The sequence below is a fragment of the Delphinapterus leucas genome, chromosome 7 (assembly GCF_059928025.1).
Source record: "Delphinapterus leucas isolate spDelLeu-1000000601 "Yukka" chromosome 7, BTC_Dleu_Yukka2, whole genome shotgun sequence".
In the NCBI taxonomy this organism is placed as follows: domain Eukaryota; kingdom Metazoa; phylum Chordata; class Mammalia; order Artiodactyla; family Monodontidae; genus Delphinapterus; species Delphinapterus leucas.
This window is the reverse complement of record NC_143135.1, coordinates 116,676,206-116,748,294: the sequence shown is the minus strand read 5'-3', so window position 1 is coordinate 116,748,294 and position 72,089 is coordinate 116,676,206.

Genomic DNA, 72,089 nt, shown 5'->3' with positions numbered 1-72,089 from the left:
CCCGTCGGGGCATAATGAGTGGATTCAGGTACGATGATTCTAAGTGAAATCAGTCACACAGAAAATGAAACATCATAAGATATCACTAGTACACGGAATGTAATCTTGGCTACACATGAACTGAATTACAAAACAGAACAGGGTCTCAAATTTAGAAAACCAACTTATGTTTGCTTAAGGGGAAAGGTGAGTTGGGGTGCTGCATAATACCAGAGATAGAAATTAGCACATATACCATTCCATACGTCAAATATGTAATAGTCGAGATCTACCGCTTGCTCAACGAAATGGGCTAAACACCCTATATTCAACGCCTAGGAATACACCTGACTAGTAAGAATTTCCAAACCCATGGATTTATATGTCTCCATAAGAGAATCAAGCGTGTGTACAGCTGCATGAAGGCAGCAGAGAAAATCCGATAAATCCCATTATCCAAATGAATTACAAAAACAAAACACAATGACAGTGAAATAGAGAGCAATTCTTAAATAATTCATTCAGGGCTTGTGATGCAACTTGGATTTACCTCATCTACACCAAGAGCTGAGTGAGTCATAAGGTTGGACACTTCGGGCTGATAGCATTGTTGAGGTTCGATGAGCAAATGCAGACCCTTTGAAGTCATACAGCATGGTACCCATTCCATGGGTCCCAACTCTCCAAGTTTAAGGGATTCTTCCTTCAGCTAAAACATGCATGGGAACCCCACAGTATGGTGCACTGTGTGACTGGCAAACGTTTTCAAATGCATCTCAGGTTTCGTCCCCTTTTACTCGGGTTCACCATTCCAGACCTTTACGAACACTCTCCCCACTTGGAGAGTCAGTGCCTTTAACCTCCTGTTGGGCACAGTTTGCAATTTCTGCGCAAGATGAACAGGAATAGGGAGAACCAATGAGAGACTAGATGTAGGTGTCTGCACGGGCAAATTTAACGCTCATTTCCAACCAGGAAGAGGAATTAACCAAAGGCTCAGCATGCCGTGCCGGAACAAGATTAGGGCCCGAAGCAATCCTGTGGGTTTGCGGCCAGCTCACAAGAAAGCGATTTGAAGAAAGGAGCTCAGGGGCACTGTAATTCACAAACGTGCAGAGTTATAAATGACAGCTATCGTCCAAAAATATATTGAAGGAAGGCTGCGAAGAGGACTTGAAAGCGGGGCAGAATTGCAGGAAAACGATTTCAGGGGGTAGACGGGAATTGCATTTAAAGCATAGGAAAAGAGGCAGAACGTCGACAATGATGCACTTGAGCAAAAAGGGCGTATGCGTTTTTTCCTGAATATATTCAGGAAAAAACGCATACGCCCTTTTTGGCCAACCAAGCAAGCATGTTAAAGAAATCTGCACTACAATGAAGTCTCACTGCCCCCCGGTCAAAAGGGCCATCTGAGAAAAGTGTAAAATCCAGAAATGCAGCACAGGCCATGGAGAACAGGGAGCCTTGTTATGCTGATGGGTGGGATGTAAATTGCCAACAGCCACTCTGGAGAAGTGTATGGTGTTTCCCGGAACACCGAAAAAACAAAGCTACGGAGCCTACGGCACTTCCACTTATGGTCCTATAGCTTAGGGAAATTAAAATCAAAAACACACAGCCACCCCAAAGTGTCGGACGGCTCTGTTTACAAGAACCTCGTCTACGGTACAAGTTAAATATCCCAGAAAGCGAAAAATGGATAAACAAGTTGTGGTACGTACGTACAATGGAATATCACTCACCAATGAAGTCTATGTCATCTGGCCCGTCATGGCATAATGAGTGGATTCAGGTACAAAGATTCTAAGTGAAATAAGTCACACAGAAAATGAAACATCATAAGATATCACTAATACACCGAATGTAATCTTGGCTACACATGAACTGAATTACAAAACAGAACAGGGTCTCAAATTTAGAAAACCAACGTTTGTTTGCTTAAGGGGAAAGGTGAGTTGGGATGCTGCATAAAACCAGAGATAGAAATTAGCACAGATAACATTGCATACGTCAAATATGTAATAGTCAAGACCTACCCCTTGCTCAACGAAATGGGCTAAACACCCTATATTCAACGCCTAGGAATACACCTGACTATAAAGAATTTTCAAACCCATGGATTTATATGTCTCCATAAGAGAATCAAGCGTGTGTACAGCTGCATGAAGGCAGCAGAGAAAATCCGATAAATCCCATTATCAAAATGAATTACAAAAACAAAACACAATGACAGTGAAATAGAGAGCAATTCTTAAATAATTCATTCAGGGCTTGTGATGCAACCTGGATTTACCTCATCTACACCCAGAGCTGAGTGAGACATAAGGTTGGACCCTTCGGGCTGATAGCATTGGTGAGGTTCGATGAGCAAATGCAGACCATTTGAAGTCATAATACATGGTACACATTCCATGGGTCCCAACTCTCCAGGTTTAAGCGATTCTTCCTTCAGCTAAAGCATGCATGGGAAACCCACATTATGGTGAACCATGTGACCAGGAAACGTTTTCAAAGGCATCTCGGTTTTCTTCCCCTTTTACTCGGGTTCACATTTCCAGACCCTTTACTAACACTCTCCCCACTTGGAGAGTCAGTGCCTTTAACCTCCTGTTTGGCACAGTTTGCAATTTCTGCGCAAGATGAACAGGAATAGGTAGAACCAATGAGGGACTAGCTGTAGGTGTCTGCACGGGCAAATGGAACGCTCATTTCCCACCAGAAAGAGGAATTAACCAAACGCTCAGCATGCCGTGCCGGAACAAGATTAGGTCCTGAAGCAATCCTGCGGGTTTGCAGCCAGCTCACAAGAAAGCGATTTGAAGAAAGGAGCTCAGGGGCACTGTAATTCACAAAACTGCAGAGTTATAAATGACAGCTATCTTCCAAAAATATATTGAAGGAAGGCTGCGAAGAGGACTTGAATGCGGGGCAGAATTGCAGGAAAACGATTTCAGGGGGTAGACTGGAATTGCATTTAAAGCATAGGAAAAGAGGCAGAACGTCGACAATGATGCACTTGGCCAAAAAGTGCGTATGCGTTTTTTCCTGAATATATTCAGGAAAAAATGCATACGCCCTTTTTGGCCAACCAAGCAAGTATGTTAAAGAAATCTGCACTACAATGAAGTCTCACTGCCCCCCGGTCAAAAGGGCCATCTGAAAAAAGTGTAAAATCCAGAAATGCAGCACAGGCCATGGAGAACAGGGAGCCTTGTAATGCTGATGGGTGGGATGTAAATTGCCAACAGCCACTCTGGAGAAGTGTATGGTGTTTCCTGAAACACCTAAAAAACAAAGCAACGGAGCCTACGGCACTTCCACTTATGGTCCTATAGCTTAGGGAAATTAAAATCAAAAACACACAGCCACCCGAAAGTTTCAGACGGCTCTGTTTACAAGAACCTCGTTTACGGTACAAGTTAAATATCCCAGAAAGCGAAAAATGAATAAAGAAGTTGTGGTACGTACGTACAATGTAATATCACTCACCAATGAAATCTATGTCATCTGGCCCATCGTGGCATAATGACTGGATTCAGGTACGATGATTATAAGTGAAATAAGTCACACAGAAAATGAAACATCATAAGATATCACTAATACACCGAATGTAATCTTGGCTACACATGAACTGAATTACAAAACAGAACAGGTTCTCAAATTTAGAAAACCAACTTATGTTTGCTTAAGGGGAAAGGTGAGTTGGGGTGCTGCATGAAACCAGAGATAGAAATTAGCACAGTTACCATTCCATACGTAAAATATATAATAGTCAAGACCTACCCCTTGCTCAACAAAATGTGCTAAACACACTATATTCAACGCCTAGGAATACACCTGACTAGTAAGAATCTTCAAACCCATGGATTTATATGTCTCCATAAGAGAATCAAGCGTGGGTACAGCTGCATGAAGGCAGCAGAGAAAATCCGATAAATACTATTATCAAAATGAATTACAAAAACAAAACACAATGACAGTAAAATAGCGAGCAATTCTTAAATAATTCATTCAGGGCTTGTGATGCAACCTGGATTTACATCATCTACACCCAGAGCTGTGTGAGACATAAGGTTGGACACTTCGGGCTGATAGCATTGGTGAGGTTCGATGAGCAAATGCAGACCATTTGAAGTCATAATACATGGTACACATTCCATGGGTCCCAACTCTCCAGGTTGAAGCGATTCTTCCTTCAGCTAAAGCATGCATGGGAAACCCACAGTATGGTGCACCGTGTGACCGGGAAACGTTTTCAAATGCATCTCAGTTTTTGTCCCCATTTTCTCGGGTTCACAATTCCAGACCCTTTACTAACACTCTCCCCACTTGGAGAGTCAGTGCCTTTAACCTCCTGTTTGGCACAGTTTGCAATTTCTGCGCAAGATGAACAGGAATAGGGAGAACCAATGAGAGACTAGCTGTAGGTGTCTGCACGGGCAAATTTAACGCTCATTTCCCACCAGGGAGAGGAATTAACCAAAGGCTCAGCATGCCGTGCCGGAACCAGATTAGGGCCTGAAGCAATCCAGTGGGTTTGCGGCCAGCTCACAAGAAAGCGATTTGAAGAAAGGAGCTCAGGGGCACTGTAATTCACAAAAGTGCAGAGTTATAAATGACAGCTATCGTCCAAAAGTATATTGAAGGAAGGCTGCGAAGAGGACTTGAAAGCGGGGCAGAATTGCAGGAAAACGATTTCAGGGGGTAGACAGGAATTGCATTTAAACATAGGAAAATAGGCAGAACGTCAACAATGATGCGTTTGGCCAAAAAGGGCGTATGCGTTTTTTACTGAATATATTCAGGAAAAAACGCATACGCACTTTTTGGCCAACCAAGCAAGCATGTTAAAGAAATCTGCACTACAATGAAGTCTCACAGCCCCCCGGTCAAAAGGGCCATCTGAATAAAGTGTAAAATCCAAAAATGCAGCACAGGCCATGGAGAACACGGAGCCTTGTTATGCTGATGGGTGGGATGTAAATTGCCAACAGCCACTCTGGAAAAGTGTATGGTGTTTCCTGAAACACCTAAAAAACAAAGCAATGGAGCCTACGGCACTTCCACTTATGGTCCTATAGCTTAGGGAAATTAAAATCAAAAACACCCAGCCACCCCAAAGTATCAGACGGCTATGTTTACAAGAACCTCATGTACGGTACAAGTTAAATATCCCAGAAAGCGAAAAATGAATAAAGAAGTTGTGGTACGTACGTACAATGGAATATCACTCACCAATGAAATCTATGTCATCTGGCCCATCGTGGCATAATGAGTGGATTCAGGTACGATGATTCTAAGTGAAATAAGTCACACCGAAAATGAAACATCATAAGATATCACTAATACACCGAATGTAATCTTGGCTACACATGAACTGAATTACAAAACAGAACAGGGTCTCAAATTTAGAAAACCAACTTATGTTTGCGAAAGGGGAAAGGTGAGTTGGGGTGCTGCATAAAACCAGAGTTAGAAATTAGCACAGATACCATTCCATAAGTCAAATACGTAATAGTCAAGACCTAACCCTTGCTCAACGAAATGGGCTAAAAACCCTATATTCAACGCCTAGGAATACACCTGACTAGTAAGAATCTTCAAACCCATGGATTTATATGTCTCCATAAGAGAATCAAGCGTGTGTACAGCTGCATGAAGGCAGCAGAGAAAATCCGATAAATCCTATTATCAAAATGAATTACAAAAACAAAACACAATGACAGTGAAATAGAGAGCAATTCTTAAATGATTCATTCAGGGCTTGTGGTGCAACCTGGATTTACCTCATCTAAACCCAGAGCTGAGTGAGACATAAGGTTGGACACTTCGGGCTGATAGCATTGGTGAGGTTCGATGAGAAAATGCAGACCATTTGAAGTCATAATACATGGTACACATTCCATGGGTCCCAACTCTCCAGGTTGAAGCGATTCTTCCTTCAGCTAAAGCATGCATGGGAAACCCACAGTATGGTGCACCGTGTGACCGTCAAACGTTTTCCAATGCATCTCAGTTTTTGTCCCCTTTTACTCGGGTTCACAATTCCAGACCCTTTACTAACACTCTCCCCACTTGGAGAGTCAGTGCCTTTAACCTCCTGTTTGGCACAGTTTGCAATTTCTGCGCAAGATGAACAGGAATAGGGAGAACCAATGAGAGACTAGCTGTAGGTGTCTGCACGGGCAAATTTAACGCTCATTTCCCACCAGGAAGAGGAATTAACCAAAGGCTCATCATGCCGTGCCGGAACCAGATTAGGGCCTGAAGCAATCCTGCGGGTTTGCGGCCAGCTCACAAGAAAGCGATTTGAAGAAAGGAGCTCAGGGGCACTGTAATTCACAAACGTGCAGAGTTATAAATGACAGCTATCGTCCAAAAATATATTGAAGGAAGGCTGCGAAGAGGACTTGAAAGCGGGGCAGAATTGCAGGAAAACGATTTCAGGGGGTAGACTGGAATTGCATTTAAAGCATAGGAAAAGAGGCAGAACGTCGACAATGATGTACTTGGCCAAAAACGGCGTATGCGTTTTTTCCTGAATATATTCAGGAAAAAACGCATACGCCCTTCTTGGCCAATCAAGCAAGCATGTTAAAGAAATCTGCACTACAATGAAGTCTCACTGCCCCCCAGTCAAAAGGGCCATCTGAAAAAAGTGTAAAATCCAGAAAGGCAGCACAGGCCATGGAGAACAGGGAGCCTTGTTATGCTGATGGGTGGGATGTAAATTGCCAACAGCCACTCTGGAGAAGTGTATGGTGTTTCCCGGAACACCGAAAAAACAAAGCTACGGAGCCTACGGCACTTCCACTTATGGTCCTATAGCTTAGGGAAATTAAAATCAAAAACACACAGCCACCCCAAAGTGTCGGACGGCTCTGTTTACAAGAACCTCGTCTACGGTACAAGTTAAATATCCCAGAAAGCGAAAAATGGATAAACAAGTTGTGGTACGTACGTACAATGGAATATCACTCACCAATGAAGTCTATGTCATCTGGCCCGTCGGGGCATAATGAGTGGATTCAGGTACAAAGATTCTAAGTGAAATAAGTCACACAGAAAATGAAACATCATAAGATATCACTAATACACCGAATGTAATCTTGGCTACACATGAACTGAATTACAAAACAGAACAGGGTCTCAAATTTAGAAAACCAACGTTTGTTTGCTTAAGGGGAAAGGTGAGTTGGGATGCTGCATAAAACCAGAGATAGAAATTAGCACAGATAACATTGCATACGTCAAATATGTAATAGTCAAGACCTACCCCTTGCTCAACGAAATGGGCTAAACACCCTATATTCAACGCCTAGGAATACACCTGACTATAAAGAATTTTCAAACCCATGGATTTATATGTCTCCATAAGAGAATCAAGCGTGTGTACAGCTGCATGAAGGCAGCAGAGAAAATCCGATAAATCCCATTATCAAAATGAATTACAAAAACAAAACACAATGACAGTGAAATAGAGAGCAATTCTTAAATAATTCATTCAGGGCTTGTGATGCAACCTGGATTTACCTCATCTACACCCAGAGCTGAGTGAGACATAAGGTTGGACCCTTCGGGCTGATAGCATTGGTGAGGTTCGATGAGCAAATGCAGACCATTTGAAGTCATAATACATGGTACACATTCCATGGGTCCCAACTCTCCAGGTTTAAGCGATTCTTCCTTCAGCTAAAGCATGCATGGGAAACCCACATTATGGTGAACCATGTGACCAGGAAACGTTTTCAAAGGCATCTCGGTTTTCTTCCCCTTTTACTCGGGTTCACATTTCCAGACCCTTTACTAACACTCTCCCCACTTGGAGAGTCAGTGCCTTTAACCTCCTGTTTGGCACAGTTTGCAATTTCTGCGCAAGATGAACAGGAATAGGTAGAACCAATGAGGGACTAGCTGTAGGTGTCTGCACGGGCAAATGGAACGCTCATTTCCCACCAGAAAGAGGAATTAACCAAACGCTCAGCATGCCGTGCCGGAACAAGATTAGGTCCTGAAGCAATCCTGCGGGTTTGCGGCCAGCTCACAAGAAAGCGATTTGAAGAAAGGAGCTCAGGGGCACTGTAATTCACAAAACTGCAGAGTTATAAATGACAGCTATCTTCCAAAAATATATTGAAGGAAGGCTGCGAAGAGGACTTGAATGCGGGGCAGAATTGCAGGAAAACGATTTCAGGGGGTAGACTGGAATTGCATTTAAAGCATAGGAAAAGAGGCAGAACGTCGACAATGATGCACTTGGCCAAAAAGTGCGTATGCGTTTTTTCCTGAATATATTCAGGAAAAAACGCATACGCCCTTTTTGGCCAACCAAGCAAGTATGTTAAAGAAATCTGCACTACAATGAAGTCTCACTGCCCCCCGGTCAAAAGGGCCATCTGAAAAAAGTGTAAAATCCAGAAATGCAGCACAGGCCATGGAGAACAGGGAGCCTTGTAATGCTGATGGGTGGGATGTAAATTGCCAACAGCCACTCTGGAGAAGTGTATGGTGTTTCCTGAAACACCTAAAAAACAAAGCAACGGAGCCTACGGCACTTCCACTTATGGTCCTATAGCTTAGGGAAATTAAAATCAAAAACACACAGCCACCCGAAAGTTTCAGACGGCTCTGTTTACAAGAACCTCGTTTACGGTACAAGTTAAATATCCCAGAAAGCGAAAAATGAATAAAGAAGTTGTGGTACGTACGTACAATGTAATATCACTCACCAATGAAATCTATGTCATCTGGCCCATCGTGGCATAATGACTGGATTCAGGTACGATGATTATAAGTGAAATAAGTCACACAGAAAATGAAACATCATAAGATATCACTAATACACCGAATGTAATCTTGGCTACACATGAACTGAATTACAAAACAGAACAGGTTCTCAAATTTAGAAAACCAACTTATGTTTGCTTAAGGGGAAAGGTGAGTTGGGGTGCTGCATGAAACCAGAGATAGAAATTAGCACAGTTACCATTCCATACGTAAAATATATAATAGTCAAGACCTACCCCTTGCTCAACAAAATGTGCTAAACACACTATATTCAACGCCTAGGAATACACCTGACTAGTAAGAATCTTCAAACCCATGGATTTATATGTCTCCATAAGAGAATCAAGCGTGGGTACAGCTGCATGAAGGCAGCAGAGAAAATCCGATAAATACTATTATCAAAATGAATTACAAAAACAAAACACAATGACAGTAAAATAGCGAGCAATTCTTAAATAATTCATTCAGGGCTTGTGATGCAACCTGGATTTACATCATCTACACCCAGAGCTGTGTGAGACATAAGGTTGGACACTTCGGGCTGATAGCATTGGTGAGGTTCGATGAGCAAATGCAGACCATTTGAAGTCATAATACATGGTACACATTCCATGGGTCCCAACTCTCCAGGTTGAAGCGATTCTTCCTTCAGCTAAAGCATGCATGGGAAACCCACAGTATGGTGCACCGTGTGACCGGGAAACGTTTTCAAATGCATCTCAGTTTTTGTCCCCATTTTCTCGGGTTCACAATTCCAGACCCTTTACTAACACTCTCCCCACTTGGAGAGTCAGTGCCTTTAACCTCCTGTTTGGCACAGTTTGCAATTTCTGCGCAAGATGAACAGGAATAGGGAGAACCAATGAGAGACTAGCTGTAGGTGTCTGCACGGGCAAATTTAACGCTCATTTCCCACCAGGGAGAGGAATTAACCAAAGGCTCAGCATGCCGTGCCGGAACCAGATTAGGGCCTGAAGCAATCCAGTGGGTTTGCGGCCAGCTCACAAGAAAGCGATTTGAAGAAAGGAGCTCAGGGGCACTGTAATTCACAAAAGTGCAGAGTTATAAATGACAGCTATCGTCCAAAAGTATATTGAAGGAAGGCTGCGAAGAGGACTTGAAAGCGGGGCAGAATTGCAGGAAAACGATTTCAGGGGGTAGACAGGAATTGCATTTAAACATAGGAAAATAGGCAGAACGTCAACAATGATGCGTTTGGCCAAAAAGGGCGTATGCGTTTTTTACTGAATATATTCAGGAAAAAACGCATACGCACTTTTTGGCCAACCAAGCAAGCATGTTAAAGAAATCTGCACTACAATGAAGTCTCACAGCACCCCGGTCAAAAGGGCCATCTGAATAAAGTGTAAAATCCAAAAATGCAGCACAGGCCATGGAGAACACGGAGCCTTGTTATGCTGATGGGTGGGATGTAAATTGCCAACAGCCACTCTGGAAAAGTGTATGGTGTTTCCTGAAACACCTAAAAAACAAAGCAATGGAGCCTACGGCACTTCCACTTATGGTCCTATAGCTTAGGGAAATTAAAATCAAAAACACCCAGCCACCCCAAAGTTTCAGACGGCTATGTTTACAAGAACCTCATGTACGGTACAAGTTAAATATCCCAGAAAGCGAAAAATGAATAAAGAAGTTGTGGTACGTACGTACAATGGAATATCACTCACCAATGAAATCTATGTCATCTGGCCCATCGTGGCATAATGAGTGGATTCAGGTACGATGATTCTAAGTGAAATAAGTCACACCGAAAATGAAACATCATAAGATATCACTAATACACCGAATGTAATCTTGGCTACACATGAACTGAATTACAAAACAGAACAGGGTCTCAAATTTAGAAAACCAACTTATGTTTGCGAAAGGGGAAAGGTGAGTTGGGGTGCTGCATAAAACCAGAGTTAGAAATTAGCACAGATACCATTCCATAAGTCAAATACGTAATAGTCAAGACCTAACCCTTGCTCAACGAAATGGGCTAAAAACCCTATATTCAACGCCTAGGAATACACCTGACTAGTAAGAATCTTCAAACCCATGGATTTATATGTCTCCATAAGAGAATCAAGCGTGTGTACAGCTGCATGAAGGCAGCAGAGAAAATCCGATAAATCCTATTATCAAAATGAATTACAAAAACAAAACACAATGACAGTGAAATAGAGAGCAATTCTTAAATGATTCATTCAGGGCTTGTGGTGCAACCTGGATTTACCTCATCTAAACCCAGAGCTGAGTGAGACATAAGGTTGGACACTTCGGGCTGATAGCATTGGTGAGGTTCGATGAGAAAATGCAGACCATTTGAAGTCATAATACATGGTACACATTCCATGGGTCCCAACTCTCCAGGTTGAAGCGATTCTTCCTTCAGCTAAAGCATGCATGGGAAACCCACAGTATGGTGCACCGTGTGACCGTCAAACGTTTTCCAATGCATCTCAGTTTTTGTCCCCTTTTACTCGGGTTCACAATTCCAGACCCTTTACTAACACTCTCCCCACTTGGAGAGTCAGTGCCTTTAACCTCCTGTTTGGCACAGTTTGCAAATTCTGCGCAAGATGAACAGGAATAGGGAGAACCAATGAGAGACTAGCTGTAGGTGTCTGCACGGGCAAATTTAACGCTCATTTCCCACCAGGAAGAGGAATTAACCAAAGGCTCATCATGCCGTGCCGGAACCAGATTAGGGCCTGAAGCAATCCTGCGGGTTTGCGGCCAGCTCACAAGAAAGCGATTTGAAGAAAGGAGCTCAGGGGCACTGTAATTCACAAACGTGCAGAGTTATAAATGACAGCTATCGTCCAAAAATATATTGAAGGAAGGCTGCGAAGAGGACTTGAAAGCGGGGCAGAATTGCAGGAAAACGATTTCAGGGGGTAGACTGGAATTGCATTTAAAGCATAGGAAAAGAGGCAGAACGTCGACAATGATGTACTTGGCCAAAAAGGGCGTATGCGTTTTTTCCTGAATATATTCAGGAAAAAACGCATACGCCCTTCTTGGCCAATCAAGCAAGCATGTTAAAGAAATCTGCACTACAATGAAGTCTCACTGCCCCCCAGTCAAAAGGGCCATCTGAAAAAAGTGTAAAATCCAGAAAGGCAGCACAGGCCATGGAGAACAGGGAGCCTTGTTATGCTGATGGGTGGGATGTAAATTGCCAAGAGCCACTCTGGAAAAGTGTATGGTGTTTCCTGAAACACCTAAAAAACAAAGCAACGGAGCCTACGGCACTTCCACTTATGGTCCTATAGCTTAGGGAAATTAAAATCAAAAACACACAGCCACCCCAAAGTTTCAGACGGCTCTGTTTACAAGAACCTCGTCTACGGTACAAGTTAAATATCCCAGAAAGCGAAAAATGGATAAAGAAGTTGTGGTACGTACGTAAAATGGAATATCACTCAGCAATGAAATCTATGTCATCTGGCCCGTCGTGGCATAATGAGTGGATTCAGGTACGATGATTCTAAGTGAAATAAGTCACACAGAAAATGAAACATCATAAGATATCACTAATACACCGAATGTAATCTTGGCTACACATGAACTGAATTACAAAACAGAACAGGGTCTCAAATTTAGAAAACCAATTTATGTTTGCTTAAGGGGAAAGGTGAGTTGGGGTGCTGCATAAAACCAGAGATAGAAATTAGCACAGATACCATTCCATACGTCAAATATGTAATACTCAAGACCTACCCCTTGCTCAACGAAATGGGCTAAACAGCCTATATTCAACGCCTAGGATTACACCTGACTAGTAAGAATCTTCAAACCCATGGATTTATATGTCTCCATAAGAGAATCAAGCGTGTGTACAGCTGCATGAAGGCAGCAGAGAAAATCCGATAAATCCCATCATCAAAATGAATTACAAAAACAAAACACAATGACAGTGAAATAGAGAGCAATTCTTAAATAATTCATTCAGGGCTTGTGATGCAGCCTGGATTTACCACATCTACACCCAGAGCTGGGTGACACATAAGGCTGGACACTTCGGGCTGATAGCATTGGTGAGGTTCGATGAGCAAATGCAGACCCTTTGAAGTCATACAGCATGGTACCCATTCCATGGGTCCCAACTCTCCAAGTTTAAGGGATTCTTCCTTCAGCTAAAACATGCATGGGAAACCCACAGTACAGTGCACCGTGTGACTGGCAAACGTTTTCAAATGATTCTCAGTTTTTGTCCCCTTTTACTCGGGTTCACCATTCCAGACCCTTTACGAACACTCTCCCCACTTGGAGAGTCAGTGCCTTTAACCTCCTGTTGGGCACAGTTTGCAATTTCTGCGCAAGATGAAAAGGAATAGGGAGAACCAATGAGAGACTAGCTCTAGGTGTCTGCACGGGCAAATTTAACGCTCATTTCCCACCAGGAAGAGGAATTAACCAAAGGCTCAGCATGCCGTGCCGGAACCAGATTAGGGCCTGAGGCAATCCTGTGGGTTTGCGGCCAGCTCACAAGATAGCGAGTTGAAGAAAGGAGCTCAGGGGCACTGTAACTCACAAACCTGCAGAGTTATAAATGACAGCTATCGTCCAAAAATATATTGAAGGAAGGCTGCGAAGATGACTTGTAAGCGGGACAGATTTGCAGGAAAACGATTTCAGGGGGTAGACGGGAATTGCATTTAAAGCAAAGGAAAAGAGGCAGAACGTCGACAATGATGCTCTTGGCCAAAAAGGGCGTATGCGTTTTTTCCTGAATATATTCAGCAAAAAACGCATACCCACTTTTTGGCCAACCAAGCAAGCATGTTAAAGAAATCTGCACTACAATGAAGTCTCACTGCCCCCCGGTCAAAAGGGCCATCTGAAAAAAGTGTAAAATCCAAAAAGGCAGTACAGGCCATGGAGAACTGGGAGCCTTGTTATGCTGATGGGCGGGATGTAAATTGCCAACAGCCACTCTGGAGAAGTGTATGGTGTTTCCCGGAACACCGAAAAAACAAAGCTACGGAGCCTACGGCACTTCCACTTATGGTCCTATAGCTTAGGGAAATTAAAATCAAAAACACACAGCCACCCCAAAGTGTCGGACGGCTCTGTTTACAAGAACCTCGTCTACGGTACAAGTTAAATATCCCAGAATGTGAAAAATGGATAAAGAAGTTGTGGTACGTACGTACAATGGAATATCACTCAGCAATGAAATCTATGTCATCAGGCCCGTCGCGGCATAATGAGTGGATTCAGGTACGATGATTCTAAGTGAAATAAGTCACACAGAAAATGAAACATCATAAGATATCACTAATACACGGAATGTAAACTTGGCTACACATGAACTGAATTACAAAACAGAACAGGGTCTCAAATTTAGAAAACCAACTTATGCTTGCTTAAGGGGAAAGGTGAGTTGGGGTGCTGCATAAAACCAGAGATAGAAATTAGCACAGATACCTTTCCATAAGCCAAATATGTAATAGTCAAGACCTACCCCTTGCTCAACGAAATGGACTAAACACCCCATATTCAACGCCTAGGAATTCACCTGACTAGTAAGAATCTTCAAACCCATGGATTTATATGTCTCCGTAAGAGAATGATGCGTGTGTACAGCGGCATGAATGCAGCAGAGAAAATCCGATAAATCCCATTATCAAAATGAATTACACAAACAAAACCCAAGGACAGTGAAATAGAGAGCAATTCTTAAATAATTCATTCAGGGCTTGTGATGCAACCTGGATTTACGACATCTACACCCAGAGCTGAGTGAGACATAAGGTTGGGCACTTCGGGCTGATAGCATTGGTGAGGTTCGATGAGCAAATGCAGACCCTGTGAAGTCATACAGCATGGTACCCATTCCATGGGTCCCAACTCTCCAAGTTTAAGGGATTCTTCCTTCAGCTAAAACATGCATGGGAAACCCACAGTATGCTCCACCGTGTGACTGGCAAACGTTTTCAAATGATTCTCAGTTTTCGTCCCCTTTTACTCGGGTTCACCATTCCAGACCCTTTATGAACACTCTCCCCACTTGGAGATTCAGTGCCTTTAACCTCCTGTTGGGCACAGTTTGCAATTTCTGCGCAAGATGAAAAGGAATAGGGAGAACCAATGAGAGACTAGCTCTAGGTGTCTGCACGGGCAAATTTAACGCTCAATTCCCACCAGGAAGAGGAATGAACCAAAGGCTCAGCATGCCGGGCCGGAACCAGATTAGGGCCTGAGGCAATCCTGTGGGTTTGCGGCCAGCTCACAAGATAGCGAGTTGAAGAAATGAGCTCAGGGGCACTGTAACTCACAAACCTGCAGAGTTATAAATGACAGCTATCGTCCAAAAATATATTGAAGGAAGGCTGCGAAGACGACTTGTAAGTGGGGCAGAATTGCAGGAAAACTATTTCAGGGGGTAGACGGGAATTGCATTTAAAGCATAGGAAAAGAGGCCGAACGTCGACAATGATGCTCTTGGCCAAAAAGGGCGTATGCGTTTTTTCCTGAATATATTCAGGAAAAAACGCATACGCCCTTTTTGGCCAACCAAGCAAGCATGTTAAAGAAATCTGCACTACAATGAAGTCTCACTGCCCCCCGGTCAAAAGGGCCATCTGAAAAAAGTGTAAAATCCAGAAAGGCAGCACAGGCCATGGAGAACAGGGAGCCTTGTTATGCTGATGGGCTTGATGTAAATTGCCAACAGCCACCCTGGAGAAGTGTATGGTGTTTCCCGGAACACCGAAAAAACAAAGCTACGGAGCCTACGGCACTTCCACTTATGGTCCTATAGCTTAGGGAAATTAAAATCAAAAACACACAGCCACCCCAAAGTGTCGGACGGCTCTGTTTACAAGAACCTCGTCTACGGTACAAGTTAAATATCCCAGAATGTGAAAAATGGATAAAGAAATTGTGGTACGTACGTACAATGGAATATCACTCAGCAATGAAATCTATGTCATCAGGCCCGTCGCGGCATAATGAGTGGATTCAGGTACGATGATTCTAAGTGAAATAAGTCACACAGAAAATGAAACATCATAAGATATCACTACTACACGGAATGTAAACTTGGCTACACATGAACTGAATTACAAAACAGAACAGGGTCTCAAATTTAGAAAACCAACTTATGCTTGCTTAAGGGGAAAGGTGAGTTGGGGTGCTGCATAAAACCAGAGATAGAAATTAGCACAGATACCTTTCCATAAGCCAAATATGTAATAGTCAAGACCTACCCCTTGCTCAACGAAATGGACTAAACACCGCATATTCAACGCCTAGGAATACACCTGACTAGTAAGAATCTTCAAACCCATGGATTTATATGTCTCCGTAAGAGAATGAAGCGTGTGTACAGCGGCATGAATGCAGCAGAGAAAATCCGATAAATCCCATTATCAAAATGAATTACACAAACAAAACCCAAGGACAGTGAAATAGAGAGCAATTCTTAAATAATTCATTCAGGGCTTGTGATGCAACCTGGATTTACCACATCTACACCCAGAGCTGAGTGAGACATAAGGTTGGGCACTTCGGGCTGATAGCATTGGTGAGGTTCGATGAGCAAATGCAGACCCTTTGAAGTCATACAGCATGGTACCCATTCCATGGGTCCCAACTCTCCAAGTTTAAGGGATTCTTCCTTCAGCTAAAACATGCATGGGAACCCCACAGTATGGTGCACTGTGTGACTGGCAAACGTTTTCAAATGCATCTCAGGTTTCGTCCCCTTTTACTCGGGTTCACCATTCCAGACCTTTACGAACACTCTCCCCACTTGGAGAGTCAGTGCCTTTAACCTCCTGTTGGGCACAGTTTGCAATTTCTGCGCAAGATGAAAAGGAATAGGGAGAACCAATGAGAGACTAGCTCTAGGTGTCTGCACGGGCAAATTTAACGCTCAATTCCCAGCAGGAAGAGGAATTAACCAAAGGCTCAGCATGCCGTGCGGGAACCAGATTAGGGCCTGAGGCAATCCTGTGGGTTTGCGGCCAGCTCACAAGATAGCGAGTTGTAGAAATGAGCTCAGGGGCACTGTAACTCACAAACTTGCAGAGTTATAAATGACAGCTATCGTCCAAAAATATATTGAAGGAAGGCTGCGAAGATGACTTGTAAGTGGGGCAGAATTGCAGGAAAACGATTTCAGGGGGTAGACGGGAATTGCATTTAAAGCATAGGAAAAGAGGCAGAACGTCGACAATGATGCTCTTGGCCAAAAAGGGCGTATGCGTTTTTTCCTGAATATATTCAGGAAAAAACGCATACGCCCTTTTTGGCCAACCAAGCAAGCATGTTAAAGAAATCTGCACTACAATGAAGTCTCACTGCCCCCCGGTCAAAAGGGCCATCTGAAAAAAGTGTAAAATCCAGAAAGGCAGCACAGGCCATGGAGAACAGGGAGCCTTGTTATGCTGATGGGCGGGATGTAAATTGCCAACAGCCACCCTGGAGAAGTGTATGGTGTTTCCCGGAACACCGAAAAAACAAAGCTACGGAGCCTACGGCACTTCTACTTATGGTCCTATAGCTTAGGGAAATTAAAATCAAAAACACACAGCCACCCCAATGTGTCGGACGGCTCTGTTTACAAGAACCTCGTCTACGGTACAAGTTAAATATCCCAGAATGTGAAAAATGGATAAAGAAGCTGTGGTACGTACATACAATGGAATATCACTCAGCAATGAAATCTATGTCATCAGGCCCATCGCGGCATAATGAGTGGATTCAGGTACGATGATTCTAAGTGAAATAAGTCACACAGAAAATGAAACATCATAAGATATCACTAATACACGGAATGTAAACTTGGCTACACATGAACTGAATTACAAAACAGAACAGGGTCTCAAATTTAGAAAACCAACTTATGCTTGCTTAAGGGGAAAGGTGAGTTTGGGTGCTGCATAAAACCAGAGATAGAAATTAGCACAGATACCTTTCCATAAGCCAAATATGTAATAGTCAAGACCTACCCCTTGCTCAACGAAATGGACCAAACAACACATATTAAACGCCTAGGAATACACCTGACTAGTAAGAATCTTCAAAACCATGGATTTATATGTCTCCATAAGAGAATCAAGCGTGTGTACAGCTGCATGAAGGCAGCAGAGAAAATCCGATAAATCCCATTATCAAAATAAATTGAAAAACAAAACACAATGATCGTGAAATAGAGAGCAATTCTTAAATAATTCATTCAGGGCTTGTGATGCAACCTGGATTTACCTCATCTACACCCAGAGCTGAGTGAGACATAAGGTTGGGCACTTCGGGCTGATAGCATTGGTGAGGTTCGATGAGCAAATGAAGACCATTTGAAGTCATACTGCATGGTACCCATTCCATGGGTCCCAACTCGCCAGGTTTAAGCGATTCTTCCTTCAGCTAAAACATGCATGGGAAACCCACAGTATGGTGCACCGTGTGACTGGCAAACGTTTTCAAATGCATCTCAGTTTTCGTCCCCTTTTACTCGGGTTCACCATTCCAGAACGTTTACTAACACTCTCCCCACTTGGAGAGTCAGTGCCTTTAACCTCCTGTTGGGCACAGTTTGCAATTTCTGCGCAAGATGAACAGGAATAGGGAGAACCAATGAGAGACTAGCAGTAAGTGTCTGCACGGGCAAATTTAATGCTCATTTCCCACCAGGAAGAGGAATTAACCAAAGGATCAGCATGCCGTGCCGGAAACAGATTAGGGCCTGAAGCAATCCTGCGGGTTTGCGCCCAGCTCACAAGTTGCGAGTTGAAGAAAGGAGCTCAGGGACACTGTAACTCACAAACATGCAGAGTTATAAATGACAGCTATCGTCCAAAAATATATTGAAGGAAGGCTGCGAAGACGACTTGTAAGCGGGGCAGAATTGCAGGAAAACGATTTCAGGGGGTAGACGGGAATTGCATTTAAAGCATAGGAAAAGAGGCAGAACGTCGACAATGATGCTCTTGGCCAAAAAGGGTGTATGCGTTTTTTCCTGAATTTATTCAGGAAATAAAGCATATGCGCTTTTTGGCCAACCAAGCAAGCATGTTAAAAAAATCTGCACTGCAATGAAGTCTCACTGCCCCCCGGTCAAAAGGGCCATCTGAAAAAAGTGTAAAATCCAGAAAGGCAGCACAGGCCATGGAGAACAGCGAGCCCTGTTATGCTGATGGGCGGGATGTAAATTGCCAACAGCCAGTCTGGAAAAATGTATGGTGTTTCCCGGAACATCTAAAAAACAAAGCAACGGAGCCTATGGCACTTCCCCTTATGGTCCTATAGCTTAGGAAAGTTAAAATCAAAAACACACAGCCACCCCAAAGTGTCGGACGGCTCTGTTTACAAGAACCTCGTCTACGGTACAAGTTAAATATCCCAGAATGTGAAAAATGGATAAAGAAGTTGTGGTACGTACGTACAATGGAATATCACTCAGCAATGAAATCTATGTCATCAGGCCCGTCGCGGCATAATGAGTGGATTCAGGTACGATGATTCTAAGTGAAATAAGTCACACAGAAAATGAAACATCATAAGATATCACTACTACACGGAATGTAAACTTGGCTACACATGAACTGAATTACAAAACAGAACAGGGTCTCAAATTTAGAAAACCAACTTATGCTTGCTTAAGGGGAAAGGTGAGTTGGGGTGCTGCATAAAACCAGAGATAGAAATTAGCACAGATACCTTCACATAAGCCAAATATATAATAGTCAAGGCCTACCCTTTGCGCAATGAAATGGACTAAATACCCCATATTCAACGCCTAGGAATACACCTGACTGGTAAGAATCTTCAAACCCATGGATTTATATGTCTCCGTTAGGGAATGAAGCGTGTGTACAGCAACATGAATGCAGCAGAGAAAATCCGATAAATCCCATTATCAAAATGAATTACAAAAACCAAACCCAAGGACAGTGAAATAGAGAGCAATTCTTAAATAATTCATTCAGGCTTGTGATGCAACCTGGATTTACCACATCTACACCCAGAGCTGAGTGTGACATAAGGTTGGGCACTTCGGGCTGATAGCACTGGTGAGGTTCGATGAGCAAATGCAGACCCTTTGAAGACATACTGCATGGTATCCATTCCATGGGTCCCAAATCTCCAGTTATAAGGGATTCTTCCTTCAGCTCAAAACATGCATGGGAAACCCACAGTATGGTGGACCGTGTGACCGGCAAACGTTTTCAAATGCATCTCAGTTTTCCTCCCCTTTTACACGGGTTCACCATTCCAGACCCTTTACTCACACTCTCCCCACTTGGAGAGTCAGTGCCTTTAACCTCCTGTTTGGCACAGTTTGCAATTTCTGCGCAAGATGAACAGGAATAGGGAGAACCAATGAGAGACTAGCTGTAGGTTTCTGTACGGGCAAATTTAACGCTCATTTCCCACCAGGAAGAGGAATTAACCAAAGGCTCAGCATGCCCTGCTGGAACCAGATAAGGGCCTGAAGCAATCCTGCGGGTTTGCGGCCAGCTCACAAGTTAGCGAGATGAAGAAAGGAGCTCAGGGGCACTGTAACTCACAAACCTGCAGAGTTATAAATGACAGCTATCGTCCAAAAATATATTGAAGTATGTCTGCGAAGAGGACTTAGAATTTGGGCAGAAATTCAGGAAAACGATTTCAGGGGGTAGACTGGAATTGCACTTAAAGCCTAGGAAAAGACGGAGAACAGCGACAATGATGCACTTGGCCAAAAAGTGCGTATGCGTTTTTTCCTGAATATAATCAGGAAAAAACGCATACGCCCTTTTTGTCCAACCAAGCAAGCGTGTAAAGAAATCTGCACTACAATGAAGTCTCTCTGCCCCCCGGTCAAAAGGGCCATCTGAAAAAAGTGTAAAATCCAGAAAGGCAGGACAGGCCATGGAGAAGAGAGAGCATTGTTATCCTGATGGTCGGCATGTGAATTGCCAACAGCCACTCTGGAGAAGTGTATGGTATTTCCTGAAACACATAAGAAACAAAGCAACACAGCCTATGGCACTTCCACTTATGGTCCTATAGCTTAGGGAAATTAAAATCAAAACCACACAGGCACCCCAAAGTTTGGAACGGCTCTGTTTACAAGAACCTCTTGTACGGTACAAGTTAAATATCCCAGAGGGCGAAAAATGGATAAAGAAGTTGTGGTTCTTACGTACAATGGAATATCACTCAGCAATGAAATCTATGTCATCAGGCCCGTAGCGGCATAATGAGTGGATTCAGGTACGATGATTCTACGTGCAATAGGTCACACAGAAAAAGAAACATCATAAGATATCACTAATACACGGAATGTAAACTTGGCTACACATGAAATGAATTACAAAACAGAACAGTGTCTCAAATTTAGAAAACCAACTTATGCTTGCTTTTTGGGAAAGGTGAGTTCGGGTGCTGCATAAAAACAGAGATTGAAATTCGCACTGATACCGTTCCATACGTCAAATATGTAATAGACAAGACCTACTGCTTGCTCAACGAAATGGGCTCAACACCCCATATTCAACGCCTAGGAATATACCTGCCTAGCAAGAATCTTAAAACCCATGGATTTATATGTGTCCATAAGAGAATCCAGCGTGTGTTCAGTGGCCTAAAGGCAACAGTGAAAATCCGATAAATCATATTATCAAAATAAATTTCAAAAACAAAACACAATGACAGTGAAATAGAGAGCAATTCTTAAATAATTCACTCAGGGCTTCTGATGCAACCTGGATTTACCACATGTACACCCAGTGCTGGGGAGACATAAGGCCGGACACTTCGCCCTGATAGCATTGTTGAGGTTCGGTGAGCAATTGCAGACCCTTTGAAGTCATACTGCATGGTACCCATTCCAAGGGTCCCAACTCTCCAGGTTTAAGGGATTCTTCCTTCCGCTACATCATGTATGGGAAACCCAGAGTATGGTCCACCATGTGATTGGGAAACGTTTTCAAATGCATCTCAGTTTTCGTCCCTTTATACTCGGGTTCACCATTCCAGATGCTTAACTAACACTCTCCCCACTTGGAGAGTCAGTGCCTTTAACCTCCTGTTTGTCACAGTTTGCAATTTCTGCGCAAGATGAACAGGAATAGGGAGAACCAATGAGAGACTAGCTGTAGGTGTCTGCACGGGCAATTTAATGCTCATTTCTCACCAGGAAGTGGAATTAACCAAAGGCTCAGAATGCCGTGCCGGAACCAGATTAGGGCCTGAAGCAATACTGCGGGTGTGCAGGCAGCTCACAAGATAGCGAGTTGAACAAAGGAGCTCAGGGGCACTGTAATTCACAAACCTGCAGAGTTATAAATGACAGCTATCGTCCAAAAATATATTGAAGGAAGGCTGCGAAGAGGACTTGAAAGCGGGGCAGAATTCCAGGAAAACGATTTCAGGAGGTAGACGGGAAATGCACTGAAAGCATAGGAGAAGAGGCAGAACCTCGACAATGATGCACTTGTTCAAAAAGTGCATATGCGTTTTTTCCAAGGCCCTCCTTAAAGAGGGTAGGGGGCTCCCAGCATGCTTCAGTGGCCAACAGAGGGCCCACATCGCCAAGGTGACGTGAGCCAGCCAGGCAGGAGTGACCTCACATCAGAGGGCCCACCTCACAGAAGGGTAAGGGACCCAGCCATTATCAGACTCTCACCAGAGGGCCCACATCAGCAAGGGGCTGGGAACCAGGCAGGAGTGTCTTCACACCCGTGGGGCCACATCATCGCAAGTTGAGGTACCCAGCACATGTGGCCTCAAACCAGAGGACCCACATCTCCATGGGTCTCGGAGCGAGGCAGGCAGGATGAACCTCAAAACACGTGGCCCATTGTATAAAAAAGGTGAGGAATCCAGCAGTTGGAACATCCCAGCAGGCGGCCCAGAGCACCGAGGCTATGGGATCCAGGCAATGATGAACTCACAACAGAGGGCCCTCATCATGAGACTGTGAGCAACCTAGCCATTGTGACCTCAGAGCACAAGGCCCACATCCCCATGGGGAAGCGAACCAAGCAGGAGTGTCATCGCACCAGTGGGCACACATCAGAAAATGTGGGGAGCCCAGCAGTTAGGGCCTGATGCCAGAGGGCCCTCATCACCGAGGAGAGGAGGCTACCAGCAGGCTCCAACTGCTACAAGAGGGCCAACGTCGCCAATGCGGGGTGTGCCAGCCAGGCAGGAGTGACCTCAGAGCAGAGGGCCAACCTCAAAAAAGTGTGAGGAACCCAAAGAGGATTAGACTCTCACCAGAGGGCCCACATCACCAAGAGGATCAGAACCAGGCAGGACTGTCTTCACACCAGGGTGACCACATCATAGAAAGGTGAGGAACCCAGCACATGTGGCCTAAACCAGAAGACCCACATCTCCAAGGGGCTCGGAGTGAGGCATGCAGGAGTAGCCTCACAACACAGGGTCCATAGAATAAAAAAGCTGAGGAATCCTGCAGTGGGAACCTCCCAGCAGGCGGCCCAGAGCACCGAGTCTATGCGATCCAGGCTGCAGTGAACTCACAGCAGAGGGCCCATATCATGAAACTGTGAGCAACCCAGCCATTGGGACCTCACAGCAGAAGGCCCACATCCCCATGGGGTTGGGAACATGGCAAGAGTGTCCTCGCACCACTTAGCACGTATCAGAAAAAGTGGGTACCCAGCAGTTACGGCCTGACGCTAGAGAGCCCTCATCACCGAGGGGAGGTGGCTCCCAGCAGGCTCCAACTGCCACAAGAGGGCCGATGTCGCCAAGGCGGGGTGTGCCAGCCAGTCAGTAGTGACCTCACAGCAGAGGGCCCACCTCACAGAAGGGTGAGGAACCCAGCCAGGATCAGACTCTCACCAGAGGGCCCACATCACCAAGGGGATAGAAACCAGGCAGGAGTGTCCTCACACCAGCGGGGCCACATCATCGAAAGGTGAGGGACCCAGCACACGTGGCCTCAAATCAGAGGACACACATCACCAAGGGGCTGGGAGTGAGTCAGGCAGGAGGAGTCTCCAAACAGAGGGCCCGTAGAAGAGAAAAGGTGAGGAATCCCGCAGTTGGAACCTCCCCGCAGGCGGCCAGGAGCAGCAAGGCTATGGGATCCAGGCCGGAGTGAACTCACACCAGAGGGCCCTCATCATGAAACTGAGCCACCCACCGTTGGGACCTCAGAGCAGAAGGTCCATATTCCCATGGGTTTGGAAACCTGGCAGGAGTGTACTCACACCACAGGGCGCACATCAGAAAATTTTGGGAGCCCAGGAGTTAGAGCCTGACGCCAGAGGGCCCTCATTACCGAGGGGAGGAGACTCCCAGCAGGCACCAACTCCCAACTGAGGGCCCACGTCGCCAAGGTGACGTGTGCCAGTCAGGCAGGAGTGACCTCACAGCAGAGGGCCTACCTCACAGAAGGGTGAGGAAACCAGCCAGGATAAGACTCTCACCAGAGAGCCCACATCACCAAGGGGACCGGAACAAGGCAGGAGTGTCCTCACACCAGTGTGGCCACATTATAGAAAGGTGACGAACCCAGCACATGTGGCCTAAACCAGAGGACCCACATTTCCAAGGTGCTCCGAGTGAGGCAGGCAGGAGTAGCCTAACAACACAGGGCCCACAGAATAAAAAATGTGAGGAATCCAGCAGTAGGAACCCCCCAGCAGGTGGCCCAGAGTACGGAGCCTATGTGATCCAGGCCACAGTGAACTCACAGCAGAGGGCTCACATCAAGACACTGTGAGCAATCCAGCTGGTGGGACCTCAGAGCAGAAGGCCCACATCCCCATGGGGATGGGAACGTGGCAGGAGTGTACTCGCACGACAGGGCACATATCAGAAAATTTTGGGAGCCCATGAGTTAGGGCCTGACGCCAGAGGGCCCTCATTACCGAGGGGAGGAGACTCCCAGCAGGCACCAACTCCCAACTGAGGACCCACATCGCCAAGGTGATGTGTGCCAGCCAGGCAGGAGTGACCTCACAGCAGAGGGCCCACCTCCCAGAAGGGTGAGGAATCCAGCCAGGATCAGACTCTCACCAGAGGGCCCCCATCACCAAGGGGATGGGAACCAGGCAGGAGTGTCCTCACACCAGTGGGGCCACATCAATAAAGGTGAGGAAACCGGCACATGTGGCCTCAAACCAGAGGACCCACATCACAAAGGGGCTGGGAGTGAGTCAGGAAGGAGGAGCATGAAAACACAGGACCCAAAGAATAAAAATGGTAAGGAATCCAGCAGTAGGAACCTCCCAGCAGGCGGCTCAGAGCACAGAGTCTATGGGATCTAGGCCTGAGTGAACTAACACCAGAGAGCCAACATCCTGAAACTGTGAACAACACAGGTGTTGGGACCATAGAGCAGAAGGCACATGGGGATGGGAACCTGGCAGGAGTGCCCTCACACCACTTAGCACGTATCAGAAAATGTGGGTAACCAGCAGTTAGGGCCTGATGCCAGAGGGTCTCATCACTGAGGGGAGGAGGCTCCCAGCGGGCTCCAACTGCCACCAGAGGGCCGACGTCGCCAAGGCGGGGTGTGTCAGCCAGGCAGGAGTGACCTCAGAGAAGAGGGCCCACCTCACAGAAGTGTGAGGAGCCCAACCAGGATCAGACTCTCACTGGAGGGCTCACATCACCAAGGGGATGGGAACCAGGCAGGAGTGTCCGCACACCAGTGGGGCCACATCTGCGAAAGGTGAGGAACCCAGCACATGTGGCCTCAAACCAGAGGACACACATCACCAAGGGGCTGGGAGTGAGGCAGGTGTCTGGAGGGGCACATTTAACTCTAATTTCCCACCAGGAAGAGGAATTAACCAAAGGCTCAGAGTGCCGTGCGGGACCCTGATTACGGCCTGAAGCAAACCTGCGGTTCTGTGGCCAGCTTTCAAGGAAACGAGTTAAGAAAGGAAACCACAGGCACTGTAATTCACAAACCTGCAGAGTTATAAATGACAGCTATTGGCAAAAATATATTGAAGTAAGTCTGCACAGAGGACTTGAAAACGAGGCAGAATTGCAGGAATCATATTTCAGGAGGTAGATTGGAATTGCATTTAAAGCATGTGAAAAGCGGCAGATCTTTGACAGTGATGCACTTGGACAAAAAGTGCGTATACATTTTTTCCTGAATATATTCAGGAAAAAACGCATATGCCCTTTGTGGCCAACCAAGAATTCGAGCAATGGAAATCCGCACTACAATGAACTCTCATTTCCCATTCGTCAAAAGAGCCATCTGAAAAAAGTGTAAAACCCAGAAACACAGGACAGGCCATGGAGAACAGGGAGCCTTGTTATGCTGATGGACGGATTGTAAATTGCCAACAGACACTCTGGTGATGTTTATAGTGTATGCTGAAACATCTAAAAAACAAAGCTACAGAGCCTAGGGCACTTCCACTTTTGGCCCTATAGCTTAGGAAAATTAAAATCAACAAGACACAGCCAACACAATATCCAGGGCTGCTGTGTTTACAAGAACCTTGAGTCCAGTACAAATTAAATATCCCAGAAAGAAAAAAATGGATAAAGGAGTTATCCTACTTACGTACAACGGAATATCACTCAGCAATGAAATCAATGTCATCAGGCCTGTAGCAGCAAATTGAGTGGATTTAAGTATGATGATTCTAAGAGAAATATGTCACACAGAGAAACATAATTATCATAAGATATCACAAATAGAGGGAGTGTAAACTTGGCTACACATAAACTGAATTACAAAACCGAGCAGAGTCTCACATTTAGATAAAAACTTATGCTTGCTTAACGGGAAAGTTGAGTTGGGGTGCTGTATAAAACCAGAGATTGAAATGAGCACACATACCGTTCCATAAGCCAAATATGTAATAGACAAGACCTACTCTTTGCTCAACGAAATAGACTAATCCATGGTGTATCACCTCACACCTGTTAGAATGGGCATCATCAGAAAATCTACAAACAACAAATGCTGGAAAGGGTGCGGAGATAAGGAAACCTCTTCCACTATTGTTGGGAATGTAAATTGATGCAGTCACTGTGGAGAACATTATGGAGTTTCTTATAAAACTAAGAATAGAATTACCATATAATACAGCAATCCCACTACTGGGCATATACCCAGACAAAACCATAAAACGAAAAGAGACATTCACCGCAATGTTCATTGCATCACTATTTACAATATCCAGGTAATGGAAGCAACCTAAATGCCCACAGACAGACGAATGCATAAAGATGAGGTACATATATAAAATGGAATATTACTAAGCCATAAAAAGGAATGAAATTGGGTCATTTGTAGAGACGTTGATGGATCTAGAGACTGTCATACAGAGTGAAGTAAGTCAGAAAGAGAAAAACAAATCCTGTATATAAATGCATATATGTGGAACCTAGAAAAGTTGTACAGATGAAGCGTTTTGCAAGGCAGAAATAGAGCAACAGATGTAGACAACAAACGTATGGACACCAAGGGGGGAAAGCTGTTAGGGGGGTGGTGGTGGGAGGAGTTGAGAGATTGGGATTGGCATGTATACATTTCTATGTATAAAATAGGTAACCAAAAAGAACCTGCTGTATAAAAAAATAAAATAAAATTCAAAATTACAAAAAGTAAAACAGAAAAAATATTCTTCCCTTCACATACATGTATTTATATGAATAAATTATTTCTATGCTTATATCTGTAAATACAAAAAAGAGGAATAAAATCTACCTTGAACCAAAAACGAAAAAAAGAAAAAAAAACAGAACCCACCAGTTACACAGAGGAAAACCGTATCAGGGCCCTTGCTCCAGTTGTAAACAATTCTGAAGTTGGTCAGTGGTGGGGAATCATCTCCCATTCAGCCAGCATGCCCCACACAACAAGCGTCCTCATTGCAAAGCTGGGGGCCCGTGCCGAGGCATCTGTGAGTAAACGTGGGCCGAGCCCCAGGCCAGCTGCTGCAGAAATGTTCCCACCCTTCCCAGGTAAAACACCTGAATATGTACAAGGACTTGAAAGCCTAGAGGAAGGGCCATGGAGCCACATGAGCGACAGCATGCCAGCCGACTTGGTGCCTGCAGGCCAGACAGGATGGTCCTGGCCCTGGGTGCTCTTCTGGAAGCTTTCCATTTCCCTGCCTGAGATACCCCTCCTGTCCCGGCCCCCACTGCTTTCTTCCTTACTCACCTCTGCCCAGGGAGAAATTCCAGCGGCAGGTATGGGTGGCACATCCTCTTCTTTAGCAGGTGGCATCTTGGCAACTGCTGCAGAAAGTCCAGCAGAGCCCCACTCACACTGGGCAACCCACAAAGCCGTGGCCTCTCACTCCCTCCCACCAGTCCAGCCCCGAGACTGCTGACAGGGCAGAAAATGGCGTCAGGCACAGCTGCAGGTGCTCTTGCTGCCTGGAGCGGTGTTTATATTGATCTCAACCCAGGCACACCTGGGGAGGTCTGGCCGGCACGGTCGGGCTTCCCAGGCCAGCCAATAATCACCCCTCAGGGGCTCACAGTTGCAGAAACTGGAACTTGCTGAATCGGCCAGGTCCAAGGAACAGGTGTGGGCTCCTGAGAGTCAGGATAGACAAGGGGCTGCAGCTCTGGCTTGTTTTCTAATTATATTATCTGGCCCATGAGTGGGAGACAACTTCAAGAAAACCCTCTCCTAATGAGAGGAACCCAGGAGTCAGGGAGAGGAGGGGTGGGTGGTGGGTGGAGACAGAGGCCTGGTGCCCCGGGTGCAGTGGAAGTCTCTGGAAGACCAGGTGGAGGGAGGCCACACAGAGTGATGCCCAGGGTCACAGACCTGTCGGAGCTGCTGTTTGTTAGTTCAAGTCCTGCTCTGAGGTGCTCTGTGTCAGATCTGAGTGACAGGTGAGCTGGGAGTGCTCTGCAATGAGGGCGATGTGCATGGCTCCTGTGTGCCCAGCCCTGCCACGGTACCTGAAAGGGTTGCTCTGTATCCTGGGAGGGGCCTGACCACGAGAGCCCCGTGAGCTGGGGTGGGGGTGGGGTACCTGCCCAGGTGAGCTCCATATCCTGGGATTGGCCTGACCTCGAGAGCCACATGGGCTGCTGGAGTCCTGGTAAAAGATGTCAGGACAGTCAGTGAAGCCACCGAGGATATACCTCCAGTAGTTCCTAAACCCTACACCCTGCTGGTCATTCTACTAACCACCAGGACATGGTATTCTGTATTAGTCTTCAATGAAGCCTTCTTTTGTATTCTATTAGTCCCAGAGTCACAAGAAATTTTGGCTTGTGAGTGGCAGGACTCAACATACAACTAAAACAATACTTCCGGGCCGTCTTGCCCCAAGGGTTCAAAAATTCCCACACCATCTTTGGGGAAAGCTCAGCTAAAGACCTAAAAGTTCTACCTCTGGAAAAGGAAACACTCCTTCAATATGCAGACGACATTCTGATCGCCAGCCCTACTAAGGAGACCTCTGAACTACCAAGCCAATAAAGGATACAAGTTGTCCAAGAAAAAGCTCAAATATCACAGACTATGGTGACCTGCGTGGGCTGCATTCTCACAGAAGGTCGGAGAAGCCCATCCCAGGAAAGGGAAGAAACAATTTACAGCCTTACCCATTTCTAAAACTAGAAGACAGCTTAGGGGTTCCTGGGGAGGCCAGGGTTTGCTGCTTCTGGATCCCTAACTACAGTCTACTAGCTGGGCCTCTATATGAAACACTGAAAGAAAAAGATGATGATCCTTTTGAATAGAATCCAGAAGTGGCCTTTCAAGAATGGAAAGAGCAGTCAATTCAGACCCTTGCCCTGGAACTCCCTAATTTAGCTAAACCCTTTGACCTTTACATTCCTAGTGAAATTTGAATGGCCATTGGAGTATTAGTGCAAAACCTGGGACCACTTGAAATGGAACAATGCAAGAATGCCATCCAGGTAGGATAAACTACGGTCACCAAGGGGCTTGGCCCACCGCCACATCTGGCCAAGATACTGGCAGTATCTGAAAACCTGGAAATCAGCAGCCCAAAAGGCCACCTCCCTCCTAAGGGAAAAGGACCCCACGTGGTGATCCTAACCCCCAACCATGCCCTGAAGTTGCAGGGTTTGCTCCGTGGGCACACTGACCTTGAGTGAGGAGGTCCTCCAACTCCAACCTCCAGAGAGATAACTGGCGCAAAGGGGCACCATGACGACTCGTGTGACCATCACTTGACCTGGAGTTTCTCTCATAAAACAACAAGAGTGTGTCCCAAAAGAGTAGACTACTGCTTGCAGGACTTACTGCACCCAGAGGGGAGGTAATAATCTTGGCAGGGGAACCGTATATCACGCTGTCACCATAGAAAAGCCTACAGACACCGTGATGATGGTGACCAGTAAGACCGGCTGGACTCCTGTTTACTTCAAAAGGCTGTTGACTCAGTGGCCATCATGGTCCTTCATCACCACTGACCCTGGACTGTCTGGGAGTTGAGCAGTCAGGGTGCTGACACCTGGTGCTGTTTTTACGTTAATTCAGGGGCCTAACTGAAGAAAGCACAGACTACTGGTCAGAGCATCTAGGCTGGCAGAAACGGTCAGCCTAAGGTGGCCGAACAAATGTGGGGCGGGGTGAAACTGGACCTCACAGCGTCACTGCACATCTCCTTCCTGGACCCTTAAAGGTCATTAGAATCTATAACACTACCAATACTTGTGCTCAGGCGGACGAGCAGGGAGGCAGGAGGCCTGCGGACAATCAACGTCACCTGGAGGCTGCTGGGGAGAAGTTCAGACCCTCTCCCACGGGTATGAGGGCTCCTAACTCAGCACTCAGCAGTTACAGATGAAGGGTCTGCACCCTCAGCACTCTAAGAATGAGGAAGGGGACAAAATGCAGAAGAGGGGTTTGTCCCAGGCAAAGCCCCTTAAAAATCCCTGGGAGATAAAAATAGAATCTGGGCAATAAAATAAAGTCTAACCTTTTTTATCCTTTGTGCTTTGTCTAATTTCACGTGCTCCTAGGGTCCCGCATACAGAGGTTCAACAGCCGGCACTTCAGACCAGATTTCCTAGTGCAGAATGGCTGGGTCGACACTTCAGCTCCTGGAGCACAGTGCAGACTCCGCGATATAGAGCCTGAGCTGCAGCCAACAGGGCCCTCGAGAGCTCCGCCCCCTCCCTCCCACTGACTCTGACAGGATCTCTACACAGCAGCCCAGCCCACAGCCCACGGGGTAGCACATGCTCTCACCTCTGCATTCTCTGATCAAAATATAAAGTTTCCTTTGCTTCTGAACCAAACTCAGTCTCGATCTGTTGGCTCCAATGACACTGGGCAGGGGGACACTTGTTGGGGTCCACTCTGGAGGATCAGTAACAGAAATTGAGAACATTGTAACTTCAATGAACAGATGTGTGAGCCAAACTGTAATTAACATAGAACAGTGTATAAGGCTCGGGTAAAATAAGATGTTTCTAACACTTCCATTTGATATTTCCATCACTTTATTATAAGCAAGTTCAGTGAAAGGTTTGTCTTATTTGTCAGGTCAATACTAGAGAAACGAAGTGATTTCTTTCCAAGGATGTACATCTAATAATCTTGGTTAAAGCTTCAATCTTGTTTTAAATGCTTTTCCATTGAAAATGATACCTCTCTTTCAGCTCCCCCATTTCTGAGAAGTATAAAATCTTATAATTTATTATTACCAAAGGGGAAAGGTGGGAGGAGGGATAAATTAACAGTTTGGGATTAACACATACACACTGCTATGTATAAAATCGATCATCAACAAGGAACTACTGTACAGCACAGGGAACTACACTCAATATTTTGCAATAACCTATAAGGGGAAATAATCTGAAAAAAGAATAGATATTTTTATTGACATCATCTATTAATGACAGTTAAAATGGAACCTAACGGAAGCCGGTGGTGAGTGCTTCTGACCCTGAAGACTTCAATCATCTAAAGTTTGGACTCTGCCTACTTCCCAAGGCCCTTAATGAACATATGTGTAGCCGTAGCTTAAAAAATTCCCCAGTTTGGGTTGTGGAGAGACAGTGATTTTGAAAAAGACCCGGTGTTCTCCTCACATGAATGGGACACTTCCTACAGCTAAAATATGCCTGTCACACCCAGAAGATGGTATACCGTCTGATCGGGAAGAGTTTGGAAAAGGCATCTCATCTCCTCATCTCCTGGTGCTCGGGTTCACCCCTCCAGCGTCTTTACGAACAGTCTCCCCACTTGGAGATGTCAGCACTGTCAACATCCTGTTGCATACAGTTTGGAATTTGTCCAGAGGATGAAGCAGAAGGAGGAGGAACAATGAGAGACAAGTCCTAGGTGTTCGGACAGGCACATGTCACTCTAATTTCCAATCAGGAAGACGAATTGACTAAAAGCTAGGGTTGCCCATGGAAACAGAATAGGGCTTGAGGAAATCCCGCTGCTTTGTGGCCAGTTCCCATAAACACAAGTTGAAAAATGGAACTCAGGGTCGCTAAAATTCACGAAACTGCAGAGTTGAAAATATCTCTCACTGAAAAATGTCTTGAGGAAAGTCAGAGAAAAGGACTTGTAAGCAACGGAGAATGGCAGGAAAGGGATTGGAAGAGGTAGAAAGGACTCGCCATTAAGCACAAGAAAAGGGGCTGAACATTGCCAACATTGCAGTTGGCCAAAAAGGGTGTATGCGTCTTTTTCTGTATATATTCAAGAAAAGGGCATACACTTTTTTAGCCAACCAAACAGGTGGGCACTGGAAATCAGTACTACAAAACATATCACTTCGCATCAGTCAGAAGAGCCTTCCTCGTAAAGTGTAAACACCAGAAATGCAGGACAGGGCAAGGAGAAAAGGGAGCCCTGTGAGGCTTATAGTGGAAATGTATATTGCCAATGGTCACTCTTGAGAAGTGTATTGTGTTTACTAAAGCATCTAAAAAATGAGCTACAGAGCACAGGGCACTTGCACTCATGGACGTATATCTTGGGAAAGACAAAAATGGAGAGGACACAGGCACCCCAATGTTTACCGCCTCTCTGTTTAAAAGATCCTCGACTAGGATATAATTTATATGTCTCTGGAGGGAAAAAATGGATAGAGGTGTGGCACTTATGTAGAGTGGAATATTACTCAGCCTGAAAATCAGTGAAATATGGCCAGTTGTAACAACCCCAGAGTAGTTACGTATGATCATTCAAAGTCACATAATTCAAAAATAAAAAGACATACGATATTACTAATACATGGAATGTAAACGTGGCTACAAATGACCTGAATTACAAAACAGAATGGGGTCTCAAATTTAGAAGACCAACTTATGTTTGCTTAAGGAAAAAGGAGAGTTGGGGAGCTGCATAAAACCAGAGATTGAAATTAGCACAGATACCGTTCGATAAGCCAAATATGTAATAGAAAAAACCTACTCCCTGGTCAACGAAATGGACTCAACACGCCATATTCAACACCTACGAATACACCTGACTAGTAAGAATCTTCAAACTCATGGATTTATATGTCTCCATAAGAGAATCAAGCGTGAGTACAGCGGCATGAACACAGCAGTGAAAATGCGATAAATCCAATTATCAAAATAAATTACAAAAACAAAACACAATGAGAGTGAAATAGAGAGCAATTCTTAAATAATTCATTCAGGGCTTGTGATGCAACCTGGATTTACCACATCTACACCCAGAGCTGAGTGAGACATAAGGTTGGGCACTTCGGGCTGATAGCATTGTTGAGGTTCGATGAGCAAATGCAGACCCTTTGAAGTCATACTGCATGGTACCCATTCCATGGGTCCCAACTCTCCAAGATTAAGGGATTCTTTCTTCAGATAAAACATGCATGGGAAACCCACAGTATGGTGCACCGTGTGACCAGGAAAGGTTTTCAAATGAATCTCAGTTTTCGTCCCCTTTTACTCGGGTTCACCATTCCAGAACGTTTACTAACACTCTCCCCACTTGGAGAGTCAGTGCCTTTAACCTCCTGTTTGGCACAGTTTGCAATTTCTGCGCAAGATGAACAGGAATAGGGAGAACAAATGAGAGACTAGCAGTAAGTGTCTGCACGGGCAAATTTAATGCTCATTTCCCACCAGGAAGAGGAATTAACCAAAGGATCAGCATGCCGTGCCAGAACCAGATTAGGGCCTGAAGCAACCCTGCGGGTTTGCGCCCAGCTGACAAGTTGCGAGTTGAAGAAAGGAACTCAGGGGCACTGTAACTCACAAACATGCAGAGTTATAAATGACAGCTATCGTCCAAAAATATATTGAAGGAAGGCTGCGAAGACGACTTGTAAGTGGGGCAGAATTGCAGGAAAACGATTTCAGGGGGTAGACGGGAATTGCATTTAAAGCATAGGAAAAGAGGCAGAACGTCGACAATGATGCTCTTGGCCAAAAAGGGTGTATGCGTTTTTTCCTGAATTTATTCAGGAAAAAAATCATATGCGCTTTTTGGCCAACCAAGCAAGCATGTTAAAGAAATCTGCACTACAATGAAGTCTCACTGCCCCCCGGTCAAAAGGGACATCTGAAACAAGTGTAAAATCCACAAAGACAGGACAGGCCAAGGAGAACAGGGAGCCTTGTTATGCTGATGGTCGGGATGTAAATTGCCAACAGCCACTCTGGAGAAGTGTATGGTGTTTCCTGGAACCCCTGAAAAACAAAGCAACGGAGCCTATGGCACTTCCACTTATGGTCCTATAGCTTAGGGAAATTAAAATCAAAAACACACAGCCACCCCAAAGTGTCGGATGGCTCTGTTTACAAGAACCTCTTCTACGGTACAAGTTAAATATCCCAGAATGTGAAAAATGGATAAAGAAGTTGTGGTACGTACGTACAATGGAATATCACTCAGCAATGAAAGCTATGTCATCAGGCCCATCGCGGCATAATGAGTGGATTCAGGTACGATCATTCTAAGTGAAATAAGTCACACAGAAAATGAAACATCATAAGATATCACTAATACATGGAATGTAAACTTTGCTACACATGAACTGAATTATAAAACAGAACAGGGTCTCAAATTTAGAAAACAAACTTATGCTTGCTTAAGGGGAAAGGTGAGTTGGGGTGCTGCATAAAACCAGAGATAGAAATTAGCACAGATACCTTTCCATAAGCCAAATATGTAATAGTCAAGACCTACCCCTTGCTCAACGAAATGGACTCAACACGCCATATTCAACGCCTAGGAATACACCTGACTAGTAAAAATCTTCAAACCCATGGCTTTATATGTCTCCGTAAGAGAATGAAGTGTGTGTACAGCGGCATGAACACAGCAGAGAAAATCCGATAAATCCCATTATCAAAATGAATTACACAAACAAAACCCAAGGAGAGTGAAATAGAGAGCAATTCTTAAATAATTCATTCAGGGCTTGTGATGCAACCTGGATTTACCACATCTACACCCAGAGCTGAGTGAGACATAAGGTTGGGCACTTCGGGCTGATAGCATTGGTGAGGTTCGATGAGCAAATGCAGACCCTTTGAAGTCATACTGCATGGTACCCATCCCATGGTTCCCACCTCTCCAGATTTAAGGGATTCTTCCTTCAGCTAAAACATGCATGGGAAACCCACAGTATGGTGCACCATGTGACCGACAAACGTTTTAAAATGCATCTCAGTTTTCGTCCCCTTTTACTTGGGTTCACCATTCCAGACCCTTTACTAACACTCTCACCACTTGGAGAGTAGGTGCCTTTAACCTCCTGTTGGGCACAGTTTGCAATTTCTGTGCAAGATGAAAAGGAATAGGGAGAACCAATGAGAGACTAGCTCTAGGTGTCTGCACGGGCAAATTTAACGCTCATTTCCCACCAGGAAGAGGAATTAACCAAAGGCTCAGAATGCCGTGCCGGAACCAGATTAGGGCCTGAGGCAATCCTGTGGGTTTGCGGCCAGCTCACAAGATAGCGAGTTGAAGAAAGGAGCTCAGGGTCACTGTAACTCACAAACCTGCAGAGTTATAAATGACAGCTATCGTCCAAAAATATATTGAAGGAAGGCTGCGAAGACGACTTGTAAGTGGGGCAGAATTGCAGGAAAACGATTTCAGGGGGTAGACGGGAATTGCATTTAAAGCATAGGAAAAGAGGCAGAACGTCGACAATGATGCTCTTGGCCAAAAAGGGCGTATGCGTTTTTTCCTGAATATATTCAGGAAAAAACGCATACGCCCTTTTTGGCCAACCAAGCAAGCATGTTAAAGAAATCTGCACTACAATGAAGTCTCACTGCCCCCCGGTCAAAAGGGCCATCTGAAAAAAGTGTAAAATCCAGAAAGGCAGCACAGGCCATGGAGAACAGGGAGCCTTGTTATGCTGATGGGCGGGATGTAAATTGCCAACAGCCACTCTGGAGAAGTGTATGGTGTTTCCCGGAACACTGAAAAAAGAAAGCTACGGAGCCTACGGCACTTCCACTTATGGTCCTATAGCTTAGGGAAATTAAAATCAAAAACACACAGCCACCCCAAAGTTTGGGACGGCTCTGTTTACAAGAACCTCGTCTACGGTACAAGTTAAATATCCCAGAATGTGAAAAATGGATAAAGAAGTTGTGGTACGTACGTACAATGGAATATCACTCAGCAATGAAATCTATGTCATCAGGCCCGTCGCGGCATAATGAGTAGATTCAGGTACGATGATTCTAAGTGAAATAAGTCACACAGAAAATGAAACATCATAAGATATCACTAATACACGGAATGTAAACTTGGCTACAGAGGAACTGAATTACAAAACAGAACAGGGTCTCAAATTTAGAAAACCAACTTATGCTTGCTTAAGGGGAAAGGTGAGTTGGGGTGCTGCATAAAACCAGAGATAGAAATTAGCACAGATCCCTTTCCATAAGCCAAATATGTAATAGTCAAGACCTACCCCTTGCTCAACGAAATGGACTAAACACCCCATATTCAACGCCTAGGAATACACCTGACTAGTAAGAATCTTCAAACCCATGGATTTATATGTCTCCGTAAGAGAATGAAGCGTGTGTACAGCGGCATGAATGCAGCAGAGAAAATCCGATAAATCCCATTATCAAAATGAATTACACAAACAAAACCCAAGGAGAGTGAAATAGAGAGCAATTCTTAAATAATTCATTCAGGGCTTGTGATGCAACCTGGATTTACCACATCTACACCCAGAGCTGAGTGAGACATAAGGTTGGGCACTTCGGGCTGATAGCATTGGTGAGGTTCGATGAGCAAATGCAGACCATTTGAAGTCTTATTGCATGGTACCCATTCCATGGGTCCCAACTCTCCAGGTTTAAGCGATTCTTCCTTCAGCTAAAGCATGCATGGGAAACCCACAGTATGGTGCACCGTGTGACCGGGAAACGTTTTCAAATGCATCTCAGTTTTTGTCCTCTTTTACTCGGGTTCACCATTCAAGACCCTTTACGAACACTCTCCCCACTTGGAGAGTCAGTGCCTTTAACCTCCTGTTTGGCACAGTTTGCAATTTCTGCACAGGATGAACAGGAATAGGGAGAACCAATGAGAGACTAGCTGTAGGTGTCTGTACGGGCAAATTTAACGCTCATTTCCAACCAGGAAGAGGAATTAACCAAAGGCTCAGCATGCCGTGCCGGAACAAGATTAGGGCCTGAAGCAATCCTGTGGGTTTGCGGCCAGCTCACAAGAAAGCGATTTGAAGAAAGGAGCTCAGGGGCACTGTTATTCACAAACCTGCAGAATTATAAATGACAGCTATCGTCCAAAAATATATTGAAGGAAGGCTGCGAAGAGGACTTGAAAGCGGGGCAAAATTGCAGGAAAACGATTTCAGGGGGTAGACTGGAATTGCATTTAAAGCATAGGAAAAGAGGCAGAACGTCGACAATGATGCACTTGGCTAAAAAGGGCGTATGCGTTTTTTCCTGAATATATTCAGGAAAAAACGCATACGCCCTTTTTGGCCAACCAAGCAAGCATGTTGAAGAAATCTGCACTACAATGAAGTCTCACTGCCCCCCGGTCAAAAGGGCCATCTGAAAAAAGTGTAAAATCCAGAAATGCAGCACAGGCCATGGAGAACAGGGAGCCTTGTTATGCTGATGGGTGGGATGTAAATTGCCAACAGCCACTCTGGAGAAGTTTATGGTGTTTCCTGAAACACCTAAAAAACAAAGCAACGGAGCCTACGGCACTTCCACTTATGGTCCTATAGCATAGGGAAATTAAAATCAAAAACACACTGCCACGCCAAAGTTTCAGACGGCTTTGTTTACAAGAACCTCGTCTACGGTACAAGTTAAATGTCCCAGAAAGCGAAAAATGGATAAAGACGTTGTGGTACGTACGTACAATGGAATATCAGTCACCAATGAAATCTATGTCATCTGGCCCGTCGTGGCATAATGAGTGGATTCAGGTACGATGATTCTAAGTGAAATAAGTCACACAGAAAATGAAACATCATAAGATATCACTAATACACCGAATGTAATCTTGGCTACACATGAACTGAATTACAAAACAGAACAAGGTCTCAAATTTAGAAAACCTACTAATGTTTGCTTAAGGGCAAAGGTGAGTTGGGGTGCTGCATAAAACGAGAGATAGAAATTAGCACAGATACCATTCCATACGTCAAATATGTAATAGTCAAGACCTACCCCTTGCTCAACGAAATGGGCTAAACACCCTATATTCAAAGCCTAGGAATACACCTGACTAGTAAGACTCTTCAAACCCATGGATTTACATGTCTCCATAAGAGAATCAAGCGTGTGTACAGCTGCATGAAGGCAGCAGAGAAAATCCGATAAATCCTATTATCAAAATGAATTACAAAAACAAAACACAATGACAGTGAAATAGAGAGCAATTCTTAAATTATTCATTCAGGGCTTGTGATGCAACCTGGATTTACCTCTTCTAAACCCAGAGCTGAGTGAGACATAAGGTTGTACCCTTCGGGCTGATAGCATTGGTGAGGTTCGATGAGCAAATGCAGACCTTTTGAAGTCATAATACATGGTACACATTCCATGGGTCCCAACTCTCCAGGTTTAAGCGATTCTTCCTTCAGCTAAACCATGCATGGGAAACCCACAGTATGGTGCACCGTGTGACCGGGAAACTTATTCAACTGCATCTCAGTTTTTGTCCTCTTTTACTCGGGTTCACAATTCCAGACCCTTTACTAACACTCTCCCAACTTGGAGAGTCAGTGCCTTTAACCTCCTGTTTCGCACATTTTGCAATTTCTGCGCAAGATGAACAGGAATAGGGAGAACCAATGAGTGACTAGCTGTAGGTGTCTGCAGGGGCTAATTTAACGCTCATTTCCAACCAGGAAGAGGAATTAACCAAACGCTCAGAATGCCGTGCCGGAACCAGATTAGGGCCTGAAGCAATCCTGCGGGTTTGCGGCCAGCTCACAAGAAAGCGATTTGAAGAAAGGAGCTCAGGGGCACTGTAATTCACAAACCTGCAGAGTTATAAATGACAGCTCTCGTCCAAAAATATATTGAAGGAAGGCTGCGAAGAGGACTTGAAAGCGGGGCAGAATTTCAGGAAAACGATTTCAGGGGGTAGACTGGAATTGCATTTAAAGCATAGGAAAAGAGGCAGAACGTCGACAATGATGCACTTGGCCAAAAAGGGCGTATGCGTTTTTTCCTGAATATATTCAGGAAAAAACGCATACGCCCTTTTTGGCCAACCAAGCAAGCATGTTAAAGAAATCTGCACTACAATGAAGTCTCACTGCCCCCCAGTCAAAAGGGCCATTTGAAAAAAGTATAAATCCAGAAATGCAGCACAGGCCATGGAGAACAGGGAGCCTTGTTATGCTGATCGGTGGGATGTAAATTGCCAACAGCCACTCTGCAGAAGTTTATGGTGTTTCCTGAAACACCTAAAAAACAAAGCAACGGAGCCTACGGCACTTCCACTTATGGTCCTATAGCTTAGGGAAATTAAAATAAAAAACACACAGCCACCCTAAAGTTTCAGACGGCTCTGTTTACAAGAAGCTCGTCTACGGTACAAGTTAAATATCCCAGAAAGCGAAAAATGGATAAAGAAGTTGTGGTACGTACGTACAATGGAATATCACTCACCAATGAAATCTATGTCATCTGTCCCATCGTGGCATAATGAGTGGATTCAGGTACGATGATTCTAAGAGAAATAAGTCACACAGAAAATGAAACATCATAAGATATCACTAATACACCGAATGTAATCTTGGCTACACATGAACTGAATTACAAAACAGAACAGGGTCTCAAATTTAGAAAACCAACTTATGCTTGCTTAAGGGGAAAGGTGAGTTGGGGTGCTGCATAAAACCAGAGATAGAAATTAGCACAGATAACATTGCATACGTCAAATATGTAATAGTCAAGACCTACCCCTTGCTCAACGAAATGGGCTAAACACCCTATATTCAACGCCTAGGAATACACCTGACTAGTAAGAATCTTAAAACCCATGGATTTATATGTCTCCATAAGAGAATCAAGCGTGTGTACAGCTGCATGAAGGCAGCAGAGAAAATCCGATAAATCCTATTATCAAAATGAATTACAAAAACAAAACACAATGACAGTGAAATAGAGAGCAATTCTTAAATAATTCATTCAGGGCTTGTGATGCAACCTGGATTTACCTCATCTACACCCAGAGCTGAGTGAGACATAAAGTTGGACACTTCGGGCTGATAGCATTGGTGAGGTTCGATGAGCAAATGCAGACCATTTGAAGTCATACTGCATGGTACCCATTCCATGGGTCCCAACTCTCCAGGTTTAAGCGATTCTTCCTTCAGCTAAAACATGCATGGGAAACCCACAGTATGGTGCACCGTGTGACCGGGAAACGTTTTCAAATGCATCTCAGTTTTCGTCCCCTTGTACTCGGGTTCACAATTCCAGAACTTTTACTAAAACTCTCCCCACTTGGAGAGTCAGTGCCTTTAACCTGCTGTTTCGCACAGTTTGCAATTTCTGCGCAAGATGAACAGGAATAGGGAGAACCAATGAGAGACTAGCTGTAGGTGTCTGCACAGGCAAATTTAACGCTCATTTCCCACCAGAACGAGGAATTAACCAAAGGCTCAGCATGCCGTGCCGGAACCAGATTAGGGCCTGAAGCAATCCTGCGGGTTTGCGGCCAGCTCACAAGAAAGCGATTTGAAGAAAGGAGCTCAGGGTCACTGTAATTCACAAACCTGCAGAGTTATAAATGACAGCTATCGCCCAAAAATATATTGAAGGAAGGCTGCGAAGAGGACTTGAAAGCGGGGCAGAATTGCAGGAAAACGATTTCAGGGGGTAGACTGGAATTGCATTTAAAGCATAGGAAAAGAGGCAGAACGTCGACAATGATGCACTTGAGCAAAAAGGGCGTATGCGTTTTTTCCTGAGGAAAATACGCATACGCCCTTTTTGGCCAACCAAGCAAGCATGTTAAAGAAATCTACACTACAATGAAGTCTCACTGCCCCCCGGTCAAAAGGGCCATCTGAAAAAAGTGTAAAATCCAGAAATGCAGCACAGGCCATGGAGAACAGGGAGCCATGTTATGCTGATGGGTGGGATGTAAATTGCCAACAGCCACTCTGGAGAAGTGTATGGTGTTTCCTGAAACACCTAAAAAACAAAGCAACGGAGCCTACGGCACTTCCACTTATGGTCCTATAGCTTAGGGAAATTTAAATCAAAAACACACAGCCAAGCCAATGTTTCAGACGGCTCTGTTTACAAGAACCTCTTCTACGGTACAAGTTAAATATCCCAGAAAGCGCAAAATGGATAAAGAAGTTGTGGTACGTACGTACAATGGAATATCACTCACCAATGAAAGCTATGTCATCTGGCCCGTCGTGGCATAATGAGTGGATTCAGGTACGATGATTCTAAGTGAAATAAGTCACACAGAAAATGAAACATCATAAGATATCACTAACACACCGAATGTAATCTTGGCTACACATGAACTGAATTACAAAACAGAACAGGGTCTCAAATTTAGAAAACCAACTTATGTTTGCTTAAGGGGAAAGGTGAGTTGGGGTGCTGCATAAAACCAGAGATAGAAATTAGCACAGATACCATTCCATACATCAAATATGTAATAGTCAAAACCTACCCCTTGCTCAACGAATTGGGCTAAACACGCTATATTCAACGCCTAGGAATACACCTGACTAGTAAGAATCTTCAAACCCATGGATTTATATGTCTCCGTAAGAGAATGAAGCGTGTGTACAGCGGCATGAATGCAGCAGAGAAAATCCGATAAATCCCATTATCAAAATGAATTACACAAACAAAACCGAAGGACAGTGAAATAGAGAGCAATTCTTAAATAATTCATTCAGGGCTTGTGATGCAACCTGGATTTACCACATCTACACCCAGAGCTGAGTGAGACATAAGGTTGGACACTTCGGGCTGATAGCATTGGTGAGGTTCGATGAGCAAATGCAGACCATTTGAAGTCATACTTCATGGTACCCATTCCATGGGTCCCAACTCTCCAGGTTTAAGCGATTCTTCCTTCAGCTAAAGCATGCATGGGAAGCCCACAGTATGGTGCACCGTGTGACCGGGAAACATTTTCAAATGCATCTCAGTTTTTGTCCCCTTTTACTCGGGTTCACAATTCCAGACCCTTTACTAACACTCTCCCCACTTGGAGAGTCAGTGCCTTTAACCTCGTATTTGGCACAGTTTGCAATTTTTGCGCAAGATGAACAGGAATAGGGAGTACCAATGAGAGACTAGCTGTAGGTGTCTGCACGGGCAAATTTAACGCTCATTTCCAACCAGGAAGAGGAATTAACCAAACGCTCAGCATGCCGTGCCAGAACGAGAATAGGGCCTGAAGCAATCCTGCGGGTTTGCGGCCAGCTCAAAAAAAGCGATTTGAAGAAAGGAGCTCAGGGGCACTCTAATTCACAAACCTGCAGAGTTATAAGTGACAGCTATCGTCCAAAAATATATTGAAGGAAGGCTGTGAAGAGGACTTGAAAGCGGGGCAAAATTGCAGGAAAACGATTTCAGGGGGTAGACTGGAATTGCATTTAAAGCAGAGGAAAAGAGGCAGTACGTCGACAATGATGCACTTGGCCAAAAAGGGCATATGCGTTTTTTCCTGAATATATTCAGGAAAAAACGCATACGCCCTTTTTGGCCAACCAAGCAAGCATGTTAAAGAAACCTGCACTACAATGAAGTCTCACTGCCCCCCGGTCAAAAGGGCCATCTGAAAAAAGTGTAAAATCCAGAAAGGCAGCACAGGCCATGGAGAACAGGGAGCCTTGTTATGCTGATGGGCGGGATGTGAACTGCCAACAGCCACTCTGGAGAAGTGTATGGTGTTTCCTGAAACACGTAGGAAACAAAGCAACACAGCCTATGGCACTTCCACTTATGGTCCTATAGCTTAGGGAAGTTAAAATCAAAAACACACAGCCACCCCAAAGTTTGGGTCGGCTCTGTTTACAAGAACCTCGTCTACGGTACAAGTTAAATATCCCAGAAAGCGAAAATGGATAAAGAAGTTGTGGTACATACGTACAATGGAAAATCACTCAGCAATGAAATCTATGTCATCTGGCCCTTAGCGGCATAATGAGTGGATTCAGGTACAATGATTCTACGTGAAATAAGTCACACAGAAAAAGGAACATCATAAGTTATCACTAATACATGGAATGAAACTTGGCTACACATGAACTGTATTACAAAACAGAAGAGGGTCTCCAAGTTAGAAAACCAACTGATGGTTGCTTATGGGGAAAGGTGAGTTGGGGTGCTGCATAAAACCAGAGATTGATATTAGCACAGAAACTGTTCCATAAACCAAATATGTAATAGAAAAGACCTACTCCTTGCTCAACGAAATGGAGTCAACACCCCATATTCAACGCCTAGGAATATACCTGACTAGTAAGGATCTTAAAACCCATGGATTTATATGTCTCCGTAAGAGAATCAAGCGTCTGTACAGCGGCCTAAACGCACCAGTGAAAATCCGATAAATCCCATTATCAAAATAAATTTCAAAAACAAAACACAATGACACTGAAATAGAGGGCAATTCTTAAATAATTCATTCAGGGCTTGTGATACAACCTGGATTTAGCACATCTTCAACCAGAGCTGGGTGAGGCATAAGGCTGGATACTTTGGGCTGATAGCATTGGTGAGGTTCGGTGAGCAAATGCAGAACATTTGAAGTCATACTGCATGGTACCCATTCCATGGGTCCCAACTCTCCAGGTTTAAGGGATTCTTCCTTCAGCTAAAACATGCATGGGAAACCCAGAGTATGGTCCACCTTGTGATTTGGATTCGTTTTCAAATGCATCTCAGTTTTTTTCCCCTGGGACTACGGTTCAATATTCCAGACCCGTCAATAACACTCTCCCCATATATATATTCAGGAAAAAACGCATACGCCCTTTTTGGCCAACCAAGCAAGCGTGTAAAGGAAATCTGCACTACAATGAAGCCTCACTGCCCCCCGGTCAAAAGGGCCATCTGAAAAAAGTGTAAAATCCAGAAAGGCAGGACAGGCCATGGAGAACATGTAGCCTTGTTATGCTGATGGGCGGGATGTGAACCGCCAACAGCCACTCTGGAGAACTGTATGGTGTTTCCGGAAACACGTAGGAAACAAAGCAACACAGCCTATGGCACTTCCACTTATGGTCCTATACCTTAGGGACATTAAAATGGAAAACACAGAGCCACCCCAAAATTTGGGACGGCTCTGTTTACAAGAACCTCGTCTACGATACAAGTTAAATATCCCAGAAATCGAAATATGGATAAAGAAGATGTGGTACGTATGTACAATGGAATATCACTCAGCAATGATATCTATGTCATCAGGCCAGTAGTGGCATAATGAATGGATTCAGGTATGATGATTTTACGTGAAATAAGTCACACAGAAAAAGAAACATCATAAGTTATCACTAATACATGGAATGTAAACTTGGCTACACATGAACTGATCTACAAAACAGAACATGGTCTCAAATTTAGAAAACGAACTTACGCTTGCTTATGGGGAAAGGTGAGTTGGCGTGCTGCATAAAACCAGAGATTGAAATTAGCACAGATATCTTTCCATAAGCCAAATATATAATAGACAAGACCTACTCCTTGCTCAACGAAATGAACTCAACACCCCATATTCAATGCCTCGGAATATACCTGACTAGTAAGAATCTTAAAACCCATGGATTTATATGTCTCCGTAAGAGAATCAAGCGTGTGTACAGTGGCCTAAACGCAGCAGTGAAAATCGGATAACTTCCTTTATCAAAAAAAATTTCAAAAACAAAACACAATGACAGTGAAATAGAGAGCAATTCTTAAATAATTCATTCAGGGCTTGTGATGCAACCTGGATTTACCACATCTACACCCAGAGCTGGGTGAGACATAAGGCTGGACCCTTCGCGCTGATACCATTGGTGAGGCTCGGTGAGCAAATGCAGACCGTTTGAAGGCATACTGCATGGTAGCCATTCCATGGGTCCCAACTCTCCAGGTTTAAGGGATTCTTCCTTCAGCTAAAACATGCATGAGAAACGCAGAGTATATTCCACCATGTGATTGCGAAACGTTTTCAAATGCATCTCAGTTTTTGTGCCCTGGTACTCGGGCTCACCATTCCAGACCCTTTACTAACACTCTCCCCACTTGGAGAGTCAATGCCTTTAACATCCTGTTCAGCACAGTTTGCAATTTCTGAGCAAGATGAACAGGAATAGGGAGAACCAATGAGAGACTAGCTGTAGGTGCCAGCACGGGCAAGTGTAACGACCATTTCCCACCAGGAAGAGGAATTAACTAAAGGGTCAGCGTGCCCTGCCAGAAACAGATTAGCGCCTGAAGCATTCCTGCGGTTTTCGGCCAGCTCACAAGAAAGCGAGTTGAAGAAAGGAGCTCAGGGGCACTCTAATTCACAAACCTGCAGAGTTATGAATGACAGCTATCGTCCAAAAATATATTGAAGTAAGTCTGCGAAGAGGACTGGAAAGGGGGACAGCATTTGAGGAAAACGATTTCACGGGGTAGACTGGAATTGCACTTAAAGCATAGGAAATGAGGCAGAATGTCGACAATGATGCACTTTGCCAAAAAGGGCGTATGCATTTTTTCCTGAATATATTCAGGAAAAAACGCATACACCCTTGATGGCCAACCAAGCAAGCCTGTAAAGGAAATCTGCACCAAGGGCAGAAAGCTGTTGGGGGGATGGTGGTGTGAAGAGTTGAGAGATTGGGATTGACATGTATACATTTATATGTATAAAATAGATAACCAATAAGAACCTGCTGTATAAAAAATAAGATTAAAAATCAAAAAAAATAAAATTAAAAAGTAAAACAGAAAAAATATTCTTCCCTCCACATACATGTATTTATATGAATAAATTATTTCTATGCTTATATTTGTAAATGCAAAAAAGAGGAATGAAATCTACCTTGAACCAAAAACGAAAAATAGAAAAAACAAACAGAATCCACAAGTTACACAGAGGAAAACCGTATCAGGACACTTGCTCCAGTTGTAAACAATTCTGAAGTTGGTCAGTGGTGGGGAATCATCTCCCATACAGCCAGCAGGCCCCACGCAACAAGCGTCCTCATTGCAAAGCTGGGGGACCGTGCCGAGGCATCTGTGAGTAAACGTGGGCCGAGCCCCAGGCCAGCTGCTGCAGAAATGTTCCCACCTTTCACAGGTAAAACACCTGAATATGTACAAGGACTTGAAAGCCTAGAGGAAGGGCCATGGAGCCACATGAGCGACAGCATGCCAGCCGACTTGGTGCCTGCAGGCCAGCCAGGATGGTCCTGGCCCTGGGTACTCTTCTGGAAGCTTTCCATTTCCCTGCCTGAGATACCCCTGCTGTCCCGGCCCCCACTGATTTCTTCCTTCCTCACCTCTGCCCAGGGAGAAATTCCAGCAGCAGGTACGGGTGACACATCCTCTTCTTTAGCAGGTGGCATCTTGGCAACTGCTGCAGAAAGTCCAGCAGAGCCCCACTCACACTGGGCCACCCACAAAGCCGTGGCCTCTCACTCCCTCCCACCAGCCCAGCCCCGAGACTGCTGACTGGGCAGAGAAAATGGCGTCAGGCACAGCTGCAGGGGTTCTTGCTGCCTGGAGCGGTGTTTATATTGATCTCAAAACAGGCACACCTGGGGAGGGCTGGCCGGCATGGTCAGGCTGCCCAGGTCAGCCAATCATCACCCCTCAGGGTCTCACAGTTGCAGAAAATGGAACTTGCTGAATCGGCCAGGTCCAAGGAACAGGTGTGGGCTCTTGAGAGTCAGGATAGACAATGGGCTGCAGCTCTGGCTTGTATTCTAATCATTTTATCTGGCCCATGAGTGGGAGACAGCTTCAAGAAAACCCTGGCCTAATAAGAGGACCCCAGGAGTCAGGGAGAGGAGGGGTGGGTGGTGGGTGGTGGGTGGAGACAGAGGCCTGGTGCCCCGGGTGCAGTGGAAGTCTCTGGAAGACCAGGTGGTGGCAGGCCGTACAGAGTGATGCCCAGGGTCACAGACCTGTCGGAGTTGCTATTTGTTAGTTCAAGTCCTGCTCTGAGGTGCTCTGTGTCAGATCTGAGTGACAGGTGAGCTGAGAGTGCTCTGCAATGAGGGCAATGTGCACGGTTCCTGTGTGCCCTGCCCTGCCACAGTACCTGCAAGTGTAGCTCTGTATCCTGGGAGGGAGCTGACCACGAGAGCCCCATGGGCTGCAGGGGACCTGCCCAGGGAACCCCATATCCTGGGATGGGCCTGACCATGAGAGCCCCATGGGCTGGTGTGGAGGTGGGGTACCTGCCCAGGTGAGCTCCATATCCTGAGATTGGCCTGACCACGAGAGCCCCATGGGCTGCCAGGGGCCTGGTAAAGATGTCAGGATCATCAGTGAAGCCACCGAGTATATACCTCCATTAGTTCCTAATTCCTACACCCTGCTGGTCATTCTACCAACCACCAGGAGACGGTATTCTGTATTAGTCTTCAATGATGCCTTCTTTTGTATGCCATTAGTCCCAGAGTCACAAGAAATTTTGGCTTGTAAGTGGCAGGACTCAACATACAACTAAAACAATACATCCAGGCCGTCTTGCCCCAAGTGTTCAAAAATTCCCACACCATCTTTGGGGAAAGCTTAGCTAAAGACGTAAAAGTTCTACCTCTGGAAAAGGAAACACTCCTTCAATATGCTGACGACATTCTGATCACCAGCCCTACTAAGGAGGCCTCTGAACTACCAAGCCAATAAAGGATAGAAGTTGTCCAAGAAAAAGCTCAAATATCACAGACTACGGTGACCTGCCTGGGCTTCATTCTCACAGAAGGTCGGAGAAGCTCATCCCAGGAAAGGGAAGAAACAATTTACAGCCTTACCCCTTTCTAAAACTAGAAGACAGCTTAGGGGTTCCTGGGGAGGCCAGAGTTTGCTGCTTCTGGATCCCTAACTACAGTCTACTAGCTGGGCCTCTATATGAAACACTGAAAGGAAAAGATGATGATCCTTTTGAATAGAATCCAGAAGTGGCCTTTCAAGAATGGAAAGAGCAGTCAATTCAGACCCTTGCCCTGGAACTCCCTAATTTAGCTAAACCCTTTGACCTTTACATTCCTGGTGAAAGGTGAATTGCCATTGGAGTATTAGTGCAAAACCTGGGACCACTTGAAATGGAACAATGCAAGAATGCCATCCAGGTAGGATAAACTATAGTCACCAAGGGGCTTGGCCCACTGCAACATCTGGCCAACATACTGGCGGTATCTAAAAACCTGGAAATCAGCAGCTCAAAAGGCTACCTCCCTCCTAAGGGAAAGGGACCCCACGTGGTGTTCCTAACCCCCAACCATGCCCTGAAGTTGCAGGGTTTGCTCCGTGGGCACACTGACCTCCAGTGAGGAAGCCCTCCTACTCCAACATCCAGAGAGATATCCGGGGGCAACGGGGCACCATGACGACACATGTGACCATCACTTGACCTGGAGTTTCTCTCATAAAACAACAAGAGTGTGTCACAAAAGAGTAGACTACTGCTTGCAGGACTTACTGCACCCAGAGGGGAGGTAATAATCTTGGCAGGGGAACCGTATATCACGCTGTCACCATAGAAAAGCCTACAGACACCGTGATGATTGTGACCAGTAAGACCGGCTGGACTCCTGTTTACTTCAAAAGGCTGTTGACTCAGTGGCCATCATGGTCCTTCATCACAACTGACCCTGGACTGTCCGGGAGTTGAGCAGGCAGGGTCCTGACACCTGGTGCTGTTTTTACGTTAATTCAGAGGCCTAATTGAAGAAAGTGCAGACTACTAGTCAGAGCATCTAGGCTGGCAGAAACGGTCAGCCTAAAGTGTCTGAACAAATGTGTGGTGGGGTGAAAGTGGACCTCACAGCGTCACTGCACATTTCCTTCCCGGACCCTTAAAGGTCATTAGAATCTATAACACTTCCAATGCTCGTGCTCAGGCAGATGAACAGGGAGGCTGGAGGCCTGGGGACAATCAACGTCACCTAGAGGCTGCTGGGGAGAAGTTCTGACCCTCGCCCACGGGTATAAGGGCTCCTAACTCAGCACTCAGCAGTTACAGAAGAAGGGTCTGCACCCTCAGCACTCCAAGAATGAGGAAGAGGACAAAAGGCAGAAGAGGGGTTTGTCCCAGGCAAAGCCCATTAAAAATCCCTGGGAGATAAAAATAGAATCTGGGCAATAAAATAAAGTCTAACCTTTTTTATCCTTTGTGCTTTGTCTAATTTCATGTGCTCCTAGGGTCCCGCATACAGAGGTTCCACACCCGGCACTTCAGACCAGATTTCCTAGTACAGAATGGCTGGGTCGACACTTCAGCTCCTGGGGCCCAGTGCAGACTCCGCGATATAGAGCCTGAGCTGCAGCCAACAGGGCCCTCGAGAGCTCTGCCCCCTCCCTCCCACTGAATCTGACAGGATCTCTACACAGCAGCCCAGCCCACAGCCTACGGGGTAGCACATGCTCTCACCTCTCCATTCTCTGATCAAAATATAAAGTTTCCTTTGCTTCTGAACCAAACTCAGTCTCGATCTTTTGGCTCCAATGACACTGGGCATGGGGACACTTGTTGGGGTCCACTCTGGAGGATCAGTAACAGAAATTGAGAATGTTGTAACTTCAATGAACAGATGTGTGAGCCAAACTATAATTAACATAGAACAGTGTATAAGGCTCGGGTAAAATAAGATGTTTCTAACACTTCCATTTGATATTTCCATCACTTTATTATAAGCAAGTTCAGTGAAAAGGTTTGTCTTATTTGTCAGGTCAATATTAGAGAAGCGAAGTGATTTCTTTCCAAGGACGTACATCTAAAAATCTTGGTTAAAGCTTCAATCTTGTTTTAAATGCTTTTCCATTGAAAATGATACCTCTCATTCAGCTCCCCCATTTCTGAGAAGTATAAAATCTTATAATTTATTATTACCAAAGTGGAAAGGTGGGAGGAGGGATAAATTAACAGTTTGGGATTAACACATACACACTGCTATGTATAAAATAGATCGTCAACAAGGAACTACACTATAGCACAGGGAACTACACTCAATATTTTGCAATAACCTATAAGGGGAAATAATCTGAAAAAGAATAGATATTTTTATTGACATCATCTATCAATGACAGTTAAAATGGAACCTAAGGGAAGCCGGTGGTCAGTGCTTCTGACCCTGAAGACTTCAATCATCTAAAGTTTGGACTCTGCCTACTTCCCAAGGCCCTTAATGAACATATGTGTAGCCGTAGCTTAAAAAATTCCCCAGTTTGGGTAGCGGAGAGACACTGATTTTGAAAAAGCCCTGGTGTTCTCCTCACATGAACGGGACACTTCCTACAGCTAAAACATGCCTGTCACACCCAGAGGATGGTATATCGTCTGATCGGGAAGAGTTTGGAAAAGGCATCTCATCTCCTCATCTCCTGGTGCTCGGGTTCACCACTCCGGCGTCTTTACTAACAGTCTCCCCACTTGGAGATGTCAGCACTGTCAACATCCTGTTGCACACAGTTTGGAATTTGTCCAAGGATGAAGCAGAAGGAGGAGGAACAATGAGAGACAAGTCCTAGGTTTTCGGACAGACACATGTCACTCTAATTTCCAATCAGGAAGACGAATTGACCAAAGGCTAGGGTTGCCCATGGAAACAGAATAGGGCTTGAGGAAATCCCGCTGCTTTGTGGCCAGTTCCCATAAACACAAGTTGAAAAATGGAACTCAGGGACACTAAAATTCACGAAACTGCAGAGTTGAAAATATCTATCACTGAAAAATGTCTTGAGGAAAGTCAGAGAAAAGGACTTGTAAGCAACGGAGAATGGCAGGAAAGGGATTGGATGAGGTAGAAAGGACTCGCCATTAAGCACAAGAAAAGGGGCTGAACATTGCCAACATTGCAGTTGGCCAAAAAGGGTGTATGCATCTTTTTCTGTATATATTCAAGAAAAGGGCATACACTTTTTTAGCCAACCAAACAGGTGGGCACTGGAAATCAATACTACAAAACATATCACTTCGCATCAGTCAGAAGAGCCTTCCTCATAAAGTGTAAACACCAGAAATGCAGGACAGGGCAAGGAGAAAAGGGAGACCTGAGAGGCTTATAGTGGAAATATATATTGCCAACGGTCACTCTGGAAAAGTGTACTGTGATTACTAAAGCATCTAAAAAATGAGCTACAGAGCACAGGGCACTTGCACTCATGGACGTATGTCTTGGGAAAAAGAAAAATCGAGAGGACACAGGCACCCCAATGTTTACCGCCTCTCTGTTTAATATATCCTCGATTAGGATATAATTTATATGTCTCTGGAGGGAAAAAATGGACAGAGGTGTGGCACTTATGTAGAGTGGAATATTACTCAGCCTGAAAATCAATGAAACATGGCCAGTTGTAACAACCCCAGAGGAGTTACATATGATCATTTGAAGTCACATAATTCAAAAAGACAAAGACATACGATATTACTAATACATGGAATGTAAACGTGGCTACAAATGAACTGAATTACAAAAGACAACGGGGTCTCAAATTTAGAAAACCAACTTATGCTTGCTTAAGGATCAAGGAGAGTTGCGGTGCTGCATAAAACCAGAGATTGAAATTAGCACAGATACCGTTCCATAAGCCAAATATGTAATAGAGAAAACCTACTTCCTGGTCAACGAAATGGACTCAACACCCCATATTCAGTGCCTAGGAATATACAGGATGAGTAAGAGTCTTAATACCTATGGATTTATATGTCTCTATAAGAGAATCAAGCGTGTGTACAGTGACAAAAACGCAGCAGTGAAAATCAGCTAAATCCCATTATCAAAATAAATTTCAAAAACAAAACACAATGACAGTGAAATAGAGAGCAATTCTTAAAAAATTCATTCAGGGCTTGTGATGCAACCTGGATTTACCTCATCTACACCCAGACCTGAGTGAGACATAAGGTTGGACACTTCGGGCTGACAGCATGGATGAGGTTCGATGAGCAAATGCAGACCCTTTGTAGTCATACTGCATAGTACCCATTCCATGGGTCCCAACTCTCCAGGTTTAAGGGATTCTTCCTTCAGCTAAAACATGCATGGGAAACCCACATTATGGTGCACCGTGTGACCGGAAAATGTTTTCAAATGACTCTCAGTTTTCGTCCCCTTTTACTCGGGTTCACCATTCCAGACCCTTTACTAACACTCTCCCCACTTGGAGAGTCAGTGCCTTTAACCTGCTGTTTGGCAGAGTTTGCAATTTCTGCGCAAAATGGACAGGAATAGGGAGAACCAATGAGAGACTAGATGTAGGTGTCTGCACGGGCAAATTTAACGCTCATTTCCAACCAGGAAGAGGAATTAACCAAACGCTCAGCATGCCGTGCCGGAACCAGATTAGGGCCTGAAGCAATCCTGCGGGTTTGCGGCCAGCTCACAAGAAAGCGATTTGAAGAAATGAGCTCAGGGGCACTCTAATTCACAAACCTGCAGAGTTATAAATGACAGCTATCGTTCAAAAATATATTGAAGGAAGGCTGCGAAGAGGACTTGAAATCGGGGCAGAATGCAGGAAAACGATTTCAGGGGGTAGACTGGAATTGCATTTAAAGCATAGGAAAAGAGGCAGAACATCGACAATGATGCACTTGGCCAAAAAGGGCGTATGCGTTTTTTCCTTAATATACTCAGGAAAAAACGCATACGCCCTTTTTGGCCAACCAAGCAAGCATGTTAAAGAAATCTGCACTACAATGAAGTCTCACAGCCCCCCGGTCAAAAGAGCCATCTGAAAAAAGTGTAAAATCCAGAAATGCAGCACAGGCCATGGAGAACAGGGAGCCTTGTTATGCTGATGGGTGGGATGTAAATTGCCAACAGCCACTCTGGAGAAGTGTATGGTGTTTCCTGAAACACCTAAAAAACAAAGCAACGGAGCCTACCGAACTTCCACTTATGGTCCTATAGCTTAGGGAAATTAAAATGAAAAACACACAGCCACCCCAAAGTTTCAGAAGGCTCTGTTTACAACAACCTCGTCTACGGTACAAGTTAAATATCCCAGAAAGCGAAAAATGGATAAAGAAGTTGTGGTACGTACGTACAATGGAATATCACTCACCAATGAAATCTATGTCATCTGGCCCGTCGTGGCATAATGAGTGGATTCAGGTACGATGATTCTAAGTGAAATAAGTCACACAGAAAATGAAACATCATAAGATATCACTAATACACCGAATGTAATCTTGGCTACACATGAACTGAATTACAAAACAGAACAGGGTCTCAAATTTAGAAAACCAACTTATGTTTGCTTAAGGGGAAAGGTGAGTTGGGCTGCTGCATAAAACCAGAGATAGAAATTAGCACAGATACCATTCCATACGTTAAATATGTAATAGTCAAGACCTACCCCTTGCTCAACGAAATGGGCTAAACACCCTATATTCAACGCCTAGGAATACACCTGACTAGTAAGAATCTTCAAACCCATGGATTTATATGTCTCCATAAGAGAATCAAGCGTGTGTACAGCTGCATGAAGGCAGCAGAGAAAATCCGATAAATCCCATTATCAAAATGAATTACAAAAACAAAACACAATGACAGTGAAATAGAGAGCAATTCTTAAATAATTCATTCAGGGCTTGTGATGCAACCTGGATTTACCTCACCTAAACCCAGAGCTGAGTGAGACATAAGGTTGGACGCTTCGGGCTGATAGCATTGGTGAGGTTCGATGCGCAAATGCAGACCATTTGAAGTCATAATACATGGTACACATTCCATGGGTCCCAACTCTCCAGGTTGAAGCGATTCTTCCTTCAGCTAAAGCATGCATGGGAAACCCATAGTATGGTGAACCGTGTGACCAGGAAACGTTTTCAAATGCATCTCGGTTTTCGTCCCCTTTTACTCGGGTTCACATTTCCAGACCCTTTACTAACACTCTCCCCACTTGGAGAGTCAGTGCCTTTAACCTCCTGTTTGGCACAGTTTGCAATTTCTGTGCAAGATGAACAGGAATAGGGAGAACCAATGAGAGACTAGCTGTAGGTGTCTGCACGGGCAAATTAAACGCTCATTTCCCACCAGAAAGAGGAATTAACCAAAGGCTCAGCATGCCGTGCCGGAACAATATTAGGGCCTGAAGCAATCCTGCGGGTTTGCTGCCAGCTCACAAGAAAGCGATTTGAAGAAAGGAGCTCAGGGGCACTGTAATTCACAAACCTGCAGAGTTATAAATGACAGCTATCGTCCAAAAATATATTGAAGGAAGGCTGCGAAGAGGACTTGAGAGAGGGGCAGAATTGCAGGAAAACGATTTCAGGGGGTAGACTGGAATTGCATTTAAAGCATAGGAAAAGAGGCAGAACGTCGACAATGATGCACTTGGCCAAAAAGGGCGTATGCGTTTTTTCCTGAATATATTCAGGAAAAAACGCATACGCCCTTTTTGGCCAACCAAGCAATCATGTTAAAGAAATCTGCACTACAATGAAGTCTCACTGCCCCCCTGTCAAAAGGGCCATCTGAAAAAAGTGTAAAATCCAGAAATGCAGCACAGGCCATGGAGAACAGGGAGCCATGTTATGCTGATGGGTGGGATGTAAATTGCCAACAGCCACTCTGGAGAAGTGTATGGTGTTTCCTGAAACACCTAAAAAACAAAGCAACGGAGCCTACGGCACTTCCACTTATGGTCCTATAGCTTAGGGAAATTATAATCCACAACACACAGCCACCCCAAAATTTCAGACGGCTCTGTTTACAAGAACCTCGTCTACGGCACAAGTTAAATATCCCAGAAAGCGAAAAATGGATAAAGAAGTTGTGGTACGTACGTACAATGGAATATCACTCACCAATGAAGTCTATGTCATCTGGCCCGTCGTGGCATAATGAGTGGATTCAGGTACGATGATTCTAAGTGAAATAAGTCACACAGAAAATGCAACATCATAAGATATCACTAACACACGGAATGTAATCTTGGCTACACATGAACTGAATTACAAAACAGAACAGGGTCTCAAATTTAGAAAAACAACTTATGTTTGCTTAAGGGGAAAGGTGAGTTGGGGTGCTGCATAAAACCAGAGTTAGAAATTAGCACAGATACCATTCCATAAGTCAAATACGTAATAGTCAAGACCTAACCCTTGCTCAACGAAATGGGCTAAACACCCTATATTCAACGCCTAGGAATACACCTGACTAGTAAGAATCTTCAAACCCATGGATTTATATCTCTCCATAAGAGAATCAAGCGTGTGTACAGCTGCATGAAGGCAGCAGAGAAAATCCGATAAATCCCATTATCAAAATGAATTACAAAAACAAAACACAATGACAGTGAAATAGAGAGCAATTCTTAAATAATTCATTCAGGGCTTGTGATGCAACTTGGATTTACCTCATCTACACCCAGAGCTGAGTGAGACATAAGGTTGGACACTTCGGGCTGATAGCATTGTTGAGGTTCGATGAGCAAATGCAGACCATTTGAAGTCATACTGCATGGTTCCCATTCCATGGGTCCCAAATCTCCAGGTTTAAGCGAATCTTCCTTCAGCTACAACATGCATGGGAAACCCACAGTATGGTGCACCGTGTGACCGGGAAACGTTTTCAAATGCATCTCAGGTTTTGTCCCCTTTTACTCGGGTTCACAATTCCAGACCCTTTACTAACACTCTCCCCACTTGGAGAGTCAGGGCCTTTAACCTGCTGTTTGGCACAGTTTGCAATTTCTGCACAAGATGAACAGGAATAAGGAGAACCAATGAGAGACTAGCTGTAGGTGTCTGCAGGGGCAAATTTAACGCTCATTTCCCACCAGGAAGAGGAATTAACCAAAGGCTCAGCATGCCGTGCCGGAACAAGATTAGGGCCTGAAGCAATCCTGTGGGTTTGCGGCCAGCTCACAAGAAAGCGATTTGAAGAAAGGAGCTCAGGGGCACTGTAATTCACAAACGTGCAGAGTTATAAATGACAGCTATCGTCCAAAAATATATTGAAGGAAGGCTGCGAAGAGGACTTGAAAGCGGGGCAGAATTGCAGGAAAACGATTTCAGGGGGTAGACTGGAATTGCATTTAAAGCATAGTAAAAGAGGCAGAACGTCAACAATGATGCGTTTGGCCAAAAAGGGCGTATGCGTTTTTTCCTGAATATATTCAGGAAAAAACGCATACGCCCTTTTTGGCCAACCAAGCAAGCATGTTAAAGAAATCTGCACTACAATGAAGTCTCACAGCCCCCCGGTCAAAAGGGCCATCTGAATAAAGTGTAAAATCCACAAATGCAGCACAGGCCATGGAGAACACGGAGCCTTGTTATGCTGATGGGTGGGATGTAAATTGCCAACAGCCACTCTGGAGAAGTGTATGGTGTTTCCTGAAACACCTAAAAAACAAAGCAATGGAGCCTATGGCACTTCCACTTATGGTCCTATAGCTTAGGGAAATTAAAATCAAAAACACACACCCACCCCAAAGTTTCAGACGGCTATGTTTAAAAGAACCTCATGTACGGTACAAGTTAAATATCCCAGAAAGCGAAAAATGAATAAAGAAGCTGTGGTACGTACATACAATGGAATATCAGTCACCAATGAAATCTATGTCATCTGGCCCGTCGTGGCATAATGAGTGGATTCAGGTACGATGATTCTAAGTGAAATAAGTCACACCGAAAATGAAACATCATAAGATATCACTAATACACCGAATGTAAACTTGGCTACACATGAACTGAATTACAAAACAGAACAGGGTCTCAAATTTAGAAAACCAACTTATGTTTGCTTAAGGGGAAAGGTGAGTTGGGGTGCTGCATAAAACCAGAGTTATAAATTAGTACAGATACCATTCCATAAGTCAAATACGTAATAGTCAAGATCTACCACTTACTCAACGAAATGGGCTAAACAACCTATATTCAACGTCTAGGAATACACCTGACTAGTAAGAATCTTCAAACCCATGGATTTATATGTCTCCATAAGAGAATCAAGCGTGTGTACAGCTGCATGAAGGCAGCAGAGAAAATCAGATAAATCCCATTATCAAAATGAATTACAAAAACAAAACACAATGACAGTGAAATAGAGAGCAATTCTTAAATAATTCATTCAGGTCTTGTGATGCAACCTGGATTTACCTCACCTAAACCCAGAGCTGAGTGAGACATAAGGTTGGACGCTTCGGGCTGATAGCATTGATGAGGTTCGATGCGCAAATGCAGACCATTTGAAGTCATAATACATGGTACACATTCCATGGGTCCCAACTCTCCAGGTTGAAGCGATTTTTCCTTCAGCTAAAGCATGCATGGGAAACCCACAGTATGGTGAACCGTGTGACCAGGAAACGTTTTCAAAGGCATCTCGGTTTTCGTCCCCTTTTACTCGGGTTCACATTTCCAGACCCATTACTAACACTCTCCCCACTTGGAGAGTCAGTGCCTTTAACCTGCTGTTTTGCACAGTTTGCAAATTCTGCGAAAGATGAACAGGAATAGGGAGAACCAATGAGAGACTACCTGTAGGTGTCTGCACAGGCAAATTTAATGCTCATTTCCAACCAGGAAGAGGAATTAACCAAACGCTCAGCATGCCATGCGGGAACCAGATTAGGGCCTGAAGCAATCCTGCGGGTTTGCGGCCAGCTCACAAGAAAGCGATTTGGAGAAAGGAGCTCAGGGGCACTGTAATTCACAAACCTGCAGAGTTATAAATGGCAGATATCGTCCAAAAATATATTGAAGGAAGGCTGCGAAGAGGACTTGAAAGCGGGGCAGAAATGCAGGAAAACGATTTCAGGGGGTAGACTGGAATTGCATTTAAAGCATAGGAAAAGAGGCAGAACGTCGACAATGATGCACTTGGCCAAAAAGGGCGTATGCGTTTTTTCCTGAATATATTCAGGAAAAAACGCATACGCCCTTTTTGGCCAACCAAGCAAGCATGTTAAAGAAATCTGCACTACAATGAAGTCTCACTGCCCCCCGGTCAAAAGGGCCATCTGAAAAAAGTGTAAAATCCAGAAATGCAGCACAGGCCACGGAGAACAGGGAGCCTTGTTATGCTGATGGGTGGGATGTAAATTGCCAAGAGCCACTCTGGAGAAGTGTATGGTGTTTCCTGAAACACCTAAAAAACAAAGCAACGGAGCCTACGGCACTTCCACTTATGGTCCTATAGCTTAGGGAAATTAAAATCAAAAACACACAGCCACCCCAAAGTTTCAGACGGCTCTGTTTACAAGAACCTCGTCTACGGTACAAGTTAAATATCCCAGAAAGCGAAAAATGGATAAAGAAGTTGTGGTACGTACGTACAATGGAATATCACTCACCAATGAAATCTATGTCATCTGGCCCGTCGGGGCATAATGAGTGGATTAAGGTATGATGATTCTAAGTGAAATCAGTCACACAGAAAATGAAACATCATAAGATATCACTAATACACCGAATGTAATCTTGGCTACACATGAACTGAATTACAAAGCAGAACAGGGTCTCAAATTTAGAAAACCAACTTATGTTTGCTTAAGGGGAAAGGTGAGTTGGGGTGCTGCATAAAACCAGAGATAGAAATTAGGACAGATACCATTCCATACGTCAAATATGTAATAGTCAAGACCTACCCCTTGCTCAACGAAATGGGCTAAACACCCTATATTCAACGCCTAGGAATACACCTGACTAGTAAGAATCTTCAAACCCATGGATTTATATGTCTCCATAAGAGAATCAAGCGTGTGTACAGCTGCATGAAGGCAGCAGAGAAAATCCGATAAATCCCATCATCAAAATGAATTACAAAAACAAAACACAATGACAGTGAAATAGAGAGCAATTCTTAAATAATTCATTCAGGGCTTGTGATGCAACCTGGATTTACCTCATCTACACCCAGAGCTGAGTGAGACATAAAGTTGGACACTTCGGGCTGACAGCATTGGTGAGGTTCGATGAGCAAAGGTAGACCATTTGAAGTCATACTGCATGGTACCCATTCCATGGGTCCCAACTCTCCAGGTTAAAGCGATTCTTCCTTCAGCTAAAACATGCATGGGAAACCCACAGTATGGTGCACCGTGTGACCGGGAAACGTTTTCAAATGCATCTCAGTTTTCGTCCCCTTTTACTCGGGTTCACAATTCCAGACCCTTTACTAACACTCTCCACTCTTGGAGAGTCAGTGCCTTTAACCTCCTGTTTGGCACAGTTTGCAATTTCTGCGAAAGATGAACAGGAATAGGGAGAACCAATGAGAGACTACCTGTAGGTGTCTGCACAGGCAAATTTAACGCTCATTTCCAACCAGGAAGAGGAATTAACCAAAGGCTCAGCACGCCATGCGGGAACCAGATTAGGGCCTGAAGCAATCCTGCGGGTTTGCTGCCAGCTCACAAGAAAGCGATTTGGAGAAAGGAGCTCAGGGGCACTGTAATTCACAAACCTGCAGAGTTATAAATGGCAGATATCGTCCAAAAATATATTGAAGGAAGGCTGCGAAGAGGACTTGAAAGCGGAGCAGAATTGCAGGATAACGATTTCAGGGGGTAGACTGGAATTGCATTTAAAGCATAGGAAAAGAGGCAGAACGTCGACAATGATGCACTTGGCCAAAAAGGGCGTATGCGTTTTTTCCTGAATATATTCAGGAAAAAACGCATACGCCCTTTTTGGCCAACCAAGCAAGCATGTTAAAGAAATCTGCACTACAATGAAGTCTCACTGCCCCCCGGTCAAAAGGGCCATCTGAAAAAAGTGTAAAATCCAGAAATGCAGCACAGGCCATGGAGAACAGGGAGCCTTGTTATGCTGATGGGTGGGATGTAAATTGCCAACAGCCACTCTGGAGAAGTGTATGGTGTTTCCTGAAACACCTAAAAAACAAAGCAACGGAGCCTACGGCACTTCCACTTATGGTCCTATAGCTTAGGGAAATTAAAATGAAAATCACACAGCCACCCCAAAGTTTCAGACGGCTCTGTTTACAAGAACCTCGTCTACGGTACAAGTTAAATATCCCAGAAAGCGAAAAATGGATAAAGAAGTTGTGGTACGTACGTACAATGAAATCTATGTCATCTGGCCCGTCGTGGCATAATGAGTGGATTCAGGTACGATGATTCTAAGTGAAATAAGTCACACAGAAAATGAAACATCATAAGATATCACTAATACACCAAATGTAATCTTGGCTACACATGAACTGAATTACAAAACAGAACAGGGTCTCAAATTTAGAAAACCAATTTATGTTTGCTTAAGGGGAAAGGTGAGTTGGGGTGCTGCATAAAACCAGAGATAGAAATTAGCACAGATACCATTCCATACATCAAATATGTAATAGTCAAGACCTATCCCTTGCTCAACGAAATGGGCTAAACACCCTATATTCAACGCCTAGGAATACACCTGACTAGTAAGAATATTCAAACCCATGGATTTATATGTCTCCATAAGAGAATCAAGCGTGTGTACAGCTGCATGAAGGCAGCAGAGAAAATCCGATAAATCCCATTATCAAAATGAATTACAAAAACAAAACACAATGACAGTGAAATAGAGAGCAATTCTTAAATAATTCATTCAGGGCTTGTGATGCAACCTGGATTTACCTCATCTACACCCAGAGCTGAGTGAGACATAAAGTTGGACACTTCGGGCTGATAGCATTGGTGAGTTTCGATGAGCAATTGCAGACCATTTGAAGTCATAATACATGGTACACATTCCATGGGTCGCAACTCTCAAGGTTTAAGCGATTCTTCCTTCAGCTAAAGCATGCATGGGAAACCCACAGTATGGTGAACCGTGTGACCAGGAAACGTTTTCAAAGGCATCTCGGTTTTCGTCCCCTTTTACTCGGGTTCACATTTCCAGACCCTTTACTAACACTCTCCCCACTTTGAGAGTCAGTGCCTTTAACCTCCTGTTTGGCACAGTTTGCAATTTCTGCGCAAGATGAACAGGAATAGGGAGAACCAATGAGAGACTAGCTGTAGGTGTCTGCACGGGCAAATTAAACGCTCATTTCCCACCAGAAAGAGGAATTAACCAAAGGCTCAGCATGCCGTGCCGGAACCAGATTAGGGCCTGAAGCAATCCTGCGGGTTTGCTGCCAGCTCACAAGAAAGCGATTTGAAGAAAGGAGCTCAGGGGCACTGTAATTCACAAACCTGCAGAGTTATAAATGACAGCTCTCGTCCAAAAATATATTGAAGGAAGGCTGCGAAGAGGACTTGAAAGCGGGGCAGAATTGCAGGAAAACGATTTCAGGGGGTAGACTGGAATTGCATTTAAAGCATAGGAAAAGAGGCAGAACGTCGACAATGATGCACTTGGCTAAAAAGTGCGTATGCGTTTTTTCCTGAATATAAACGCATACGCCCTTTTTGGCCAACCAAGCAAGCATGTTAAAGAAATCTGCACTACAGTGAAGTCTCACTGCCCCCCGGTCAAAAGGGCCATCTGAAAAAAGTGTAAAATCCAGAAATGCAGCACAGGCCATGGAGAACAGGGAGCCTTGTTATGCTGATGGGTGGGATGTAAATTGCCAACAGCCACTCTGGAGAAGTGTATGGTGTTTCCTGAAACACCTAAAAAACAAAGCAACGGAGCCTACGGCACTTCCACTTATGGTCCTATAGCTTAGGGAAATTAAAATCAAAAACACACAGCCACCCCAAAGTTTCAGACGGCTCTGTTTACAAGAACCTCGTCTACAGTACAAGTTAAATATCCCAGAAAGCGAAAAATGGATTAAGAAGTTGTGGTACGTACGTACAATGGAATATCACTCACCAATGAAATCTATGTCATCTGGCCCGTCGGGGCATAATGAGTGGATTCAGGTACGATGATTCTAAGTGAAATCAGTCACACAGAAAATGAAACATCATAAGATATCACTAGTACACGGAATGTAATCTTGGCTACACATGACCTGAATTACAAAACAGAACAGGGTCTCAAATTTAGAAAACCAACTTATGTTTGCTTAAGGGGAAAGGTGAGTTGGGGTGCTGCATAATATCAGAGATAGAAATTAGCACATATACCATTCCATACGTCAAATATGTAATAGTCGAGATCTACCGCTTGCTCAACGAAATGGGCTAAACACCCTATATTCAACGCCTAGGAATACACCTGACTAGTAAGAATTTCCAAACCCATGGATTTATATGTCTCCATAAGAGAATCAAGCGTGTGTACAGCTGCATGAAGGCAGCAGAGAAAATCCGATAAATCCCATTATCCAAATGAATTACAAAAACAAAACACAATGACAGTGAAATAGAGAGCAATTCTTAAATAATTCATTCAGGGCTTGTGATGCAACTTGGATTTACCTCATCTACACCGAGAGCTGAGTGAGTCATAAGGTTGGACACTTCGGGCTGATAGCATTGTTGAGGTTCGATGAGCAAATGCAGAGCATTTGAAGTCATACTGCATGGTACCCATTCCATGGGTCCCAAATCTCCAGGTTTAAACGATTCTTCCTTCAGCTAAAACGTGCATGGGAAACCCACAGTATGGTGCACCGTGTGACCGGGAAACGTTTTCAAATGCATCTCAGTTTTTGTCCCCTTTTACTCGGGTTCACAATTCCAGACCCTTTACTAACACTCTCCCCACTTGGAGAGTCAGGGCCTTTAACCTCCTGTTTGGCACAGTTTGCAATTTCTGCGAAAGATGAACAGGAATAGGGAGAACCAATGAGAGACTACCTGTAGGTGTCTGCACAGGCAAATTTAACGCTCATTTCCAACCAGGAAGAGGAATTAACCAAACGCTCAGCACGCCATGCGGGAACCAGATTAGGGCCTGAAGAAATCCTGCGGGTTTGCTGCCAGCTCACAAGAAAGCGATTTGGAGAAAGGAGCTCAGGGGCACTGTAATTCACAAACATGCAGAGTTATAAATGACAGATATCATCCAAAAATATATTGAAGGAAGGCTGCGAAGAGGACTTGAAAGCGGGGCAGAATTGCAGGATAACGATTTCAGGGGGTAGACTGGAATTGCATTTAAAGCATAGGAAAAGAGGCAGAACGTTGACAATGATGCACTTGGCCAAAAAGGGCGTATGCGTTTTTTCCTGAATATATTCAGGAAAAAACGCATACGCCCTTTTTGGCCAACCAAGCAAGCATGTTAAAGAAATCTGCACTACAATGAAGTCTCACTGCCCCCCGGTCAAAAGGGCCATCTGAAAAAAGTGTAAAATCCAGAAATGCAGCACAGGCCATGGAGAACAGGGAGCCTTGTTATGCTGATGGGTGGGATGTAAATTGCCAACAGCCACTCTGGAGAAGTGTATGGTGTTTCCTGAAACACCTAAAAAACAAAGCAACGGAGCCTACGGCACTTCCACTTATGGTCCTATAGCTTAGGGATATTAAAATCCACAACACACAGCCACTCCAAAGTTTCAGAAGGCTCTGTTTACAAGAACCTCGTCTACGGTACAAGTTAAATATCCCAGAAAGCGAAAAATGGATAAAGAAATTGTGGTACGTACGTACAATGAAATCTATGTCATCTGGCCCGTCGTGGCATAATGAGTGGATTCAGGTACGATGATTCTAAGTGAAATAAGTCACACAGAAAATGAAACATCATAAGATATCACTAATACACCAAATGTAATCTTGGCTACACATGAACTGAATTACAAAACAGAACAGGGTCTCAAATTTAGAAAACCAATTTATGTTTGCTTAAGGGGAAAGGTGAGTTGGGGTGCTGCATAAAACCAGAGATAGAAATTAGCACAGATACCATTCCATACATCAAATATGTAATAGTCAAGACCTATCCCTTGCTCAACGAAATGGGCTAAACACCCTATATTCAACGCCTAGGAATACACCTGACTAGTAAGAATCTTCAAACCCATGGATTTATATGTCTCCATAAGAGAATCAAGCGTGTGTACAGCTGCATGAAGGCAGCAGAGAAAATCCGATAAATCCCATTATCAAAATGAATTACAAAATAAAACACAATGACAGTGAAATAGAGAGCAATTCTTAAATAATTCATTCAGGGCTTGTGATGCAACCTGGATTTACCTCATCTACACCCAGAGCTGAGTGAGACATAAAGTTGGACACTTCGGGCTGATAGCATTGGTGAGTTTCGATGAGCAATTGCAGACCATTTGAAGTCATAATACATGGTACACATTCCATGGGTCGCAACTCTCAAGGTTTAAGCGATTCTTCCTTCAGCTAAAGCATGCATGGGAAACCCACAGTATGGTGAACCGTGTGACCAGGAAACGTTTTCAAAGGCATCTCGGTTTTCGTCCCCTTTTACTCGGGTTCACATTTCCAGACCCTTTACTAACACTCTCCCCACTTTGAGAGTCAGTGCCTTTAACCTCCTGTTTGGCACAGTTTGCAATTTCTGCGCAAGATGAACAGGAATAGGGAGAACCAATGAGAGACTAGCTGTAGGTGTCTGCACGGGCAAATTAAACGCTCATTTCCCACCAGAAAGAGGAATTAACCAAAGGCTCAGCATGCCGTGCCGGAACCAGATTAGGGCCTGAAGCAATCCTGCGGGTTTGCTGCCAGCTCACAAGAAAGCGATTTGAAGAAAGGAGCTCAGGGGCACTGTAATTCACAAACCTGCAGAGTTATAAATGACAGCTCTCGTCCAAAAATATATTGAAGGAAGGCTGCGAAGAGGACTTGAAAGCGGGGCAGAATTGCAGGAAAACGATTTCAGGGGGTAGACTGGAATTGCATTTAAAGCATAGGAAAAGAGGCAGAACGTCGACAATGATGCACTTGGCTAAAAAGTGCGTATGCGTTTTTTCCTGAATATAAACGCATACGCCCTTTTTGGCCAACCAAGCAAGCATGTTAAAGAAATCTGCACTACAATGAAGTCTCACTGCCCCCCGGTCAAAAGGGCCATCTGAAAAAAGTGTAAAATCCAGAAATGCAGCACAGGCCATGGAGAACAGGGAGCCTTGTTATGCTGATGGGTGGGATGTAAATTGCCAACAGCCACTCTGGAGAAGTGTATGGTGTTTCCTGAAACACCTAAAAAACAAAGCAACGGAGCCTACGGCACTTCCACTTATGGTCCTATAGCTTAGGGAAATTAAAATCAAAAACACACAGCCACCCCAAAGTTTCAGACGGCTCTGTTTACAAGAACCTCGTCTACAGTACAAGTTAAATATCCCAGAAAGCGAAAAATGGATAAAGAAGTTGTGGTACGTACGTACAATGGAATATCACTCACCAATGAAATCTATGTCATCTGGCCCGTCGGGGCATAATGAGTGGATTCAGGTACGATGATTCTAAGAGAAATAAGTCACACAGAAAATGAAACATCATAAGATATCACTAATACACCGAATGTAATCTTGGCTACACATGAACTGAATTACAAAACAGAACAGGGTCTCAAATTTAGAAAACCAACTTATGTTTGCTTAAGGGGAAAGGTGAGTTGGGGTGCTGCATAAAACCAGAGATAGAAATTAGCACAGATACCATTCCATACGTCAAATATGTAATAGTCAAGACCTACCCCTTGCTCAACGAAATGGGCTAAACACCCTATATTCAACGCCTAGGAATACACCTGACTAGTAAGAATCTTCAAACCCATGGATTTATATGTCTCCATAAGAGAATCAAGCGTGTGTACAGCTGCATGAAGGCAGCAGAGAAAATCCGATAAATCCCATCATCAATATGAATTACAAAAACAAAACACAATGACAGTGAAATAGAGAGCCACTCTTAAATAATTCATTCAGGGCTTGTGATGCAACCTGGATTTACCTCATCTACACCCAGAGCTGAGTGAGACATAAAGTTGGACACTTCGGGCTGATAGCATTGGTGAGTTTCGATGAGCAATTGCAGACCATTTGAAGTCATACTGCATGGTACCCATCCCATGGGTCTCAAATCTCCAGGTTGAAGCGATTCTTCCTTCAGCTAAAACATGCATGGGAAACCCACAGTATGGTGCACCGTGTGACCGGGAAACGTTTTCAAATGCATCTCAGTTTTCGTCCTCTTTTACTCAGGTTCAGAATTCCAGACCCTTTACTAACACTCTCCCCACTTGTAGAGTCAGTGCCTTTAACCTGCTGTTTGGCACAGTTTGCAATTTCTGTGCAAGATGAACAGGAATAGGGAGAACCAATGAAAGAGTAGCTGTAGGTGTCTGTACGGGAAAATTTAACGCTCATTTCCCACAAGAAAGAGGAATTAACCAAAGGCTCAGCATGCCGTGCCGGAACAAGATTAGGGCCTGAAGCAATCCTGCGGGTTTGCGGCCAGCTCACAAGAAAGCGATTTGAAGAAAGGAGCTCAGGGGCACTGTAATTCACAAACCTGCAGAGTTATAAATGACAGCTATCGTCCAAAAATATATTGAAGGAAGGCTGCGAAGAGGACTTGAATGCGGGGCAGAATTGCAGGAAAACGATTTCAGGGGCTAGACTGGAATTGCATTTAAAGCATAGGAAAAGAGGCAGAACGTCGACAATGATGCACTTGGCCAAAAAGGGCGTATGCGTTTTTTCCTGAATATATTCAGGAAAAAACGCATACGCCCTTTTTGGCCAACCAAGCAATCATGTTAAAGAAATCTGCACTACAATGAAGTCTCACAGCCCCCCGGTCAAAAGGGCCAACTGAATAAAGTGTAAAATCCAAAAATGCAGCACAGGCCATGGAGAACACGGAGCCTTGTTATGCTGATGGGTGGGATGTAAATTGCCAACAGCCACTCTGGAGAAGTGTATGGTGTTTCCTGAAACACCTAAAAAACAAAGCAACGGAGCCTACGGCACTTCCACTTATGGTCCTATAGCTTAGGGAAATTAAAATCAAAAACACACAGCCACCCCAAAGTTTCAGACGGCTATGTTTACAAGAACCTCATGTACGGTACAAGTTAAATATCCCAGAAAGCGAAAAATGAATAAAGAAGTTGTGGTACGTACGTACAATGGAATATCACTCACCAATGAAATCTATGTCATCTGGCCCGTCGTGGCATAATGAGTGGATTCAGGTACGATGATTCTAAGTGAAATAAGTCACACCGAAAATGAAACATCATAAGATATCACTAATACACCGAATGTAATCTTGGCTACACATGAACTGAATTACAAAACAGAACAGGGTCTCAAATTTAGAAAACAAACTTATGTTTGCTTAAGGGGAAAGGTGAGTTGGGGTGCTGCATAAAACCAGAGTTAGAAATTAGCACAGATACCATTCCATAAGTCAAATACATAATAGTCAAGACCTAACCCTTGCTCAACGAAATGGGCTAAACACCCTATATTCAACGCCTAGGAATACACCTGACTAGTAAGAATCTTCAAACCCATGGATTTATATGTCTCCATAAGAGAATCAAGCGTGTGTACAGCTGCATGAAGGCAGCAGAGAAAATCCGATAAATCCTATTATCAAAATGAATTACAAAAACAAAACACAATGACAGTGAAATAGAGAGCAATTCTTAAATAATTCATTCAGGGCTTGTGATGCAACCTGGATTTACCTTATCTCAACCTAGAGCAGACTGAGACATAAGGTTGGACACTTCGGGCTGATAGCATAGGTGAGGTTCGATGAGAAAATGCAGACCATTTGAAGTCATAATACATGGTACACATTCCATGGGTCCCAACTCTCCAGGTTTAAGCGATTCTTCCTTCAGCTAAAGCATGCATGGGAAACCCACAGTATGGTGAACCGTGTGACCAGGAGACGTTTTCAAAGGCATCTCGGTTTTCGTCCCCTTTTACTCGGGTTCACATTTCCAGACCCTTTACTAACACTCTCCCCACTTGGAGAGTCAGTGCCTTTAACCTCCTGTTTGGCACAGTTTGCAATTTCTGCGCAAGATGAACAGGAATAGGGAGAACCAATGAGAGACTAGCTGTAGGTGTCTGCAGGGGCAAATTTAACGCTCATTTCCCACCAGGAAGAGGAATTAACCAAAGGCTCAGCATGCCGTGCCGGTACCAGATTAGGGCCTGAAGCAATCCTGCGGGATTGCTGCCAGCTCACAAGAAAGCGATTTGAAGGAAGGAGCTCAGGGGCACTGTAATTCACAAACCTGCAGAGTTATAAATGACAGCTATCGTCCAAAAATATATTGAAGGAAGGCTGTGAAGAGGACTTGAAAGCGGGGCAGAATTGCAGGAAAACGATTTCAGGGGGTAGACTGGAATTGCATTTAAAGCATAGGAAAAGAGGCAGAACGTCGACAATGATGCACTTGGCCAAAAAGGGCGTATGCGTTTTTTCCTGAATATATTCAGGAAAAAACGCATACGCCCTTTTTGGCCAACCAAGCAAGCATGTTAAAGAAATCTGCACTACAATGAAGTCTCACTGCCCCCCTGTCAAAAGGGCCATCTGAAAAAAGTGTAAAATCCAGAAATGCAGCACAGGCCATGGAGAACAGGGAGCCTTTTTATGCTGATGGGTTGGATGTAAACTGCCAACAGCCACTCTGGAGAAGTGTATGGTGTTTCCTGAAACACCTAAAAAACAAAGCAACGGAGCCTACGGCACTTCCACTTATGGTCCTATAGCTTAGGGAAACTATAATCCACAACACACAGCCACCCCAAAGTTTCAGACGGCTCTGTTTACAAGAACCTCGTCTACGGTACAAGTTAAATATCCCAGAAAGCGAAAAATGGATAAAGAAGTTGTGGTACGTACGTACAATGGAATATCACTCACCAATGAAGTCTATGTCATCAGGCCCGTCGTGGCATAATGAGTGGATTCAGGTACGATGATTCTAAGTGAAATAAGTCACACAGAAAATGAAACATCATAAGATATCACTAATACACGGAATGTAATCTTGGCTACACATGAACTGAATTACAAAACAGAACAGGGTCTCAAATTTAGAAAACCAACTTATGTTTGCTTAAGGGGAAAGGTGAGTTGGGGTGCTGCATAATACCAGAGATAGAAATTAGCACATATACCATTCCATACGTCAAATATGTAATAGTCGAGATCTACCGCTTGCTCAACGAAATGGGCTAAACACCCTATATTCAACGCCTAGGAATACACCTGACTAGTAAGAATTTCCAAACCCATGGATTTATATGTCTCCATAAGAGAATCAAGCGTGTGTACAGCTGCATGAAGGCAGCAGAGAAAATCCGATAAATCCCATTATCCAAATGAATTACAAAAACAAAACACAATGACAGTGAAATAGAGAGCAATTCTTAAATAATTCATTCAGGTCTTGTGATGCAACTTGGATTTACCTCATCTACACCGAGAGCTGAGTGAGTCATAAGGTTGGACACTTCGGGCTGATAGCATTGTTGAGGTTCGATGAGCAAATGCAGAGCATTTGAAGTCATACTGCATGGTACCCATTCCATGGGTCCCAAATCTCCAGGTTTAAGCGATTCTTCCTTCAGCTAAAACGTGCATGGGAAACCCACAGTATGGTGCACCGTGTGACCGGGAAACGTTTTCAAATGCATCTCAGTTTTTGTCCCCTTTTACTCGGGTTCACAATTCCAGACCCTTTACTAACACTCTCCCCACTTGGAGAGTCAGTGCCTTTAACCTCCTGTTTGGCACAGTTTGCAATTTCTGCGAAAGATGAACAGGAATAGGGAGAACCAATGAGAGACTACCTGTAGGTGTCTGCACAGGCAAATTTAACGCTCATTTCCAACCAGGAGGAGGAATTAACCAAACGCTCAACACGCCATGCGGGAACCAGATTAGGGCCTGAAGCAATCCTGCGGGTTTGCTGCCAGCTCACAAGAAAGCGATTTGGAGAAAGGAGCTCAGGGGCACTGTAATTCACAAACCTGCAGAGTTATAAATGGCAGATATCGTCCAAAAATATATTGAAGGAAGGCTGCGAAGAGGACTTGAAAGCGGGGCAGAATTGCAGGATAACGATTTCAGGGGGTAGACTGGAATTGCATTTAAAGCATAGGAAAAGAGGCAGAACGTCGACAATGATGCACTTGGCCAAAAAGGGCGTATGCGTTTTTTCCTGAATATATTCAGGAAAAAACGCATACGCCCTTTTTGGCCAACCAAGCAAGCATGTTAAAGAAATCTGCACTACAATGAAGTCTCACTGCCCCCCGGTCAAAAGGGCCATCTGAAAAATGTGTAAAATCCAGAAATGCAGCACAGGCCATGGAGAACAGGATGCCTTGTTATGCTGATGGGTGGGATGTAAATTGCCAACAGCCACTCTGGAGAAGTGTATGGTGTTTCCTGAAACACCTAAAAAACAAAGCAACGGAGCCTACGGCACTTCCACTTATGGTCCTATAGCTTAGGGAAATTAAAATGAAAATCACACAGCCACCCCAAAGTTTCAGACGGCTCTGTTTACAAGAACCTCGTCTACGGTACAAGTTAAATATCCCAGAAATCGAAAAATGGATAAAGAAGTTGTGGTACGTACGTACAATGGAATATCACTAACCAATGAAATCTATGTCATTTGGCCCGTCGTGGCATAATGACTGGATTCAGGTACGATGATTATAATTGAAATAAGTCACACAGAAAATGAAACATCATAAGATATCACTAATACACCGAATGTAATCTTGGCTACACATGAACTGAATTACAAAACAGAACAGGTTCTCAAATTTAGAAAACCAACTTATGTTTGCTTAAGGGGAAAGGTGAGTTGGGGTGCTGCATGAAACCAGAGATAGAAATTAGCACAGTTGCCATTCCATACGTAAAATATATAATAGTCAAGACCTACCCCTTGCTCAACAAAATGTGCTAAACACACTATATTCAACGCCTAGGAATACACCTGACTAGTAAGAATATTCAAACCCATGGATTTATATGTCTCCATAAGAGAATCAAGCGTGGGTACAGCTGCATGAAGGCAGCAGAGAAAATCCGATAAATCCTATTATCAAAATGAATTACAAAAACAAAACACAATGACAGTAAAATAGCGAGCAATTCTTAAATAATTCATTCAGGGCTTGTGATGCAACCTGGATTTACATCATCTACACCCAGAGCTGTGTGAGACATAAGGTTGGACACTTCGGGCTGATAGCATTGGTGAGGTTCGATGAGCAAATGCAGACCATTTGAAGTCATAATACATGGTACACATTCCATGGGTCCCAACTCTCCAGGTTGAAGCGATTCTTCCTTCAGCTAAAGCATGCATGGGAAACCCACAGTATGGTGCATCGTGTGACCGGGAAACGTTTTCAAATGCATCTCAGTTTTTGTCCCCATTTTCTCGGGTTCACAATTCCAGACCCTTTACTAACACTCTCCCCACTTGGAGAGTCAGTGCCTTTAACCTCCTGTTTGGCACAGTTTGCAATTTCTGCGCAAGATGAACAGGAATAGGGAGAACCAATGAGAGACTAGCTGTAGGTGTCTGCACGGGCAAATTTAACGCTCATTTCCCACCAGGGAGAGGAATTAACCAAAGGCTCAGCATGCCGTGCCGGAACCAGATTAGGGCCTGAAGCAATCCAGTGGGTTTGCGGCCAGCTCACAAGAAAGCGATTTGAAGAAAGGAGCTCAGGGGCACTGTAATTCACAAAAGTGCAGAGTTATAAATGACAGCTATCGTCCAAAAATATATTGAAGGAAGGCTGCGAAGAGGACTTGAAAGCGGGGCAGAATTGCAGGAAAACGATTTCAGGGGGTAGACAGGAATTGCATTTAAACATAGGAAAATAGGCAGAACGTCAACAATGATGCGTTTGGCCAAAAAGGGCGTATGCGTTTTTTCC